Below are 69,763 nucleotides of genomic sequence, written 5' to 3' on the forward strand. Positions count from 1 at the left end.
CTCTTTGCCATCAGGCCCTGCCGTGTTGCAGATTTCTTGCCTTGGGGGCCAGCTGTCCACTGTCCAACATGCCCTCACCGTTTGGTCAAATATTTTTAAAAGTTCCCATTTCACTTTGAGCAGGAAAATTGCTGCCCTGCCAGTAAATGATATTTACAAGCAGGCTCAGCCTCACAGATGCTGTTTGTTGCTTTATGACCAAACACACAGAAAAGGAAATCATTTGTAACCATTGTTAACCTGGGCAACATAAAAACAAGGCTTGGGCTGGCAGGACGTGGTCGGTGGGAAGCTGGGAAGCTGGGGTGGGGGGAGCAGGGGAGGTGTGCACATGTCCCCCCTTCCCCCAGCGCGATGCCCAGAATGTCCATGGGCGGACCAGACAGGCTGATGGTGATGTGTGTCTTGCCTGACCACAGGGCTCACCTATTGAAAATATGTCCCCACCCCAGGACCACTCTGGTTCAGTCAGCCTGTGGCAGGGCCTTGCCGTAAAGTCACCAAGGCCACCCCGAAGAACAGAAAAGCGTAATTCAATTAACGAAGAGCTTGGTGGTGGGCAGGGGCGTCATCCCTGTGTGCAGGGGTGGGTGCCTGCCTCAGAGTTGGCCTCATTCCTGTGAGGTGTGGGCATTAAGGGGGGGGGGGGGTCCAGCTTCCAGTTCCTTTCGCTCAGCTCCTTTCTGAAGTTCCAATGCTTCAAAAACATCAGCATGTGTTACTTTTGTAACAAAGAGGTAGGCCTTTGCAAAAAAAAAGCCAGAAAAGAGGCAGCCCAAACTAGCAAGCCTCACCCCTGCTTGCTCCCTGGGGGAGTGAGGCCCCACGGGCCACGCACAGTGGTGGGCAGGTGCATAGGCTTTGGGGGACATCCGTTTGGGGAATGAATGACCGATGTGCTCAGGGCTTAACTCGGCGCACTTAGGACAAGTCATAACCTGGCATCTGTGAGGTGGGGTGACGTGCCTAGAAAGTACCGGGGATTGTGGCTGAGAGCCCAGGCTGGGCCCAGTACCTGCCACTGGTGCTTACCAGCTGGAGGGGGCTGGGGGCACGATGTGAGCACCAACCTTGACATCTGCCCTGGGATGGGGGAGGGAGGCTCTATCCAGGCTGGGTTCCACCAACTGGATCTCCTTAGGGAGAGCTGGGTTCAAATCCTTGACCTTGCCGCCCTTGAGCCTCTGCTCATCACAGTGGCCTTCCCAGGAGTAGAGGCCACCTCGACTCTGGCCCCCTGGCACGGGCCGTCAGGAAGGAGCCAGAAGCCATTGGATTTCAGAGCCCAGCTGCCCATACAGTGCCTTTGCGGGAGGCAGAGGGAGGGCCCCTCATCTGGGGGTGACGTGAGCCCCTCCCGTGACCACCCCTGCTGGCATCCTTGTCTGGTCCCTTTCTGTGGGGAAAAGCCCTGCCCCACTGTCCGCAGTGGCCCTGCGTGCAGGGCACCGGCTCAGTTCTTCCTCACCTCAGATGGGGAGGGCAGGGTCAAGAGGGGTGGGGGAACCCAGTCCAGCTGGCCTGTCAACTCCTGCATAAAGGACACCCAAGGGGTGAGCCCTCGGGTGCTCCTCTTGTGATACGTGCTTTCGAACCCCCTCATCAACAGGAGACACGAGGCCTGGGGACAAGTGTGGAGGGGGTGGGGCTATGGGGGGTGTACTCTGAGAAATGGGCCACGGATGTCCCACGGTGGGGGACAGAGCCACAGGAGGGGCACCGTCGGTGGTTAAGAGCCAGGACCGCCAGTTCCCTGGGTTCAAGCCCCAGCCCCGCAGTCTCAGTTTCTCCGCCTGTAAAATACAGACAGTAATAGCTCCTGCTCCTTAAGGCTGCCAGAAGCAACCATGTAAAAGTGCATGGCACAAAGAAACCCTCTTCTGGCATCGCCCTGCGGAGGGTGTGAGGTTCAGTTGGAACTCTCGTCACAGAGAGGCCGGATAAGGTGAACCCACTCCTGGTTACTGATCAATCTGCCGCCTGCTGGGTTTGCCCCTGCGCCCCGCTCCTCCCAGCCCTGCAATCTCATGGGTCATTTACTGTTGTTATTACTACCAAGTTCCTGCCCCCTAAACCGCATGGACTTTCTCATCCACAATGGGAACCAGAACCGCCATCTTCCAGAAGAGGAACCCGGGACGCAGAGAAGGCGAGAGGCTGCTCTGTGCCCAGGGCCTTCTCATGCACTCACTCGCTCGCTAGCTCACTCACTCCGTGTCTGGCAGGCCCAGCTCCCCAGCTCTAAAATGGGAATGTTCGCCCAAGAGACTCTCAAGACACAAAATGCTACGGGGGAGGGAGGAGGGGACGTTGGCCGAGGCCTGACCAACGAAGGGCAAGTCTCTGGTCCTGTAGGTCCGCCCAGGAAAAGGATGCGGATGCGGACAGCCCCCGCCCGAAAATCCCTGCCCGGCTTCAGAGCATCCCCGGCTGGGCGAAAGGAGACGCCGAGGCCCGCAGTAGAGCGCGGGGCGGTGAACGGCTCATGTTGGATCCCGGCCTGGAACCCCGCGCCCCGCGTCTCCGCAGACCCCCACCCTGCCGCTCGTTCCCCGTTCCCCGCTCCAGCCCGGAGAGCGGCGCCTGCGGCCTGCCTGCTGCGCCCGCGGGGCCTCTGCTGCCCTCTGGCGGCCAGAGCGCGCAGCGCCGACCTCCGCGCCAACGCTGCCTCCGGGGAACAGGCGCGCGCTTGCAGACGGGAAGGGGGCTTCGGCGGGGGCTGGTTCTCCGTACGGTGGAGAGAAGGTGGGTACGCAAGGGCCTGCGCAGGGGACCTAGCACTGCTTAGCGCCTGCGATCACGCCGCGGCTATGACTGGACTGCTGTTGTTACTCCTGGGTAAACTGAGGCCCAAAGAGAGTGAGGGTCTGTGTGGATGCGTGTTTCGGGTGGGGTCCTTGCCCCAAGCCACGAAGGGTCAGAGGCACAGCCGGGACTACAGACCCGACGCCCTTGCGGCTGCTGGGCCCCGCGCGTGGAGAAAGGGGTCCGCGCGCCCTTAGCCCCAGCGGGACCTGGGACTCGGTTTCTCCCCGCGCGCAGCGGGCGGCAGCGGGCAGAGGCCCGCGGAGGTCGCGGGAGGGGCGGCGGGGGCTCGCGGGGCGTGACGCACAGAGGCTGGGAGGGCGCGGGGCGGGGCGGCCACGCAGGCTGCATATAAGGGCGGCCTCCCGGCGCGGAGAACCAGAGCGAGCGACTTTGTGCCAGAGCCGGAGCCGAGCGCGAGCCGGAGCGACACCCCAGCCCGAGCGGAGCGCAGCCTCCCAGCCGCGCAGCGCCGCGCCGCGCCCCCAGCCACCCTCCGTACTTCTCTCGGCCCCGCGTTCGCCCCCGCGGCCCCTCCGCCCAATGAAACTGGCCGCGATGATCAAAAAGATGTGCCCGAGCGACTCGGAGCTGAGTATCCCGGCCAAGAACTGCTACCGCATGGTCATCCTCGGCTCGTCCAAGGTGGGCAAGACGGCCATCGTGTCGCGCTTCCTCACGGGCCGCTTCGAGGACGCCTACACGCCCACCATCGAGGACTTCCACCGCAAGTTCTACTCCATCCGCGGCGAAGTCTACCAGCTCGACATCCTCGACACGTCCGGCAACCACCCGTTCCCCGCCATGCGGCGCCTCTCCATCCTCACTGGTGAGCGCGGGGCCGGTTCGGGCGGCGGTGGCGGGGAGGGAGCTGCGCCACCGGGAGGGCGGCGACCCCTGGTCCGAGGGCGCCCGGCGAGGGCCGGTCCCGACGCCGCGCGCCACGTGGAGACGTCCGGGCGTCCCGCGCCGGGGCGGCCCCCCTGTCGGCCCAACTTCGGCTGTCCCCTCGGCCGCCGCCCTCACCGGCTCCTTTTCCGCCCTCCGTGTTCCCCGCAGGAGACGTGTTCATCTTGGTGTTCAGCCTGGACAACCGCGACTCTTTCGAGGAGGTGCAGAGGCTCAAGCAGCAGATCCTCGACACCAAGTCCTGTCTCAAGAACAAAACCAAGGAGAACGTGGACGTGCCGCTGGTCATCTGCGGCAACAAGGGTGATCGGGACTTCTACCGCGAGGTGGAGCAGCGCGAGATCGAGCAGCTGGTGGGCGACGACCCCCAGCGCTGCGCCTACTTCGAGATCTCGGCCAAGAAGAACAGCAGCCTGGACCAGATGTTCCGGGCGCTCTTCGCCATGGCCAAGCTGCCCAGCGAGATGAGCCCCGACCTGCACCGCAAGGTGTCGGTGCAGTACTGCGACGTGCTGCACAAGAAGGCGCTGCGGAACAAGAAGCTGTTGCGAGCCGGCAGCGGCGGCGGGGACCCGGGCGACGCCTTCGGCATCGTGGCGCCCTTCGCCCGCCGGCCCAGCGTGCACAGCGACCTCATGTACATCCGTGAGAAGGCCGGCGGCGGCAGCCAGGCCAAGGACAAGGAGCGCTGCGTCATCAGCTAGGAGCCCCCCGCCCCCAGCCCCCAGTCCCCCCCCCGCGTCGGTGACCGAACTTGAGGAGGACCTTTTTGTTTCAAAGTCACGTCCGGGCCAGCTCGTGCGCCCCGGGGCCGCGTGCGCGCGGACTAGCGTCTTCCCTCCCCGCGGCCCTGGGCCCGCGCACACTGGGGAGGCACTAACGAAGAAGGGACAGTCATCTGCTCTGGGAGGAAAGAGAACTGGACGAGACTGGGACTCCGCCCCCCCTCCCCCCCTTCCCCGCAGGCGCCTGCCACTCCCGCGACAGGGGGGTCACAGGCCGGCGAGGGTGAATTTGTCTTGTTTCTGACAAAGACAAGAACGGGGGTGGGGGGAGTGAGTTAACCCCTGTTGGGCTTTGAGAAACCTGTCCTGCCCCCTGGAGGGTCAAGACAGGACACCTGGGGCATTATCTTGTCTGTGATCCTGGGTTGCCATGACAGCTACCGAAAGCCTCTGCCCTCCCAAAACTTAGGGAGGTGCGGGTCAGATCATAGCCAAGTGACTTGTTTACATGAGTGTGTGAAATTGCACAAAGGAAAACAAAACACACACCTTGCACTTTAAAAGTTCTGATGTCATCGTGGACATGAACAAAATCTTACCCAGCTGTTTGTACCGTGTGTGTGTATGACCGTCCTTAAAGTTATTGTTACTGTTTTTATAAAATAAAATAATTTAAAAACAGATAGTCATGCTTTCTTTGCTTTTGGAAATGGCTCAGGTACAGAAGGGTGAGAAGGGAGGGGTGGGGTTTTTACTTCTGTGGCATTAGCCTCCCCTTCCCCAGACTGGAGAGGACCCTGGCCTTTTGAAAATATCGCCCCCCCCCCACCACCACCTCCATGGGAGAAATGGCTCCAAAAAAGCTCCAGATGATCGGGCCAAAGCCCATCTATGTGGGAATGGTTCCTTAGCCAGGGCGACGAAGGGTTCAGGTCCTTGCTAGAGCTGCAGCCACAAAGGGCCTCTGGGATGTGTCCCAGCTGTTTTGTCCTAGACTCCCTACATGCCCAAGGCAATGAAACGTCCTCAAACCTGCAACCCACAGTCGGCCTGAGGTGTCACTAGGGCCCTGCTTTCCCAAAGGAAATGGAGCCTTGAGAGACCAATCCAGTGTTGGCCGCTGTAAGAACCGTGTCCCCCAACTCCTCTCTGGGGCCTGCCACGTGGCTGTCTGGAGACAGTTCAAGATCCCCTGGCCACATGCGTCCCTCCAGCCCCTGGAAGCACATTGCTGCCAGCGCTGTCTCCACCTCCCGGTCTCCCCTCGGCAGTTGAGGGAACCGGTTCCCGACTCGGGACCCAGCTCTCCCTGCCACTTGTAACTGCAAGTTCGGGGCAGGGGACACCTGCCAAGCCCCAAATTCGTCGCCCCCGAATTACAGAGAACACCCTCTGCGTGGGGTTGCCATGAGGAGTAAGTGAGGTGTTTGCAGAGTGCTTAGCACAAGAGCTGCCACCCAGTAATGCAAATCATCGGTGGTCTCGAGAGGTGCTCGGCCCTGGGAAGGGCATTCAGTACTGTCCCAGGGAGCGGTTTCAGCCCTGCCCTGGTGAGGGCTGTTCCCTGCCACGACTGGATTCCCCTCCAGGCCCAGGGGCCAGTCCCAGGCGGGAGGGGTGACCCACCACCAGGCCAGCTGCGTCCTCGGGGCCAGACGCAGCTCCGTAGGGAAGTAATTCTGTTTTTACGCTGGTTTTGGCATGTACGTGCCGAGGGGGAGGGGGTGCAGAGTGGAGGTTCTCACAGTTTGTTCTCTCTCCTCTAAGCAAAATGAACATCTTCCCTCTCAACTATCCAAGACAGGTGTCCTATAATGAATTTCTCAGTACAGAAACCAAGATGTCCTGAGAGCAGAGTACAAGTTCTTTTAATTATACTCTTGAAAAATGCCGTAAGTCAAAACCCTGGAATACAGGAAAGGCTCTGTCTCTGCCCCAGGGAGAGCCCTGGTCTGTTTCAGCCGTGCAGAAAGGCCCGGGGGGTCTTGTAGTTCCGTGTGCTTCGTATTTGGTCAGAGCCTTAAAACTGGCCCATACGCTGCTCTGAGATTTTGCGAAAATAACTGATTCAGTTAAATAACAGTCTCCAGGGGGAACTGGTCTAAGAGGTGACTACTACCCACCTCAATTCAGAGCCTGTTCTTCTGCCCGAGGCCACTGAAACCGGATACCCCCCTTCACAGGTCCGCAGGTCAACACAAATGGGGCCCCTGCTAAAAACATCTTCAACCAATATTCCTGCCAGAGAGGTCAGTTGGCAGGCATCTGTTAAGCCCCTGACTTGGTCAGCACAGCTTATGTGCCCATTTCTAGATCTAACCAATACGTAGTTACTTCTCCCCTCATCTTTGACGGTCAAGGGAAGAGCGCAGAAATAAGGGTCCCATCTGGCAGAAATGAGGGGTGTTATCAACATTTATGAACCAGAACTGGGCTGTAGACCTTCCGGGTGTAGGCTATCCCCGTGCCTTCAGAACGATCCAGAACCATACCCTCACACCCGGCTGAGGGGTGATCAGAGCTGTCACTCAGAGCTGCAATTCTCCGAGCAAAGAGCACATCACGATCGCCTCTGTCTGCGGTGCAGCGCATGTTGGTGGCTGACTCTTCAGTGACCAGGCCAGAGGGGAAACTGAGTTTTTAAACCGGGACCACAGGAATCTGAAACGCTGGAAGAGGCAAGGCCCGCTCACCTGGGAACCTGTGTGAGCCTGTGCAGGAACAACACTACCCTCCGGCCCCGTGGGCAGCACTGTGGGGTCTGAAGTGGGCTGGTCCTTCTTGCGCAAGAGACGACTGAAGGGGACGGAGACAAAGGGAGCAAGACCTACAAGTAACAAGAACACGTAGGTGGCAGAGAACCTGGAGACGGGGGCTGCCCAGGGCTCTGGGTTGACGCCCCCCAAAGACACAGTTACATTCACCGGCTCAAACATAAAAGGGAACAAACTATTCTGGGGGGCGGGAGGAGGGAGGAAACCACCCTGTAGTCTTTCAAAACAGTATTCACTGCCTCACGGCTTTCTTTTACCGTTTTAAACCCGTGCCGTCTGAGCGTAGCCCCCATTTGTCCAGTGAATTCTATGCAAATGTGTCATGACACTGCTGTGAACAGAACAATGTGTACCTGGTACACACTGAGCATACCCAGGGGTGGGAGAAGAGGGAGGGAGGAAGCAAAGAGGAGCCGCCTCCTTCCCCACTGCGTGCTACAGATGTGCCCGCGGAGCCTGAATACACGGCAGATGGCCCCTCCCCGGAGGCAGGGGCAGAACCCTCTACCCACTCCCCAGCCTCCGGGAACAGTCTTCCTTCCACCAGCAGGCACTCGAGTTATTATGCATCTAGACATATGGATATATACTCTACAAGGAGGCCCCGACAAAGCCAAGCTCGCACGCTGGCTCCTCACACTAGTCAATGCCAAGTTCAGCTACGGCAGCAGCCACACCAGCCCCCGCCTCTCTCCGTTACAGAGTTCACGGCTGGAGTCCGAAAGAGCTACGCTCCGGGGGGGTGGGGGGGGGGGTGGCGGGGAACACGATAAGGCCATGTGCTCTCCCCCTTCTTTCTCGGGCATTCCTGGAAGCCAGCCTCATCTACTCCTTGGGGATCTCAAACATGCAGAGGCTCTTGTACTTCTGCAGAAGTTCGTTCTTGGTCCTGACTTGCTCTCGGAGGCTGTGCAGCTGCTGCTGCTGCTGCTCGGGACTCAGGTGGATGCCGGGCATGGTGCTGATGACCTTCCGCATCTCCTGGAACTTGGTTTTGAGGGCGTTCAGGTCCTGGTGGATGTCGGGGCTGTCCTTGTCCATACTGCAGGGAGCAGAGGGAGGTCGTTAGCATTCATGGCTCAGACTGCGGCAACGCCTGGCTTCCCTCCCCTGTACCCCACAGAACTCGCTGTCTTCCTACGTCATCTTTTAGAATGCCTTGTTTTCTATGTCCCCTCACTAGGCTGCGCACCCCCACAGGACAGGGACCAGGTGCTGGGCTCACAACCGGCTCAAATGTAAAAGGAAACAAACTATTTCGGGGCAGGGGGGAGGGGAGGAGGGAGGAAGCCACCCTGTAGTCTTTCAAAACGGCTTTCTTTTACCGTTTTGGTGACAGCTGCTCACTAAAGGCACCCCCACACCTAGCACTGTCATCGCAGCCCCTCTCGGCGCGCCCGCAAAATTAGACGCTGACGCTGCATTAGCTCCGAGGGCAGGGACTGTGTCTGCCTTGTTCAGAGCTGTATCCCCAGCCCCCGGGCGCTGTAGGCACTCATGTAACATTTGTTGCAAGAATGAATGCACACATCATTACCAACACCGGGGAGAAATGGCAAGCAAAACTTGCTGAAATACGACATTTCTTCGAATTTGAGACGTTTCCAGGCCAATCAGGAAACCTTATCAGCTAGCAAGAGCTAATTTTAGCTGATGTTTTGATGCTTGAACCTGTTAACATAAGCACCAATTTCCACGGAGCTATTCATACATTTTAAATTAGTTACAAGCTATTGGAAATTTTTCAGCAGGTACCAAGCTTCTCCTACCAGTCATGTAAATTCCTTGCCTTCGGGTCAAGCTCATTTTAAAGACAGGATCATTCGCTTCATCTTCCAGCTAGCTATTGTCAGCTGCCCAGAGATCCAGGCTCCCCTTGTCACTACTAAATTAACAACAGGAACAAAACCTTCACCGAAGATCAAAGAAACAGGCTGTCGGGTGCTCCCGTACATTTTTTAAAAGTGAGTGAGTGGATGAGCTTTTGCAAACAAACAGTTGGGACTAAAACTAAGAGCCAACTCAGTAAGCTGTGCTCAAAGTCACCCTTTGAGGCGTAGGAGGGAGAAAACTGTCAATGATCATTTGTTTTTTTTAATAAGCGTCCATCCCTGATGGGAAATTTCAACCCAGATGGTGCTAATTCATGTTTATTATTCATCATGTCTCTGCTTACGCAGACAGAATATCCATCTTCCCTGCTGGTCCACTGGGTACGCGCACACCCAGCAAAGGAGAGGGCCCTGTTCACTATCCCAATAGCTCTAACTCAGAGGCAAGAGATAGAGAATCGCTCATTCTAGGGACTGTTAACCAGCCAAACATTTCTTGTCATTTGATGCCCTCGCTTTAAATATACAGTTAATGGTACACCTTATCCCAGTTTCTAGGGAGGAGTAATTGGTATTCACGAGAATTGTAAATCATTTAGAAAGAAGCGGGGGGGGGGGGCATCTTTTATTTTAATCATTTTAGATCTCAGCTCAAATCTACCACTCTGCATGGAATCCATCTGGATCTCTGAAATCATTATACTTGGGTGGCATATGTGTTAACACATTGTTACGAATGTAAGTCCCAAGGGAGTTTTGAAATTAAAAAAAAAAAAATACAGTTTTAAGAAAACTGATGGACATCGTGAGTCTGAAAGGACCCGGTAAAAGCAAACAAATGAAAATACATAAAATGAGAATTTGCACAGAAGCAATGATAATTCAGGTCTGGAAGCAAAACATAACCTGGCCCCCAAAGAAGATTTCATTCTGAAAGAAAAAGTGGGCCAGGCTCAGGATGCTCGCTTCTGAAAACCCCTGGATCTCAAGGGTTGCCCATATCCTTTACCCGGTGAACTTTCGGTAAAGGAGCCCCATAAAAGCTTGCCTGGAGGGAAGCTATGGGGAAAGGGGGGCACGGAGCCTACAGCAAAGGCCCCTGCTGCCAGCTTCTCAGCCTGCCCTAGTTGGTGAAGGTAAATAACCCAGAGCTCCTGGAGCGAGGAAAACACTCTATTCAGGAACTGGCTCGAACCAAGCGAGAACCTGCTAGGCCAGGATGACTGTGAAATACTCGCACCAAAAGAAAAGAGGCCCAAATATTGAGTGAATAAAGGCAGAAGGCTCCAAGTGGGCCTGCCTTTGTGTTCAATGTGAGTCATCAGCCAACTTTAGAAGGGGGGGTGGGGGTGGTGGGGAACAAAAACCAAAAAAACCAGGAGACTAGGCCAGGCCGAGAAGCACGAAAGTTGTACAAGTAAGGGCCAGGTTAGGGAACTTCGGTCCTGCTCGCAGGAGTTTTGAAAAGGCGGACAAAAATACTACCGCTGTGGCTTGATTGACAGGCCACTTCTTCTCCATCTTTTGAGCACATCCTGGGCGATACTCAGCATCATGTGCACACAGACGTTCTGTACGTGTGTCACCAGCCTCGGGGCAAACATCACAGGCTTTGGAAGGTGGCCTAAGAATGGTGCCGAGTACAGCGCAGCTTCAGGTTTTCGTACGGGTGCTTTGGGACTTGAAGATGCCAGCTGGCATCAGCCGGGCAAGTGTGTCCACTGGTAACTCAGAAGCAAAGGGAACCGAGCCGGTCACTGAAGCCAACCTCCTCCCAAACTTGAGACCACGCGGTAGCATGACCCCTTCCCATTTCTTCCTCCTCAAAATGTCTGTGACCCCCCCGGTGTCACGGCCCCACTGTCCTATAGCTGACCCACCCTGGGACCAGTCCTTCTCACCCTCTCCTCCTTTCACGCTGCTTCGGAGACTGGGGTCTTTCTAGACCAGTGGTGGTGCTGGTGGCAGGGGAGGGGGAAGCTGTTGTTTTTACTTAATAGGTGCTTGAGGGAAAACCAGTTAAAAAAAACAGACTCCAAGGCTTAGAAAAGGAAGGTCCCTCTAATCCATGTTCCGGAGATAACCTCTGTTAACACGGGATACGTACTGCTTCGGACCCGCTTCAAAACATACAGACTTTTTTACTTGCTTTGACAAAAATGTTACCATTCTTGCTTTTTTCACTTAAGTTGCACCTTGGATGTCTTTCCATGTTACCACATGTACAATTATGCAGCTAAATTATTTGGCTACTGATGGGAATTTGGATGTTTGTAACTTACCACTTGCAATCAGAATGGCAACGGACCTTCTGTACCTATATCCGTAAGTCTTGTGCACGTATTTTGATAAGATGATTTCTCAGAAGTCAGTTTCTAGGTTGAAGGTTGTGTGCATTACCATTTTTGACAGACTGCCAAAATGCCCTCCAAAAACTGTACCGTGACCATGGACACGACGCTTGTCCCTCACACCCTCAATGACGCTGTTACACAGCCAGCAGCCATTGGTATTTTCCCTGCCTCGGTTCTGCCAGCGCCCAAGAGGGGCTCTGAACCTCCTACCCTTGCTTTTATCTGCCCACAGGATTACATGTGAAAAATGTTCCCTTTAGGAAGAGGCAACAAAAGGCTCTGCTGCTAAAAGAAACTTGAAAAAAAACACTGCTCTACAGAACAGCCCAGAAAGTGTTCATCCACTTCGACCTCTTCAGATGCCAACAACTCCCAGCATGCCCTCCTTCCTGAATTTCAGGAGCCTTGTGCCAACGGTTCCTGCACATTTTCTCCCTGGAGTCTGGGGGCACCTGCAAATGTCCAAAGTGGACCCCAGCCTCCTCGGTATGCCGCATTTCAGATGGAGGGCGCTGGGCTGGAACGCTGTGCCCCACACGTGCGTCTACATGCCCCAATGCCATGTGCTTGATGTGCACCCAGCCTCCAGTCCGGCCCACTCCTCCTCCTTACCCCTGCCTCCTCCTCTCACGGGTACCAATTTCTAGACCCTTCCAGACCTGGGTCCTCTCCTCCTGAAACCCTCTGCCCCACCCACCTGTACAGAATCCAAGTCTGAGCTCAAAAATTCCAAGACAACACCTGCCGGGCAAGTCTGCACTTGAAGGGGGCCACTCAGGGCCAGCTACAAGCAGCCTGTGGCCCTTCCAGGCCCGACTTCCCACTCGTCCCCAGACTCCGTGTCAGTGTTCCCCGCGGCACCTGTCCTGCCGCACCAGGTCACTGCTGACCTGTGTGCCTGCCTTCGCGGAGTCTGTGTTCCAGGGAGGCGCTCGCGAAGTTATGCTGGATGAATACAGATGAAGTGGCACAGGAGGGAACAGGCTTGTAAACTGGCCCAGAAATAATTCTTCCAAACAGGCTGTAAATATCCCCTGTCCGGGTGCTCCCCCTGTTCACTGGGATTTGCCTGAAGGAGAAGTGAAGGGCACAGAGGGCTCCAGTCACATGAGCACAGACAAACCCCATGGAGCCGGTGGGGTCCTTTCGCAGCCTTCTCCACTGATGTGAGGGCTGCTTCCTGCTCAACCCGAGGACAGGCCTCAGCTGGCAGGGGGGGCCGGTCAGATGAGAATAGACCTTGCTTCGGAAGAAGCAGCTCAGTAACATCCCGTATCCACGAAAGTGGTCTCGCCTGGGCTCTGAGGTCTTGCTGACCTGCCTCGACAACAAAGGGACTTGTTTTCAGCGATATGGCCCCAGCTTGAGAGGTAAAGGACAACGCTCTGTTCTCGTCACTTAAACTACTTCTGCACTGTCACAGATGGTTCCCCTTTACCTACCCAGCAGCCTAGAATACTTTAAGGAACTAAAAAATTCAACTTGAAAAATTGCTTAAGTACCCACGTTGATAGAATACTTGTACTAGGTGAGCCACAGCCATCAAGGCAAGGTATTGACAATTGCAATTCAGAATTCCTAGGCTGGGACACTTGGTTCCAGACTTAGATTAGATCTGGCAAGTTTGAGGGGGAAAAGCAATGAACTTTCCCTGGTCCAACGAGCCTCATTTTATTCCTCCTTTGTTCTACATGTACTTCTATAATGTGATTTCTATACATAACAGGAAAGGTCTCAAAGAGTTGGGAGTGCTAACATTTCTTACCGCCGTAAAACTGACATTTCTCTTTCCCCTTTCCTCATTCTTTAAAATTAACACAAATGTGTAGTTTTAATTATTCATTCAACCACGGGGCAGACAGCAGGAGGGCTGCAAGTCTGTGGAGCCTCTCTCCAGCGCCAGGCAGGTGCATCCCAGCCAGGAACACAAGAAGTAGGAGTGCTCCCCACCCCTCCCCCTCCCCGCACCTGCCCTCCAGTGTGGGAGGTGGCCTCTGAGCAGGTCCATAAGCATATGTGGCATTTCCCTGGGCAGAGACAGGGCAGGAGGGCACGCCTGCAGAGGGCCTGGAGTGTGCACAGGGCTCGATGACTGCACGCACACAGAGGCACTAGGATCACAGCGAATCGCTCCGGGGCTCTGGGCTCTCTGCTGCGTGGTCCAGGCAAGCCTCTGAAGAAGGTCCGCAAAGAGCCCTGAATGGAGTGATACCAGCTGGGAAGGACAGTATGGGAAGAGGAGGGAGCCCTAGAGACTGGTAAGTAGAGAGAAATTAAACTGATAACATGTACAGGATGAACTAGAGACAGGAGAGATAAAGGCAGTTTCTAATTAAGAAGAAACTAAATAAGGGGCGCCTGGGTGGCTCAGTCGGTTGAGCGACCGACTTCGGCTCAGGTCATGATCTCGCGGTCCGTGAGTTCAAGCCCCGCGTCGGGCTCTGGGCTGATGGCTCAGAGCCTGGAGCCTGCTTCCGATTCTGTGTCTCCCTCTCTGTCTGCTCCTCCCCTGATCGTGCTCTGTCTCTCTCTCTCAAAAAATAAATAATAAACATTAAAATAAAATTTAAGAAGTGACTGTAAGATCCAAAAATGAGGTTGGAAGACCTGGACCATGAGTGTTGTCAACAGACTTGGAGGTAAAGGGACAGATTCCAGCCTAAATGTTCCACTAACCAAATCTCAGCATTTCAGCATTTCCTAGCATCTCAGACCAGCTACAGGAAGCAGGCCAGGAAAGGTCAAGGTGCTATGGGTAAATGTGGCCAAGAAAGGAAAGAGGGAAGAGCAGCCTGGAGAGATCATTAAATGTGCCATGAAGATTTAAGAAGTAAAACAGTTTGGTGCTGGAGAACAGAATGTCCAGAAGTAGAACAGAAAACATATGGGGATTCAGTGCACAAAAAAGGCGGCGACTCAAGCAGAGAAAACAATGAATATTCAGTCAGAGAAGTGGGAAGATGAAAAAGCAGGGCCCCCTTCTTTCCATCAAAATAAATTCCAGAAGCTTCACAGACCTGAAGGTAAAAAATGAAACCGTAAAAGTCCTAGGAAAAGGGGGTCAATATTTATCGTCTTATCAGAGTGGGAAGGCCTTTCTAGTAAGGACCAAAATTCAGAAGCCATAAAGGTAAGGCTTACAAAATCTGCCCACAGAAAATGATATGATTCCAAATGACAAAAACAAACAAACAAACGAAAACCAGGAACAAAAAAGGCAAAAGAACAGCAACAACTTGGGGAAAATATTTACAATACACTTGACAGACAAAGGCATACCTTCCCCACTGTACAAAGAGCGCATTCAAAGAGGCACGACCTAATAGAAAATGGGCAGTTTGCGGGGGAAAAAATACAAATGACATAACAAGTTGCATATGAAAAGATGCTTATGTGATAAAGCAAGACACAGATCAATACGACATATCCTCTCTGACCTATCAGATCAGCCCCAGTGAAAAAGCTGAATGGTGAGGGCAGGGATATGGGGGGAAAGACACAAATACATTGCTGGCAAAGTGCACACTGGCCCATTCTTTCTGAATTTGCCAGTTGTGATCCAAATTTTAAATTCACACATCCCTGTGCTAGAAATTTACTCTGGAGACTCTCAAGAGTTTACAAGATGGCATTTACAAAGAGGGTCAGTGCAGCTCTGAGTGCAACAGCAAAAAGCCGGAGACCACGGAGTGTCCTCGGGGAGGGAACTGTTGACGGAAAGGACGGCATGGTCATGAAATGGAGGGCGGTACCTCCATTTGGAGGTACCTCCAATGGAGTCTGGGGACCCGGGAGGGAGGTGGAGGAGGGGAGGGACAGGCCCAGTTGTCATTTTGTGCCTGTGGGTTGCTCTTTGAATCTACCTACAACCGAAAGTTTTAACTTTTTTTACAACGGTAATCTTTACGTATGTTTTTTAAGTTTATTTGTTTTGAGAGAAAGAGAGAGTGTGCAAGCGCGCAGGTGACTGGGGGAGGGGCAAAGAGAGGGAGAGAGAGAGAGAGAGCAAATCCCGAGCAGGCTCCATGGTGTCCTCGCAGAGCCTGACTCGGGGGCCTCACTTGCGAACCGTGAGATCACGACCTACGCCGAAATCAAGAGCCGACTGAGCCACCTAGGTGCCACTACAACTGTAGCGGGTTTTTTTTTGTTTTTTTTTAATTTTTTTGTTTTAACATTTATTTAGTTTCGAGAGAGAGAGAGAGACCGAGTGGGAGAGGGGCAGAGAGAGAGGGAAGGAGACACAGAATCCAAAGTAAGCTCCAGGCTCTGAGCTGTCAGCACAGAGCCCGACGTGGGGCTTGAACTCATGAACCTCAAAATCATGACCTGAGCCGAAGTCAGGTGCTTAACCGACTGAGCCACACAGGTGCCCCAACAACTGTTAATTTTTTAAAAATGCTCTCTGGATGGTAGATTTCTGGGCCATTTTGGGTTAATCGAAGGAGTCCAGTCTACAGGATTGCGATTTGGAGAAACGGCTAAGAGGATGTCGCCCTCTTCACTTAGCGATGGCTGCGAGTGAAAATGAAAAATGAGAAACGCCCGTACCCTCCACTCCGGCAATTCCACCGCTGCGGGTTCGCCTCCTCATAAACGTTCTCAAATACAAGGTGCTTCCCGGGGTGGCCGGCAACGGCAATAACCAGGAAAACCCGCGAGTGTCCGTGAACAGAACACTGGCTACGTAACTGGTGGTGCAGCCACCTTACTGGGGAAGGCCTTCGTGTGTGAGAGTGGAAAGGTGTCCAAAACAGACTAACAAGTGCAAAACAAACACAGTACAGTATGATCTCAGTGTCCAGAAATTTTTTAAAAGACGCGCATATACAGTTCCTGCCAGGATACTTACAATTAGAAGTTACGACTGGTGAGGGAACTTCACTTCACACGATTCTGAGTTTGCAACTGTGACTTTTGTGTACCTGAGGGTGCAGTACTCTGAATTCTTTATGAGAAGAGAAGGCCTAAGCTCACGGCAGCGTCTTTCTTCCTCACCTGGCCAGGAGTAAACACGTAATAAAAGGGCCCCTGGGGAAGCTCCAGGGGAGGAAGAGATCAAGGGCCTGGATGACCGAGCGGGTCCTGGCCCTCACCGCCTCCAGCCAGGCCTGCCAGGACGGCGTCCTCACTGACCTCCATCTCGAGCACTAATCTGACTCCATGGCCGGAAGTCCTCGCTAGCTCCCCATTCCCCAGAGGACAGAACGACCGTGCATGTGGGGGACATGTGGTCCTTGGCGCGCTGGCTCTTCCCGGCCTTCCAGTTCTCCCTCCCTTGGCTCGCGCTTCTGCCCCAGTCCCACCCCTACCAGGCCGCCGCCACATCACGTCCTTGCCCCCTGTCTTCCTCCTCCCTTTCATAATTTAGGACTCCCCACTGGCATCCATCCCAACAAGGCTTCCGACTCCTCCAGGCTTCCCAAGGCCTCCTCTGCCTTCACCGACCCTACCACAGTCTGTCTCCTTTCCTCATTAGCCTAAAGACCCAAATACACACCAATACGTATTGTAACATCACATCCTAGCTTTTTTTTCACGGCGAAGGCATCTTTCCTTCTCTCGGAGTCATTTTCCTCCAAGTGGATTTTTGCTCTTCTGTTTTGTCCTATCTTTGGCTAGGGCTTTTCCTCACATGCTTGGTGACCTTGGCTGCCCAGTCATAAAGTTAAGAGTAAAATACTATTTGGATTATGTGCATAGTGCACTGCTTTCACTATACTAAGTGAAAGAAGAAAAAGGCATGATCCTATGATAAAGTGTTGATTTTGACTTGCATCAGATGGGGAGGGGGAAGCTGAATGCGAATAGAAAACATAAATATTTTATATTGCTAGTAAAAAGCAGGGTATGAATAAATAATGGAGAATATTAAACAAAAAAAAAAAAAGTAAAACACTAAAAGGCTCAGTACAAGCTCTTAGTAAGAGTGATACTTCTTGGGGCACCTGGGGGGCTCAGTCGGTAAAGCATCCGACATCAGCTCAGGTCATGATCTCGCAGTTCATGAGTTCGAGCCCCACGTCGGGTCCCCTGCTCATTCTCCCTATCTCTTTCAAAATAAATAAATAAACTTAAAAAAAAAAAAAGAGTGATACTTCTTTTAGTTTCTTAAAATGAACTAAGTTCTTTCTTGAGAAGCCCCCATGTCTTTTCTTTGGGGCTGATCAGACACTCCAGAGGAGGGATCTCTGTCTCTTTGGCTGCCAGTCTCGAAGCCAGGTCAGGAAAGAAAGCTAGGGCTGGGTCTCAGAATTCAGTTTGTGAACTTTCTCTTAATCCCTGTTTTCAGGATTGGCTCCCTTTCTCCAACTCCTGCCACGTGCTTGGTGTTCCCCAGTCCAGAGATGCTCTGGCTTACCCTTAAAAATAAATCTTGGGAGAGAGTAACCCTTTGTCTGCCAAGATGGAAGAAGGGTTGTCACCTGCTTGCTTGGAGTGGGGAAGAGAACTATGGGATCTGACTCTTAAACAGACTTTAGGTAATCCTCCTGTTCATAGTTCTACTTCACCTCTGTTTCCAAGAGGGCCCTGGAACTGCCAACTCCTGAGATTCAGGGGGGAAGCCATGGTCAAAGGCAGCTGCTTATGGATGCTTCTTGGGGCTGATGGATGGATGTGCCATTGGCCGTCTATCTTGTGATAGCTGCCTCCTCTCCTGTTCTTTTTGGTTTCATTAAACACTCTTCACTGTCCTTTAAGAGGGTACAGAGATAAACACATGTGATCAGCTCACCATCTTTCAAAGAACACTGCTCTTGAGTATACTTTACAACGATCTCATGATTTAAGTATGTTATCCCATTTCACAAGAGAAGAGACTCAGAGAAGCTAAGATCACCTAGCTCGAATACTATAAAACTGTAATCTGAACCCACTGTTTGAGGTCCATTCTTTTTTTATTCTTAATTTTTTAAATGTTTATTTATTTTTGAGAGAGAGAGACAGAGACAGCAAGCAGAGGAGGGGCAGAGAGAGAGGGAGGCACAGAATCCGAAGCAGGCTCCAGGCTCTGAGCTGTCAGCACAGAGGCCAATGCGGGACCTGAACCCACGAACCAGGAGATCATGACCTGAGCCGAAGTTGGAGGATTAACCGACCATGCCACTCAGGCGCCCTGAGGTCCATTCTTATTATTCAGGTATTAGAGAGATGAACTAAGGCCTGGGAAGGTTACATATGTACAAAGATTACAAAGCAAGCAAACATCAGTGTGCAGATTTGAATCCCAGACTACCTGACTTCAAAGCCCATGTTCTTTCTAGTGTGTACCTTACTGCTCCGTGTTTAAGGCCAGCCCAACCCAACTGCTCTACTGGGGTGCAAGAATATACTCTCAGGGGTCCAGGAACTGTGTCTGCGACTGTATACATCTTGTGTTTTCATTTTTCTTAAAACCAATATATTTGGGTTAGTTGGGATAAGCCATTTATAATCCAGAACTGCCCTGGGATTTGGGGGGTCTGCATTTGTGTTTCTTTGCCATATGTCACTGCTGCCAGGAAGTGCCACTGGGGACCGTAGGCTAATGAGAACAGAACAGAGTCTGCCTTACCCTATTAACAATACGCTCACGCCAAGTGAAGCCAAATGAAGGCAGGGTCTAATGTGAGAACAAAGGCTTTGCAGTTGTTCGAAAAGTGGTGGAAAAGCATGAAGTCATTCCACAGCAAGTGAATCTAGTCTGGCTAAACTCAAAAGAAGCTGGGCCGTTGACACACTGGACCTTCATATTGTGGGGAGCAATTCCATTTCAGCAAAACATCCAAGAGCACGTTAATGTTCACCTGAATGTTACTGTAACAGTAAAACTCTGTTTTAATTTACCTTATTTTGGTTTTTTAATGGCTGAATAAGTTGTTAGTGTCCCTGACCCCTAGTGCCCTGTGCATTTAGTAACATGACAGCAAAAATAATTTAGGCAAACATGGGGATCAAGAAGACTTTTGGTTGTACTTTTTTTTTTCCCCCCCTTTACAGGGTCAGTTTGAAAACGGGCTGACCTGAAGCCTGGCCAACAGAATGATACATCACCGTCTTTGGCACTCTGTAAGAACATGGCACTCCAGGGCAACTTGTATCTTTGTTTCTTTTAACGATTCCTATCATCGACCCTCCAATCTCTTTGAATTATGGGTCATTCCCACTCATGTCTTTTTTTCCGTTCAGACTGGTGAGCAGTGTGGGGGTGGAAAGTTGGCCCTTTTTACGGCGTACACCCACAGCACTTAGCAGTGTGCTAAGGGAAGATGACCCACATCGGGTGACAAAACGGAGGCTCAGAGAAGCCTGACCTGCTCCAGATCACTGGGATGCAAACTTGAGTAGTGACTGCAGAGCCTGTGCATTCAGTCCCTACACTGGCGTCATTTTTAGGACTAGCGCCTGGCCGTCACGAGGTCTGGCAGCTGTCGGGGCTCAACCGTTTGCTGAGCTCACGGTGCGACTAGGTGTGGCCTTGGGAAAGGCCTCTTCCCCCGGGTCTGTTTCCCCGTCTGTAAAATGGGGGTGTACCCGAGAGCACCTCGGCCTCTGAAGCTCTGAAACAGGTGACGAGAAGCGGGGAGGGGGAGGGGCGTGTCGTGGCTGGTCCTCTCTTGGGCTCTTACCATTTGATGATGTTGTGAACCAAAGGTAAAAAGGAGTAATTCTCCTCCTCCTTCACGCCGGCAGGTGACTGAGGCCTCGGCGCCGGCGACTGCTGTGGCTGAGGCGCGGCGACCGGAGGCGGCGGCTGCGAAGGCGGCAGCGGCTTCGTCTCGGGCAGCGGCGGCTCGGCCGGCGGCGGTAACGCATCCTCGGCCTGCCGCCCGGCGGCCACCCCGGCAGAGGCCATGGCGCTCGGGACGCCGCCGGTCAGCAGGACCCCGGCGGTCAGCTCACCAAAGCGTCGCGGATTCCAGACGTCACCACCAGGAGCCCGCGGGGCGGGGAGAGGGACTTGGAAGAGGCTTGTGCGCGTGCGCACTAGGGCGTGGGCGGGGCGACAGCGCGGGCGGAACAATGGGGCGGGGGGTGGGGCTGCTGTTATTAGGCAATGGGGGTTTGACGGGTCTGGGTTGGCTTGGATTTGATTGTAAAACGGAGCAGCTAAATTATTAAGTAGTCAGAAATAGACTTATTTCAGAAATAACATCTTATTCCTATTCCCATGACGAGGAGAGTCCAAAAGTAGCTAAAAAAGGGAGACTGAGATACGTAAGGCTCCACGCAGCCAGCCCTCCAGAAAGCCTCCCAAAGAACCGTCTGGAACCACACGCAGAGTAAACAACTTACCCACTACCTGTTAAGTGTGTGAAGCACTGGGCTCTACGGGCGTTAACAACCTAGTGATGAAGAACCTACAGCTCCTACACCACGCGCGTGCCTCCAGGGGGAGAGGCAGCAAACCCTGGCCAAGCAGGTCAGGTCGTGTACATCTCTAAAAGCTCCGCATGGCTAGATGGGGAGGAACTAATAATCTAACATTTAATATGCATCTTCTAGATGGCGGATGCAATGTTAAATGTGCGGGCAGGGGGTGGGGAAGGCTGTCCTGACTTCGATACAAGGCAGAAGGGGATTGACTAATGCGGGGAGTAAATATATCCTAGAGGAAAGTCAGTGGTCAGGTATTCTCCATACCTGTGGGCCAGTTCCTTAAGCCCCTAGGTCTCAGTTTCTTTATCTGTAAAATCTTTAGTTCGAGGTCATGGCAGAGAACTGCTTTCTGACTTCAGATCCATGGCTGACTTCCAAAGGTCTGGTTTGCCTCTAGAATCCTAGGGCAAAGGGAGGGGACCCCTGGTGGTTTTGTAATTATACTTCACAAAACAAGTATGATATGGGAGCTGTATAGTAAATTTCTGGGCAATGGGACACCCATCCTAAGCTTAGCTAGGAGGTGGGAGAGGTCATGAGCTGGGAAAACCCCAACCTTCCTCAGTTTACCATCAAGGGTCTTAAAGAGAGGCAAGCAGGCCCACGTTCAGGTAGCAAGATGAGCCATAGCAGTTAAGAGCAAGGTGGCTATTCCCAAGAAAAGCATCGATGCTAGGGTTTTCAGATGCATCAGGAGAGGTTTACGGAGGCGGATCCCAGGGAAGCCAGAGCATAGAAGGAAGTACGAAGTTGGAGAGTTTGCTACAGAGGCTCTTTAGTGATGGGCCTTCGTACAGCCTTCTGTGGCAAGAATTGCCCAGAACACCCCGGAGGAAAAGCAAGGGGAGGGAGGGTCTGCACGGTTTTCTTCTTGCTACCCATGGACCTCTCCACGTCAGGGAGGAGTTTTAAGAGTTCTGGTAGAGAGTGGAGGAGAAGGGCTTGTTGGGATCAGACCAGGTGTGCTTGAAGAGGCATCTGGGGAAATGGCTTGGAGCCATCTGGGGGAAATAATGATGGGGTAATAATAATAGTAATTACCACAACCACTGTGGAATAAAAATAGGTACAAGGAAGAGTCACGATTGTTATCCCAGTTAATCCACAGAAAAGCTCCAGGAGGCAGATGTTAGTATCTTCATTTCTTAGATGAGGAAACCAAGGCTTATGATGGTTAAGATACTGGCCCCAGGGTCACACAGCTGGCCTGACACCAAATCTATGGTCTTCACCAACACCTAGGAGACCTCGGGTCTCTACTGGCTCTGTAACTTTATGATTCAAAAGGTTGAAGTGAAGTTTTTATTCAGAATTCAAAAAGCAATCTGATACTCATCAATAACAAACCCATGGCAATCACACATCATCTTTTCCCTCCCGGTGTGTTGTGTAACTTAATTACAAGTCTCAACTTTATCGTTGGCAGAATAATGAGGACATCTCTTTTAAAAAAACCAAAAAACGAAAAACCACTTCAAGTATAAATAGATATGGCTACAGAAAACAAATTGAAAACGTAGGAAGCATAAACAAGTAGTGTGCATTGACAGTTTGCCCTAAAAATAGTTAATATAATTAGTGGCCAAGAGTAAAGCTGACTTCATAACATTGCGAGCAGATGTCAGAACAATCTGCTTGTGCCGGCTTCATTAAAGCCGAAAAGTGAGTCTGTTCATAACTGCTCTGCCCGGAGTCCAAAAAGGCAGATGCTCCCTGATACGTAAGGACTGTATGTTGTTAGAGACATCGCCAAGTTCAGCTGTTGGGTCATTGCTTCCTTGGGAAGATTTACACTGTTGCTCAAAGAGCCTTCCCAGTCAAGTTGGTAGTTACAAGTTCAGGGCTATGGAGCCAGCCTGCCTTGCCTCCAGGCCCAGCTCAGCCTGTGTGACTTCGGAGAGCTGAAGGACCTCACTGTGTGCGGCCCCATACCCTCCCAGGAGGACTCAGTGGGTTATTACATACAAGTTACTTAGAGAAGTGTCTGTGAACAGTAAATATTCGTTTTTATTATTCAGATGTGGGGCTTGCTCCTTCACCAATGAGCAAAACCCAGGCTGATGGCAACTAAGAGGAATGAGGTAGATCAAAGCTCCCCAATGCGAATATAACACAAACCGTAAATGCAAGCCGCGTATGCTGTTTTCGATTTTCTAGTAGCCGCATTATAAAAAACCCCCCAAAAGACAAACCAAACAAAACAAAAACAGGTGAAATTAACATCAGTGATATATTTTATTTAACTCAATATGTCCATAATATTATTTAAACATGTAATCAGTGTTAAATGAGTAGAGGTGCTTAACTGTTTTTCATACTGGCTTTGAAATCCACTATGCATTTTGTATTTAAAGTACGTCTCAATTTGAACAGCCACATTTCAACTGCTCATTTCCAAATGCAGTCAGCGGCTACAGAACTGGGTGGTGCCGTCTAAGAGATCAATCTGTATCAACATAGCTCGTAATCATAATAGAGGAAAACAGCAGTTGCATAAAGGAAATAGAGTATATTACTACTTATAAGTGTTTGAAACATGAAAAATGAATACTACGTATTGTCTGTAGATACAAGACACATCAGTAAAAAAAAAAAAGTGTTTTAAAAGGGGCTAAAGGCTAAGCCTCACGTTCATGAGACGGGGGATAGGCATGTCACAGCAACTTCCTGTATAGTGTTATATTTCTTTTATGTGTTATTAGAAGGCTTGAAGCAAATAGGAAAAGTATGAATAATTGGCAAGTGTGGGAGCAGTCACGTGGGAGTTTGGTACAGAAGAATCTCGGCTCTGCTTCCATCTGGCCGTGTGACCTTGAACAAGTCATTTCACCGCCTTGTGCCTCAGTTTCCTTATCTGCACAATGGAATCATAACAGCACCAATTTATTAGGGCAACTGTAAGGGTTACGGGAGTTAATGGATGTGAAGAGCTGTGTGAAGTGGCATATGTATGGTAAGCAATATTAAGTTTTGGCTACTACTGCTGCTGTTGCTTTAATTTTTCAGAAAAAAAGCCCCTTCTAATGATTTCTTATAAAACGAATGTTACCACAAGAACAAATACAAAAACCGGGCTGCATCTAAGAATGGAACTTTGAGATGCTCTAAGTGGACCTACGCCACAAATACCCATGAATGTTCTTATGATACATTTCTTCTACGTGAAGTCCAAAAATAGTCATTTCTCAGTCAGACGGACATCATGGGGACTGTTAAATCGATCATGTCATCGGATGATTGAAGGCTTTTTCATCAAAGCCTTATTCTTACACATGATTCATCCTTTTCTCTCATTGCCTAGAGCCTCAGGCAGGTTGGAAAAGCTCCATGATACTTTGATTTTGTGAGTTAAAAAAAAAAAAAGGCAGCAGTCATTGTTGAGGCCAAACGCAGTGCAACATATACCAGGAAGTGGCTGCCTCAAGCCACGATTCACTGCTTAAACGTCAGACAAAAGCCTCTTCCTCGGTCAATGCTGCAGATGGCCTGCCTTCTCTCTCTGAACTAGATTTCATTCTTTTCTTTGTATTCCTTCCAGCCATTCTCTCCTCTAAGACACTCTGTTATGCCCAATTTCTCAAATCATTTATGTTAGTGGTTTCATTTCTTGGAAGCCATCACCTTCGGGCATTTCAGCACACAAATCCGACCATATTCCTTTCAGACTCAGTTTAGTCCTCATTCCTTCTGCTTCTTATTTTCCATCAGACTTCCCTGAGCCTTGATACAACAAAAACGAGAGGAGGAGCGCCTGGGTGGCTCAGTCGCTGGAGCGTCCGACTTGGACTCAGGTCATGATCTCGCGGTTCGTGAGTTCGAGCCCTGCATCGGGCTCTGTGCTGACAGCTTGGAGCCTGGAACCTGCTTCAGATTCTGTCTCCCTCTCTCTCTGCCCCTCCCCTGCTCATGCCCTGTCTCTCTCTCTCTCTCTCTTTCTCTCAAAAAGAAATAAACGTTAAAAAAATTAAAAAAATAAAAATGAGAGACAATCCATTCTCAGAACTAGGTTTTTTCTAAAATAGTCATTATTATTCTGATACTATATTCTTTCCAATCTCTTTATTAAGTCATTTTCTAATTGTTAGTTAGCCAAGGTGGTGTGGGGGTGGTGGTTTTTTTCCTATCTGCCAGCTGCTTCCCCACAGCCTCAACGTTAACCTGTTCTGTTAATCCTTTTTTTTTTTTTTTTAATGCTCTTTTTCTCATGATGGCCTGTCTGGTTTTTCTTACCCTTCTTTCCTTTTTGCGTCCCCCCCCCCCCCCGCCCCTAGAAGTTACTTTGTTTCCCTCATTGGATTTACTGTAAGTCTTTTGCTTCTTGGTTACGAACCCTGATTGCAAAATTATAATTAAAAATGATTATGTCAGGTAGCCTGGGTGGCTCAGTTAGATGAGCATCCGACTCTTGATTTAGACTCAGGTCATGATACCGGGGTCATGGGATCGAGCCCTGCCTCGTGCTCCACACTGACGCTGGAGCCTGCTTGATATTCTCTCTCCCTCTCCCTCTGCCCCTCCACCCCCCCACCCCCAAATGTTACAAATTATTATGCAACGGGCAACTGGAATGCTAAGGAGGCTGTGTGTCTGGTCCCATTCTGGCCCCGTGGCTGGGCTTCCAGACCTCTTGGGACATGAGGAGACGGTGTGTAGCCACAGGCATTCATAACATCCCCAAACTCCAGAATCCAACCAGCTCCAAGCTGAAAAACGGGGGAAGCATGGTGAGGGAACAGCGACGTTTGTCCCATTGTCCTTCATCCTCTCCTTACAGCATGACTTTGAAAATGGGGTTCTGCGAGCTGTGAACAGTTCCTGCCGGTTCTCTGGTTCAAACACACTGTGTGCTCCTCGGGGCTGTCAGGAGACAGCCCTGGTCTGTCCAGGCCCTACGTTTTGGGCAGCAGCTTTGTGCCTAGGACTGTGTCAGGATCTGTGAGACAGAAGGGAGGGAAGAGAAGGCTCCAGGCCAAACCGCAGGAGAACAGTCGCGTCGGTTCAGAACTGGAGGGGTCCCGGTGCTTGTCTCCGGTGAGCCCCTCATTTTGCAGACGAGGAAGCAGGAGCCTGGGGAGACAGAATGACTGACTCGTTTCGGGTCGTGCGGCCCGTTGGTGGAAGAACTGGGACATTGACACAGGAATGGGTGTGTCGTGCCGACATCAGGAAGAAACCAGGAACCCAAGGGGACGTCCGGCCTTTCGTGACGATGGAGTCTCCAGCCTGTTTATGCCAGACACTCCTCAGCATCTTAACGGGTTTTCAGTCTGGAGAAAATGTACGTTGTTGTTCCGGCTTTGGAAAAATCCAGGGCCGGCAGCAAGGGGCGGGCTTGAACGTAGCTCCCGAGTGGAGTAGACGGGCAAGCGCACGAGGGTGTCGCGCCTCTGGCTAGCCATTGCTGGTTTGTGTAAGTCTCAATTTTCCAGGTGGCCTTGGTGACAGTTGGCAAGGGGGACTGCTTATGTCACCGCCTGACTAGGGACTGCAGCAAACTGCAGGGAGGGGGGCTATATGGGAAGAGTCGTCCCCAATCCAGGGAGCCGAGGAGCCTCCTGCGGGCGGCTTTTGAAAACTCCTTGGCCGCCAAGCTTGTGAAAAAAACAGCAGCGGTCCGAGCGCCCCCAGGAGGCAGCGCTGTCCTCCACGCGGGCCCTGGGACTGTGTGTCAGAGCCACGCTGGTTTCCTGGCCGAGAGCTGGGTTTTCTTGCAGCATGATCCCGTGCAGAAAGCATAAGGGTGCAAAATTAATTTATGAAGCAGTTAAGAGGAGGCCGGAAGCCAAGCAGCGATCGGTAACAGGGCAGCCCCTCACGTAGTGGTCTCAGGCTGTGCACAGCACTGGCTGAATCGCGTGCCTTGGGGGACAGATCTGGAGAAGAGGCCAAAACCCACATCTGCCAAGCACTAGCTCCGTGACGGCAGGCGAGTAATTCAACCACCTTGCACTTGGGCATCTCAGTCGTAGCATCCCTCCCGCCTGGGCGTCCAGGGATGAGAGCCCATCCTTGTCCGGTGCCAGGCCCTGTGCCTGGAGCTCAGGGGGCCCCCGACGAACCGAGTCAAAGGTGTGATTCCGACCCATGTCTTCCGGCGGCTTCCTGCTCTTTCCTCTTACGGCTGTGGTTTCCACATCTCGGGAGTTAGCTACCCACAGCTCCAAGTCAGCCAGGGGAACAGGACAAGAAAATTGAAAATCAGAGCAGAGAGAAGTCATGTCGCTGCGTCTTTTCTCCTCCCCCCTCCCCGCACCTTCGCATTTCAGCCGTGGTGTCGGTGACCGGCGCGACCAGGCTCGCGGTATGGTCATCAGTATGACATTGCTCGGGTGATGAGGGTTAGGGTATCAGTCAGTATTGACTGACGCTCTGCCCCGTGCCGGGCTGGCTGTGCATTGGGCGCTATGAGGAGGTGAGGGCCATAAGGAGCAGTGTTGGACTCAGGAAGACTTTAATTGTGCGGGAGAAACGATACTGCACAAGCGAGAAGGCTCTCTGGGGTCAGCCAAGAGTGAATTTCCCGGTGGAGATGTTAGCTTACCGGCTATCAGCTCCTCCTGCAGGCAGCTGCCCCCGAGCCTGGTCTGAATGATGGGGGCCCCGCCAGGGAGCTGGGCCTCCTGCTCAAGGGGTGCGGAAGACACATGTGCAGAGAAAGCACTCTTAAGATGGCCTTTGTGGGTAGAGCGACAGCAGATTCCTGCGGGATTATTTTCTAAGGGAAACGGAGGCCAGGCCAGATGGCAGGATGCGGCATGAGCAGATTTGGGGATTGGCACAGCTCGTCTGGAGAAGCAAAAAGCACAGGGATGACAAAAGCGAATCCTCCAAAAGCTACCGTTGAAATCCAAACGGGCCCAGCCCCTGCCCGTCCCCGACAGCTAAACTTCTAAAACACAAGTCAAGAGAAAGCCTGTAAGTGCGGGAAGCTACCTCACGGTGATAAAGAAGTCTCTGAGAGAAACTAGCAAAACCAGAGAGAGGAGCACATCCTTCAAGATGCCAAAATCCTTCCCGCCCCCACATCTTTGCTGGACACGGGGCACGCAAGGGTTCTCTCCCTTTTTGAAACTCGCCATTTGTCTGAAAGTCTGTTTGGCATTTCGGCAGCCGGCAGCATCTCATTCCCGAAGAATCTGCCAGGTGCGGTAGCCATGAGTGAGACGTGGTTGCTGCTCCTGGAGATCTTGTGGTGATCGGGGGTGGGGGAGGGGGGCAGGGTCGTGAGCAGGTGGAAAAGAGAGATGGAAATAATCTACAGTGCAAGGTGAACATCTCTTGCAAAAACCTTTTTTTTTTTCTTTGGTCAAATATTATCCATTGTCTACACACGCTCTACCCAGCCTTCATTCCAGCCCTGGGAGGTAAAATGTGATGGGCCTGAACTAGCCTGAAATGATCATCTTATTCCCCTTGGCCAGTGACTGATCTGGAGGTGGCCACGTGGCCTGGTTCTGACTGTTGATATATCAGCAGAAATCTGTTGAGTGGGGCCTCCAGAAAAACTTCCGTTCTTGTATGAAAAGGGGATAAATAAGTGTGGCTGGGGCTGCTCGTTCCTCCTTTCTCTCTTGATGGAATGAGGATGCAATGCTTGGAAATGTGTAGCCATTTTGGGATCATGAGGCTACAATGTGCAAGAGATATGTAGCAGACCACATATAGACAAAGAGCTTGCAAAGGGCAACCTCCGGGCTCCCTAGATATGAAAAAGAGGCCATTCTATTGCCAGCCTCCAAATTCATCCTTAATGGTAGTTTCCTTAGGTAACTTTTTAACTTATAAAAATATTTATCATTTTAAAATCTATTAACAAAAATAGAGATTCAGTGGAGGAACTTTTGGAAAATGCAAAAAAAAAAAAAAAAAAAGCACACAAAGGAAAATAAAGACTTTCTTCAAACACCTAAAGATATCCACGATGAACAATTTGTTGCCTATCTACTCCTGTATTACAAATGTGTATATGTGTTTTTAAATTTTTTTTTTTTACGTTTTATTTATTTTTGAGACAGAGAGAGACAGAGCATGAATGGGGGAGGGGCAGAGAGAGAGGGAGACACAGAATCGGAAGCAGGCTCCAGGCTCTGAGCCATCAGCCCAGAGCCCGACGCAGGGCTCGAACTCACGGACCGCGAGATCGTGTCCTGAGCCGAAGTTGGACGCCCAACCGACTGAGCCACCCAGGCGCCCCTGTATATATGTTTTTAAAACCAATTCGGAAAAAAAAATAATTTGGGATCATATTGCCTTGTAATCTGTGTTGTTCGTCCCCTTAAAAATTTGCCATGAATGGCTCCCCATGTCAGCTAATATTTATTCACAACATGGCTTTCTTTCTTTTTTTTTTTTTAATATAATTTATCGTCAAATTGGCTTACAAACAACACCCAGTGCTCATCCCAACAAGTTACCCCCTCAACGCCCATCACCCAACATGGTTTTCAATAAAAGGAAGTATGAGGCAAAAACTAACCCAGGGGCACCTGGGCGGCTCAGTCAGTTAAGCTCTTGATCTTGGCTCAGGTCTTGATCTCAGGGTCATGAGTTCAAGCCCCCGTTGGGCTGCACACTGGGAGTGAAGCATACTTATAAAAACACAAAAACAAAACACAAAAAAACTAGACCAAAGAGAAAAGACAGCAAATTCGTACAAAAAGCCAATAATCCTCAGGATTGTCTGTGGGACCAGGTACCCTGAGAAATCACAGTGATGCAGGTAGCCTTGGGGACCATTTTTTATTGAAAGGAAGCATTTTTCACTTTCTCTGGGATTCCTGTTTTTAAAGTTGTCCTGGGACCTCATTTTTAATCTCTGAAAAAAAATTTTTTTTAACGTTTATTTATTTTTGAGACAGAGAGAGACACAGCATGAACAGGGGAGGGGCAGAGAGAGAGGGAGACACAGAATCGGAAGCAGGCTCCAGGCTCTGGGCCATCAGCCCAGAGCCCGACGTGGGGCTTGAACCCTCGGACCGCGAGATTGTGACCTGAGCTGAAGTCGGACGCTTAACCGACTGAGCCACCCAGGCGCCCCTGAAAATTTTTTAAAGGAAAATTGTTTATTATGATCTCTGTCTGCCAAAGGGCAAATGTAGTAGATTTTGAAATTAGACATATTTATATATATATCACTGCATACACGCCAATGGGTCGTGCATAGTTCTCTATCAGAGACATCGCTGGCTCACAGACCTGGGAACAGGCTCAGAGCAAGTGACACCCTTTGGCGGCCTGGCCTCATGGTCTCCTTCTGGCTCCTGGTGTTTCCATCAAGAATGGAACAGGCCAGTCTTTGCTTTCATTCTTTCCTCTGCCCTGGCTTCTTCCAAGTTCAGACAGTAGGCAATGGAGGATTCCCTTGAGAAGGCGTTGGAAACGGATAGAGCTCCTGCCTCTGCCCTCAGCCTGGCTACAGCCACCCTTGTGTTTACTGCATTGGGCACCCAGTGAAGCCCCGATGTAAAAACACAAGCGTTTCTTTAGTGGCTGGGGGGTGGGGGGCGGGGAACTTTGAAGGGCGTCTTTGTCGCACCTCCATCCACTGTGCAAAACAGATCTGTAAACACAGCTCCTTCCAGGTGAGTTTGTAATCTAAATACGAACACAGGAGAAGGGGAGATTAGAAATTGCATTCAAGGGCAGGGTTTATGTTTTGGTTTTTTTTCTCCCTCCCTCTGGAATTAAAAAACAAGGCATTAGAACTCCCGCATAGGCTTCCAGAGGTCAGTTACCAGGGTTACCAGATAAAAGCTCTAAGTTTTGAAATGTGAAAATGAGGTCCAGCAGAGAGCTAGGGAGGGAAGGAGGGAAGGAGGCGAAGAGAGGGAGGGAGGGGCAGAGGGAGGAAGGAGAGGGAGAGAGGGAGGGAGAGGAGCAGACAGGGGAGGAGAGGGTGAGAGGAGAGGGAGGGAGGCCCGGGAGATTTTGCATGGACAGAGTGCTAAGTGGCAGATCCAGTCTATGAATTTGACGAACAGTTCCCGGGTGTTCCTAAATGCCAGGATGCAGCACGAAACACGGCAAAGCCCCTGCTCTCACGGACCATTTGTTCGCCGCCAAAGACACTTTCTATTTGGCTCCCACAGTTAACAACAACAAAAAAATCACCATGTAAAAACCAACAGATTTTTATGGAAACATTTCCATATTTTCAGCTTCTCTTGAAAAATCCCAAGTTGTCCACACTGCCCCTGTTTTGCACGTGGCAGCTCAGAGTGGGATGGGGAGCGGCTACTTTGTTTAGAGGGGCGGGGGCTGCAGCCCCCCCCCCAACAGTCCATGCTCTGTGTGTGCGTGTGCTTTGCCCGCTGCTCTATTCGGGCACCCCCAGGACATGGGGGTTCATGCCCCCCGAACCACCCTAGTGAGGTTTGGGCCCTTTCCTGAGCACATTAGAGCAGTGTGTATGAACACGTCTCGATCTGGCCACCAGATCGCAAGAAGCTTTGGAAGAAGGACAATGCCCACGTGTCCTCTCGGCCTGTCTCCGCTGCAGTGGCCATGTGTGCGGGAGCATGCCCACTCGCCCGGCTCCTCCTGGCGGCTCAGGCCTGCGCAGGGCAGCGCAGGATCTCATCAACATCCCCGTGCACGGCGTGCAGACGGCGTGCAGAAGTCCATCTGCGCTCACACGGGAGCGGCCCAAAGTGCCAGCAAATCGATGTCAGTGGGGGTGCGTGTGACCGCTAACATCTTGGAGCTGAAGAGCCCCCCGAGGTGCAGTTCATAAGGCTTCGGGGTCGTCTGGTCGAGGGAGCAACCAGCCTCTGGTTGAATGGCATCGTGTGTCCTTGCATGCTGCTGAGACTCGTCCCCCACCTCCTGCCCGGTCCTCCTCCTCCTCCTCACTCACCACTCCTTCCTGGGGTCACCTGCCCAAATAAATCCTCAGGCCCTCCTATGTGGGGAGCCCAGACTAAGAAAGATGACCCCAGGTGTGGCCCTGGAACGTGGGTCCTCAGGAGGGGCCCCCACTACTGGCTGTGAGGGGGGAGGTGACAGCTGTGACAGGCAGCGGCAAAACAGTCACGAAGTCCCCACCGGTGGCCTGCTGGAACAGCAGGGATTATAGAATTGGATAGATGCTGTTAGCTCTGCCCTGGGAACCCTAAAAACAAGAACGGCGGGACCGGCTCAGTCACGTATGGATTTGAGGTGTGCCGAGGCCAGGGCTCGGGAGCCTGTAGGGAGTGCCTAAGGAGGCCCGGTTTCCCACAGGACGAGGACTGGATGGCAGGGTGACAGAGCTGCAGAGGAGACAGCACGCAAGGCCTCAGGGGGCCTCTCGCGTGGAAGGCAGGGCCCTGAGGACACGGGGTGTGCCCCTGCATCCTGGCATGGAGACGCTATGGGCAAGCCCGAGCACCGTGGAAATCTCCAGAATTTCTCTGAATCCTTCCACAGCAGCAGCACCTCTGTCTTAATAGAAGGCAGTAGCCTTGGGGCGCCTGGGTGGCTCAGTCGGTGAAGCGTCCGATTTGGGCTCAGGTCATGATCTTGCAGTTCCCAAGAGTTCGAGCCCCGCGTCGGGCTCTGTGCTGGGAGCCTGGAGCCTGCTTCGCGTTCTGTGTGTCCCCCTCTCTCTGCCCCTCCCCACTCACGCTCTGTCTCTCTCTGTCTCTCAAAAACGAATAAATATTAAAAAATTATAAAGAGGGGAGCCTGGGTGGCTCAGTCGGTTGGGCGGCCGACTTCGGCTCAGGTCACGATCTCGCGGTCCGTGGGTTCGAGCCCCGCGTCGGGCCCTGTGCTGACAGCTCAGAGCCTGGAGCCTGTTTCGCATTCTGTGTCTCCCTCTCTCTCTACCCCTCCCCATTCATGCTCTGTCTCTCTCTGTCTCAAAAATAAATAAACGTTAAAAAAATAAAATTATAAAGAAAGGAAGGGAGCAGCCTCCCACAGTCCGGGGACCTGGCATGGACTCCACCTGAGCCGGGTGACTCACAAGACATACGTGTCCTCCTCAATACCCACCGCTGCCACCCCTTTCCCGGGTCCCTGCTCACAGCCAGGGCCCAGTGCCATGTGGTCTGAGGGGATGCGGACCCCCACTCTGAGAGGAAAGAGCTCCCATGCTGACAGGATTGCGGATCAAGGAGTGAGACCAGCAGGTGCTTGGGGAACAGAGGTGGGGACAGGTGCTGAGGGTGTTGAGCTGGGCGTGGGGTCCAATAGAACCCCGGGGAGGAGAAATTTAGTGAGACGGAGATACATGCCTATGACCGGGGATCCCTGTTACGAGAAAGTCCCCTGGAGCTGTTCTCATACCCTGCCAGGAGTGTCCCTAATAAGAGCCTCCGGTAAATTAGACACAGATGCCAGGACCACCTTGGTGCATTATTGCGGAAAGGCTCTTGGGAGTTCAGGGTGGTGGGTAGGTGAACGTGGATATGTGGGATGAGACCGGGGCCCCCAGCTCCTGACTCTGGGCCTTGGGAGGGCCCAGGGGACACCAGCTTCACTAACGCAAAAGGGTAAGGGGGCATCGGCATCTCTGGGAAACTCAGTGACAGCTGTCCTCTGTAAACTGGGGCTGAGAGTGTGAGCTGTGGCCGTGACGCTAGGCTCCCTGGTATCGATGGGGATTATGTGGTTGAGGCCAGGAGGCAGCTCTTCCCCTCAGAGACAAGGAGGATGTCATTCTCTAGTCAGCGACAAGGCTGAGTGACGACGGTAGGATATGCGATGACCAACTGAGCAGGGCGTTCCAAGGACCAAGAGTGGTGGAAGCCACACAGGTGTTACCTGGCTTGTGTAACTGAAAAATAAACGAATAATGAAAACAAGAAGCTTCCTAGAAAGATAATGGCTGTGAGGGGTAGGAGCGACAGTTTTAAAGGAGTCAGTTTCTATGCAAAAATAGCATCTGTTCAGTTCACGCTTGAGCTAACTGAAATCTGGATAAAGTAACTTCATAGAACCCCAAAAGAAATGTGGTTTTACTGAGAGGGCAGAGATTTCCTTGAACTGATCTATGCCAAAAGTGGCACAGGAGGAGAAAAAAAAATGTTTTCAGCTTATTTATTTATTTTGCGAGAGACAGAGAGAGTGAGAGTGGGGAAGGGCAGAGAGAGAGAACGAGAGCGAGAATCCCAAGCAGGCTCCGTGCTGTCAGCACGGAGCCCGACACGGGGCTCAAACTCATGAACCATGAGATCATGACCTGAGCTGAAATCAAGTCAGACGCTTAACTGACTAAGCTACCCAGGCGCCCCAGGAGGAAAAATTTTTTATTTTTATTTTTATTTTTTAAATGTTTATTTTTGAGACAGAGAGAGAGAGAGAGAGAGAGAGATTTTGTGTGTGTGTGTGTGTGTGTGTGTGTGTGTGTGTGAGTGGAGGAGGGGCAGAGAGACAGAGAGACAGAGACAGAGAGACAGAGGATCCAAAGCAGGCTCTGAGCTGATGGCAGAGAGCCTGATGTGGGGCTCAAGCTCACAAACCGTGCGATCATGACCCGAGCTGAAATCAAGAGTCGGACGCTCAACCAACTGAGCCGCACGGCAGCCCCTAAACGTTCTCATCTATGGCTTTTGGTGCCCATTTGTAGGCCTGGGGACACGATCGCTGGGCAACAGGTTTGCACGTGTTCAGCTTTAGTAGATACTGGGAGACAGCCTCCCAAACTGGTTATTCCAATTTACGCTCGCGTCAGCAGTGTATGCGAGTTCCAATTCTCCACATCCTCACCAGCGCTTGATATTACCTGGGTTTTTTTTTTTTCACGTTCGCTATTTGAGGGCTATCTGTTTGTCTTGCCTTTCGCAACCTTTTACAAGACAGATTAGGTAACAAGAGGAAGGTGTCATGACAGCTGTTGATTTCCAAAAATGATTACCACAACCTCTCTTGTCCTGTAGAGTTTTTATTGTGACTTTGACTCTCCTTCCATTAAGAGATGGGATCTGTGCCACAAGTCTGGGTGGGCTTGGGATTATGGCCTACATGACACTATCTAGTCTCTGAGGCTGTCATAAATGGGATACGACCCCAGAAATAAACCCTCGTGTATATGGTCCCATGATCTTGGACAAGGGTTACACTTGTATAAGGTAGTCCCTAGAGAAGTTAAATTCAGAGAAACAGAAAATAGAAAGGTGCTCACAAGGGCTGGGGGTGGTGGTGGGAAAGGAAGCTGTTATTCAATGGGCAACTTTATGTTAGGCGGGGTTTTTTTTTTTTTTTTTGTTACCACAATTTAAAAAAGTGATACAGCTTCTGCCTCTTTCTCTTAGAGCCCACCTCTCAAAATCCTGTAGTCAGGTTGTCAGGAAGCCCAGACTAGTCCTGGCAAGGAGACCACATGATGAGACCCCAGATGTGAGTTCCAGCCTGCAGCCTCGCTGAGGTCCCAGCCTCGGGCCGGCCTCACCCCCCGGACCGCGAGTTAAGGCAACGATAAGTCAGCCCCGACTTCACGGCTCCCCGGCTGAGGCCCCAACATGGTGCAGCGGAGACGAGCGGGTTCTTTATACCTATCTCAGTGTCTGACCCACGGAATCCATGAGCACAACAAAAGGATTATTTTATGCCCCCAAACTGTGTGGCGGTTTGTTTCCAGCAACAGTAGCTGGAACAGGTGTCTCAGAAGTCAATTTTCCCCAGGAGCTTCTACTCTAATTCTGTGCGGGGACTTCCAAAAGGAAATGTGAAGGGCAGCCACGGCAGGTTATGAAAGACCAAGTCTCATTCCCTTCTGCTTATTTACAGACAGTTTCTGAGGATAAGCCCTGGGCTACAATTCTCGGCTTTGTTGCCTCCTTGTCCAAACAGCCCTCTGGGGCTTTTCCCTCCAGCAACATTGATTTTGTCCCGGGGTATTCTGAGTTCTCTAGGTCAGGAGGAGATCACCACCAGCACAATAACCGGGTGGTGCTGTCGTGGCCCAGAATGTGTCTGGTGGGTCTCGGCGTTTTCTTTCAGCCCTTCCAAGGAGGGAGAAGGCTCTCTGGGTTTTCTTGTCTGGAGAGAGCAGTTGCGGGAGGGAGGGAGGGAGGCCAGAGGTAGCTGCTGCAGGAGGTAACACAGCCGACGGGCAGCTCTCAAACGTCATAGAGACTTGGAGGGAAGGAGGCCCAGGACCGGCTCATTCATTCAGCAAGTTCTTGCCAAGTTCTGCAGTCCTGCAGGCTCCGCCTGGAGGACAGACACATCAACCAATTAGAACCAAGTAGTCGGATGTCTACACAAGGTCATTTAAATCACTGATCTTTTCCCTTACACTTTTAAAGTTGGTTATTGCCAGTAAATCTTTGTAAATGTTTCCTTTTAACTTTGATTTTTCTATGAATTTGTAGTTGATTCTTTTGAATTGTCTAGACTGTCAACCGTATTACCAACAATTGATGATGGTTTTGTCTCTTGTTTTCCAATCTTTCTAATTTGTGTAATCTTCCTGTTCTTGTTCTGTGGCTGCCTGGGACCCCCTGAATAATGGTGGGTAGGTAATGGCTTCAGTAACTATTGTCTTGTTCTTGACTCATTGGGAACATGGCAAATGTTTTACTGTTTTTTTATTGTTTATTTTTTAATGTTTATTTATTTTTGACAGAGAGAGCCAGAGAGCGAGCGGGGGAGGGGCAGAGAGAGGGCGACACAGAATCCAAAGCAGGGTCCAGGCTCTGAGCCGTCAGCACAGAGCCCCATGCGGGTCTTGAACCCATAAACTGCGAGGTCATGACCTGAGATGAAGTGAAACGCTTCACAGACTGAGCCACTCAGGCACCCCACAAATGTTTTACTGTTAAATATGATATTTGCTGTAGATTTGGGGTGAAAACTGTAAGTTAAGGACATTTCCATCTACTTTAGCAATTGACTCATTCATAATTTTCCTTATTTTTCTTTTCAAACTTTTACTTAAATTCTAGTTAACATACAGTTCAATATTGGTTTCAGGAATAGACTTCAGTAATTCATCACTTACATACAATCCCCAGTGCTCATCACGAGTGCCCTTCTTAATACCCAACAACCATCTAGCCCATCTCCCACCTGCCTGCCTCCATCAATCCTCAGTTTGTCCTCTATCGTTAAGAGTCTCTTATGGTTTGTTTCCCCCTCTCTTTTCCCCTCCCCTCCCATATGTTCAACTATTTTGCTTGTTAAATTCCACATGAGTGAAATCATATTGCATTTGTCTTTCTCTGACTTACTTCGCTTAGCCTCATATACTCTAGTTCCATCCACGTCATTGCAAATGGCAAAATTTCATTCTTTTTGATGGCTGAGTAATATTCTTCTGTGTGTGTGTGTGTGTGTGTGTGTGTGCGTGTGTGTGTGTGTGTGTGTGTGTGTATCACATCTTCTTTATCCCTTCATCAGTCAATGGACACTTGGGCTGTTTCCATAGCTTGGCTATCGCTGATAATGCTGCTATGAGCATCAGGGTGAGTGTACTCCTTTGAATCTATATTTTTGTATCCTTTCGGTAAATGATACTTAGTAGTGCAATTGCTGCCGTCATAGGGTTATTCTAATTTTAACTTTATGAGGAACCTCCATACTGTTTTCCACAGCAGCTGCACCAGTTTGCATTCCCACCAACTGTGCAAGAGGGTTCCCTTTTCTCCTCATCCTCACCAACACCTGTTGTGTCTTGTGTTGTTAATTTTAGCCATTCTGGTAGATGTGAGGTGGCATCTCGTGGTTTTGATTTGTATTTCCCTGATGATAAGCGATGTTGAGCATCTTTTCATGTGTCTGTTGGCCATCTGGATGTCTTCTTTGGAAAAATGTCTATTCATATCTTCTGCCCGTTTCTTAACTGGATTATTTGTTTGTTTGTTTTTTAAATTTTTTTTAATGTTTATTTATTTTTGAGACAGAGAGAGACAGAGCATGAATGGGGGGAGGGTCAGAGAGAGAGGGAGACACAGAATCAGAAGCAGGTTCCAGGTTCTGAGCCGTCAGCACAGAGCCCGACGTAGGGCTCGAACTCACGGACCGCGAGATCACGACCTGAGCCGAAGACGGACGCTTAATTGACTGAGCCACCCAGGCGCCCCTGGATTATTTGTTTTTTGGGTGTTGAGTCTGATGAGCTCTTTATAGATTTTGGATACTAATCCTTTATCAGACATGTCATTTGTAAATATCTTCTCCCATTCGCAGGCTGCCTTTTAGTTTTGTTGATTGTTTCCTTTTCCGTGCAAAAGCTTTTTTATCTTGATGAAGTCCCAATAGTGTTTCCCTTGCCTCTGGTGACATGTCTAGTAAGAAGTTGCTCCGGCCAAGGTCAAAGAGGTTGCTGCCTGTGTTCGCCTCTAGGATTTTGATGATTTCCTGTCTCTCATTTAGGCCTTTCATCCATTTTGAGTTTATTTTTGTGTCTGGTGTAAGAAAGTGGTCCAGGTTCATTCTTCTGCATGTCGCTGTCCAGCTTTCCCAACATCTTTTGTTGAAGAGACTGTCTCCTTTTCCATTGGATATTCTTTTTTTTTTTTTTAATGTTTCTTTATTTTTGAGAGAGAGAGAGAGAGAAAGAGAGAGAGAGAGACAGAGAGAGAGAGAGAGAGAGAGAGAGAGAGAATGAGCGGGGGAGGGGCAGAGAGAAAGAGAGGGAGACACAGACTCTGAAGCAGGCTCCAGGCTCCGAGCTGTCAGCACAGAGCCCCACGTGGGGCTCGAACTCACCAGCCATGAGATCATGAACTGAGCCGAAGTCAGACGCTCAACCAACTGAGCCACCCAGGCACCCCTCCATTGGATATTCTTTCCTGCTTTGTCAAAGATTAGTTGACTATACAGTTGCCGTGTTCATGACTTTACAATAGACTTCATTCATTGATAAGTTTAATTTCCGCTCAATAGACAGACTTTAAGACTGAAAATGACCAAAATGGTATCATTTGGTGACTGGATAAAGAAAGAACAGTTTGCCCGAGTAACAAATCCTCCCTGAGGGTGGAGTATGTCTGGCAAGCGTGAGAAGTGGTGAGAGGGCCCATCAGGGAAACTCTGCCGAGGACGTCACCCCTGCTCCCTCCATGTAAAATCCTATCACATAACTCTGGAACATTACACTCCTCATTAGTAACAGAAAAGAGCTAGACAAGGTTTTTGGCCATAAGGTCCTATGGCTATAAGTCTCTGGGGCTTTAAAGGGGACAGGAAACTGGAAGGCAATAAATATTTGAACCTTAAAGTAGCTATTTTGTGGTGGGAATATAGGTAGTCTTTATTTTTTAAAGTTCTTTAGCGTTATTATACGGTCTTTTTCATAAAGAAGGGTGTGTTTGAACTACGAAAGATACAGTACAGCATTTCTGGGTTCTGGCTGCAGAAAAAAGACTTGAGAAAACTGGATTTCACAGTCTGAGTCTGAGGATTACTGAGGAGTCTCCATGGCTGACCTTCTGTGGTCCAGGTCAGGTCGTTTTTCCAGCTTGTGTCTGGGGCTTAAGCAAGCTTCCCTTTGACAGGAAAAGGGACCTGTGCATTGGGCTGTTGCAGAACTGGACCAAACTGAACGGAGAAGTCTGCCCCCCACCCGTCTGACTTCCCAAGGTCTTTCATCTGGTCCAGTAGCCAGTACTTGGCAGCTTCCCACCCTGCTGACTTCTTACAAGCCTCACTACATGAGATCAAGTGTGGGGCAGCAGAAAGTCATTCTGAAAACTCAGTCAAGAGACATTTCCTCCAGCCTCCATCTGCCTCTCAGTGCAAGGTCTTGGCCAAATGCTCACAGTTCCTAAAGCTGGACAGGCTGGCTTCAAATTCCAGCTGTACCACTTTCTGGCTAGGTGAGCTGCGTATGTATGGAGCCTCGGCTTATTAGTAGATACTAATAAGCATCTACTCTGGAAGGCTTGGAAAGATTAACGAAATTAATCAGGGAAAGGGCTTAGCACTGTGCCTGATACACAGGAAGTGCTCAGTAAGTGCTAGCAGTGGTTGATGGTAATGAAGAGGATGATGACGGGAGCGATGGTGATGGTGCGGGGGATGCTGGTGATGATCACGGTGGCAAGGATAATGGCGTTGACGGTGACGACGGCGTTCTTGAAGATGGTGATGACGGCGATGTCGGTGACAATGACCACGATGGTGATCACGGTGGGGTTAGCGATTATGATGATGGCGATGTTGGTGGTGATAATGGTCTGATGATGATGGTGGTGTTAGTGCTGATGATGGTGATGGTGATTGATAATGACCATGGTTGTAGTGGTTGTCCTGTGTCGGTCTCAGCCTATCAATAGCGATGCTATCTGCTAGGACTGACCAGGGCATTCACCTGGGCTTGTATTGTTTGTGGTGAGCCCCCACAGATATTTCCCTGACCAGAGCCAGTGTTGTGGCTGGACCAGCCCTTGTGGTTCTTATTATGATTGAAAGATACACCCCAGCAATAACTATCAGAGAACTTTGAAAACACAAAGTTTATTACCACACGCCCAGGACCACACAGCAAGGTCATGGAGAGAGAGAGAGAGAGAGAGAGATGACTGAGAACAGACCAAGAGCTCTGCCTTTGTTGGGGTTGAGGGTGGGGAGCCTAGGGTTTTTCAGATTCACTCTTTATTGACAAAATTTGAAACACGGAGCGGGAATTAGGGCGCCGGAAGGGAGAAGCAGAGTGACTCAAGGGGTCCGTGATCTGGGTCACCCAGGACTTTCTAAAAGGGGAACTTCATGCGTAGGGCAGCCTGGCTCTTTATCCAATTGGATAGCTGGTAACTGTGTCACACAGCTGGCACTGTGCTTATTCGACGTGGATGTCTTTGAAACAGACGCCTCAGCAATCAAAAGCTTAATGTCAGCTACTTACATTATAATCAAAGCAGCTTATTGTCACTGGCCCTTACACTACAGTGATGGCGATGATTATTAGTAACTCCTTCCAGCCTATTCCGGCATCGGAAGAGGGAGGGGGTTGACTAATCAGTCTCCAAGGCCCATCCCAGGGGGTCTTCTGTGGAACGTTTTATTATCCATAGAATCAACCCAAAGGTATTAGCAGCCAGACCACATGTCGGGGCACTGGAGTCCCCTCTTGAGCCTGAGTTTAGCCTTTGCAGCTCACTTAGGCTATAGAACAAGCCACCCAGGCCTGATTTCTACGATAATGTGCAGTCCTACGGGGGCTGAACTTCGTTGCTTTAAATCATCTGGCATACTCTTCTGGGCTAGGTGTTTAGGGAACAGGGACCCACGAACCCTTCCATCTCTCTAGAGAAAGGATAGCTATTCTCCGTACATTCGTGGGCAAAACTCCACCTCCCTATGGGCACCTGGTGAATTAGCAGTTGACCCCAGAAGGCCTGAACCCCGTCTTAGAGTCGGTGAAAACTTGTGAGTTTCTAATCACATAGCAGAACTCCTAGTTCCTCACTCCTCACCAACAAGGCCTGGAACCACCTGCATAATAACACGCGCACTGCTCTGTAACTTTGTCCCTGTGATCTTCATGGTGGCACTGCAAAGCTGGGGGTGGTTTTATTACCCGAGCAGCCACGACCCACTAGAGCCCCATGATGGTTAACATTTGCTGAGCCCCGCCCTCACCCAGCCCAGCTCTGGGAGCAGGATGTGAATGCAGTGTTCAGTCTTCATTTTTTATTTCTGGCCACGTCGATGACCGCATTTCCCTGGAGGCAGCAGGGCCGAGCCACGCTCATGGCCACATACACAGCGATGGTGGCGGGGAGGGAAGGCCACTGGAACCTGTCCCTCTGGCTGTGGATGCCTTGCCCTTGCTCCCACCAGCACAGGCTCGAGGAAAGAGGGATGGCTTCAGCTAACGGAGCCACGAAGGACTGAGATCGGGACAGCACACCTAGGTGAAGAGACTGGGACAAAGCTGCAAGCCACCGACCCCCTATTTCTCAGCAGAGTCCTTCCTCACACTGTGACATCGTCGTCTCATTATGGGGTGGTTACTTTGCTGTCTTGAGAAAGTTCTTTTCTTCTCTTGTCTGCTCCTCCCGCAAGGACCTCACAGATGGATGTGCCCAGGATTAGGCCCAAGGTGATTGCAAGAGAAGAACATAGATTCTGCTTTTGGAGGGAGTTTAATTTTATTCATTCATTCATTCATTCATTCATTCATAGCCTAGTGCAGGGCTTGAACTCACAGCCCTGAGATTAAGACCTGAGCTGAGATCAAGAGTCAGATTCCTAACCAACTGAACCACCTAGGCACCCCTGCTTTTGGAAGGAATTTAAAGAGAGAAACCAGGGGCACCTGAGTGGCTCAGTTGGTTAAGCATCCGAATTTGGCTCAGGTCATGACCTCACGGTTTGTGAGTTTGAGCCCCCCATCGGGCTGTCCGCTCTCAGCAGCGAGCCTGCTTTGGACCTTCTGCCCCCCCTCTCTCAGCCCCTCCCCCTCCCCTGCCCGTGCTCATTCGCTCCCTCTCTCAAAAATAAATAAACATTAAAAAAAGAAAAGAACAAAAAATGAAAAGAACAAAAACCACCCCAAAGCAACCTGATTCCTGTTTGGCCCGTCCTCAGACTGAGTAGTACCCTGCCTGCTGGGTATGAGCAGCCTATCCAAGCAGAATGACTGTAAAACAAAGTACATTTGACACCCTCTCTGTGCAAGAAGTCTTCCTCATCCTCCAAATCCGTTTTTTTTTTTTTCCCTAATAAAAGAGCTTTGAAAAGAAAAATAGGTCTCAACCCTAAATACTTTTTAATCATCTCCTTATTGGACACGGCCAGGCAGTCCTTCCCCATAGATGCGGGTCAAGGTCAAGGCATCCCTTGAAGACCGAATACTTGAGGTTTTATTAGCCAGACTGCCGTCCCTGGAGCCAGTGTCCTGGAAGGCTGCCATCCTTACTGATAGGATGAGATGAGAAAACGCAAAGGAAAAAGGATCCAGAGTGTTTTAAAACTCCTAAAATGAAGGCTCAGCCCCAGAGCTGCCCGCTGAGCTCCAGGAGCCGTCCCATCCTGGCTGGACCTTGCAGAGCACTTGGCATTGCAGCAGGGGCGAGGGGCCGGGACCGCTGCTGCTCAGTGCGCGGGCGTCGCGGAAGGTCCGGGAGTGGACCTGATGGAGCTGGAAAGAGCGGGGCTGTGCGTGTCCGGAGGTGACAGAGGAGGCTGCCAAACAGGGACGGTCCCTTCCATGCCCTGTCCCCGAGGAGAGCCGTCGCTGTCTCCGCATCACGGGCCGTCACTGGGTTTTGTCCTTCGCGGCTGCCGCTCGACACCCTACCCGTTCGAGGCAGTTATGTGACGCTGGCAGATCAGTCTTCCTCGTGCTAACCTGTAAGCCCCCCGAGCATCCCAGAGTCACGCAACTCTGCTCTCGGTACTTCCGTGTCCCAGATACTCCTCCACACACCTGCTCCGGGAACGTAGAGAATGCAGAACACGCTGACGAGTTTCTCCCTTGCTCCCCCAAACACGCTCTCAAGCCGCCACTCAGCCAACGTATGTTTCTCTCTACTGGGCGCCCGACACTGTTCTAGACACAAAAGGTGCCCTGGACACGGGACAGACAGGTCCCATGGTCCCGGAGCGGATGCTCACCGCGGGCAAGAGAAACGAGCATGTAAATGCACAGGACAGTTTCAGAGAGAAGTGACAGCTAAGAGCAACGGAGGGCTCAGCACTGTGACCAAGAGTCACTGGACCGACCCTCTTCCCCAAGGAGGTGGCATTTGGATTTGGACCTGAATGTTGAGAAGGCGACGGGAGCCAGGGAGCCGCGGGGTGGGGCGGGGGGCGGGGGTGCGCTAAGGGGGGGCCCTGTGAGTCTCAGGTCGTCCTTGAGGGGGCGCAGCTCTGAGGACGAATACACGGGCCCGCTGTGGCCTTCCACAGACGCCTCGTCTTCTCTGGCTCCTCACAATCGCCCTGGGAGGTGAGTAGGTCGGGCCGGTGAGATTCAGGAATCGACAAGGTTTGCATTATCGATAAATCAGATGAGCCCTCCTAGCCTTCCCTATCTGTAGAGAAAAAAATACAATGAGGGCAATTCTCTCTAACGGGTTGCTTCACTCTGAGATAGTCCATGCAATTCGTGGGTTTCGGTAATTAGGACGGTTAGGACCGAGCGACACAACAGGGACTATTGTCCGCTCCACAGCTCAGCAATAGATGGTTTGAGTTTGAATAAGGCCCATTCGCCTTGGTGCAAATGGCAAAATTTGTGTGAAATGGGATTTTGGAGGCTGTGTTAGTGCTGGTGCCTCTTAGTGGGGAGGGCAGCCAAGGCACACAGCCTCCCCTGCTTCATCCAGCCTGACCCACTTAGGCAAAATGGGGGCAATGGCGAACCCCAACCCGGGAACACGAGGAGGGGGCCTGGCGCGGTGGGTGGGGTCGCCAGAGTTCCCGGAACCTGCACCAACGAAAGAAGAGCCCAGAGGAGAGCGGGGAGAGGCTGAAACATGCCTGACCCAGGGGGGGGACGCACATCGCACCGACCGCAGCTTGGGCCTGACACAGTGCTCAAGCTTTCAGGTTTGGACAGGGAATGGCGATGTGAATTTTCTCTACCGACCCAGTCGCTCGCCTGGGCTGTGGCCGGAGAGTTCCCCAGACCCTGTCAAACAGCGCTGATGACCTTGAAAGCCCTTGAAAGCACCTCTGACCTGATGGGCCCAGGTCAGGGAGTGGCGTTTGCCACAAGTCCCTACAGGTAGGCAGGCGGGTGGCAGCAAGAATTCAAGTCTGAGAGAGCATCCCTGATGGGGGCCAGCTGGGCTTGACCAGGAAGCGTCGTGTTAAATAGCAGCAGCCACACCCTGGGTACCTACTACGTGCCAGATCTCAACCGGGTTTATTTCCATACGGCATCTAATTTAATCTATTTAAAACTTACATCCCGTGACAAATTTTGGTCTACTATATGCCACGCATCGTTCTCGGTGCTAGGGAGTGGGGAGCAGGGGGGAACAAGAAGAACTACAAGAAGGCTCGGTCTTTGTGGGGCTTCTAAAAGGAGACGAGAAAGACCGCGTTCAAACAGCGGCATAACCCGACTTCAGACGGTAAAACTATCAGCTCTGGCTCTGATTCGGAGCTGCGCCTTTGAGGCGGAGACTGCCTAATGCACCCCAGTGTCTGTGTTCTTCCACAGCAGTAGAACCCCACGTTTTACCTGCATGTGTGCGTACGCAGAACACAGATTTCATTCTCCCAGCCCCTCTTTCTGCTAGCTGAAGCAATGGGCTACGTGGTGGCCGAAAGGATGTAAGTAGAAGCCATGTACAAAATTTTAGGAAGTATCCTTAAAGGCACAGGGCATGGCCTTCCTCCCTTTCCTCCTTTTCGCTACGTGGATTGTGGACATAATGGCTGGAGCTCCAGCAGCTATCTTAGACCATGAAGGAAAAATAAGCTATTTTGGTTAGCCTTGGTTCTTTGGGGGTTTTATTTCTGTTATTCACAGCTGAATCTAATCCAAATCTAGTCCCTCTTACTGTGTGATTTTGGACAACCGGCTCGACCCTTCGGAGTCTCCCTACTTCATATGGTTGCACGTGTCCGTGGCTTTCCCATTTGAGCGCGTCAGAGTTACCTGGAGGTTATGACGACAGCACTGTGCCTCACCTGCAGGGCGTCTGGTTCAGTAGGAGCCCAAAATCACGGACTTCTAGCAGATTTTCAGATGCTGCTGCGGCTGGCCAGACACCGCACTTTGTGACTGCAAGGCCGTATGCGCACCCCTGCCCCACGCCGTGCAGCCCCCTCAGGAAGGGACCCGAGGGAGGTCTAGACTGCACACACTAGGGCAGCACATCTGGTCTCAGCATCCTGTCAGACATGCCACCGGTGACCTCTCACCTCTGTGCCGACTCCTGAGGCCCTGGGGTCCTGACCTCCGATTCCGGTGGGAGTGAATCCAATTCAAATGGTGTTTACAGAGGGATGCGGCGGAGGACCCATGACCTGTCCCCAAAACGGATCTCTGTACGAGCCCGGCCTCTGGCACACTCCTCCACCTGCAAGGAAATGACCCCTGCTCCAATGAGTCACAGGGTGGCTCATCACTTCGGCCATCGGGCAGCCAGGACTACCTTCTGGGCCCTCCCTCCTGCCACCATATGACATCCTGCTATTTGTGGTGGTGAGTAGGTGGGGACGGCTCCCTGGCCCAGAGCTGCCAGATGGTGAGCAGAGCTGGGACACGCTTCAGACATGTGCACCTGCTGTGGGAATGCCATTCCCATACTTAGGGGTCACGTGAGAGGTAGGGCGTGAGTCTCGAGTCTGGGATGTCCTTTCTGCCCAGGCCATTCGGTGATGCTCTGCTAGGTCTGAGGGCTGGCCTCATCCTGTCCTCCCCGACACATCTCTCCGGCAGAAGACCGATCCTCTCCTCAGGAAGCCGGGCGCCAGCGACATGCCAGGCGCGCCTGGGACAGCGGGGCTCGGCAGCTGTCTGTCCCTCCCCTCCACGCTCCACCAGCTTCGTCCAAGGAGTAGGTGCTGACCTATGAAATTGCCGCTCAGCAGGTGTCAGTGCCAAGGGGACTGGAGATGAACACGCGTCCCTGAGCTGGTGGCTTGGAGGGCAGGTGCGGGCAGGTCCAAGCCCAGACTCTGCTGCTTGGAACTTGCGTGACCTTGGGTGAGAGGCTGAACGTCTCCGAGCCTGCTTCCTCCTCTGTAAAATGGGGGTAAGAAGAGTGTCTGTACCCTGCATCAGCCAAGGTGCTTGTTGTGAGCTACATACACCGGCTCTACTAATGTAAGGAGGTTGTTACACCAGGGCACCAAAAGATAGGCACAAGAACGTTGCGAGCAGTGCCGTTTGTCTGTCACGGTCCCAAACCGGAAATACCGAGTGCCCGCCCACAACAGCGTGGGTAAACCCATCATGGTACATCCACACCACCCAGGGAGGAGAATGCAGAAACCCCGACTATGGACAACAGCGTGAACGAATCTCCCCAACATGATGTTGAGCGGAGGGAGTCCGCTACAAAAAGAGTGCAACCTGTATGCTTCCACTTACGTAAAGCTCAGAGACAAGTGGAGCCAATTCAGAAATCCCAAGGTGCTTGCACTTGGGAAGAGGGGTACCGGGGAGCCTCTAGGGCCCTGGCCGTGTTCTGTTTCTTAATCTGGGTTCTGGTTCTCAGGTGTGCTTGCTTTGTCTGAATTCGTTGAGTTGCGTATTTGAGGATCTGTGAACTTCGGGAGCCGGGAGAGGCCTGCCTCAGATCCTGCCTGCTAGTCCTTAGTCCTGGGGCCCTGGACAAGTCACTGGACCTCTCTGAGGCTGTGTCCTCGGCTTGTGCCACCGTCACCGTCAACACTGGACACCGCCCACGGGTCCTGGGTGGTCCCACTCCTTGACATCACAGCCCCTAACTCAGAGTCCAGGGTCGGCATGGTCTGCTTGGCCAGCCCTGGGCACCTGCCCATGCCCAGGTTGCACAGGGAGGCTGAGAGCAGGGTCTGGCACAGGGGACTTCCGCAGAGCCCCGGGAGGGGGGCTCTGCCCAACGAGGTAGGTGATTTCCCAGACGTCCCCCAAGATTCTGATTAACTGGGGAGAAACGCTGCCATTATTATTTCTCAGCTCCCCCAATGATTCCAATGTGAGTCAGAGTTGAAAATTTCTGCCCTGAATCTCGATCTTTGAATTCTGAAAACTTTTTAAAGGGAAATGATGAAATTATCTAAAAGGCCGGGGGGGCTTCAGAGTTTCTGGCCATTCAAATCCAGTGCACTAGTGTGCCTGGCTTTAAATTGACCTCATGGATGGTCATCGAAGCTTAGCAGCCTCAGCCCTGGAGGATCATTTGCCAAAGGGCTTGTTAGATCAAGTCTGTTTTTTAAGTGGTACTTAAGCGGTTAAAATACGACTCCGTTTACTATGTCAGAACTGCTTTAATTTCCAAACAAGGCAGAGCTGGGGGCAAATAAAATCGCTATGTTTGGGAGCAGGAAGGAGCTGTTCCGGTGACTTTGATGGTCTGGTGATCCGCCAGACACGCAAGAGCAGGTGCCCGGGTCTCGACTGTACTCGGGTTTCATGGAGCATAAAAAGGAAATAAGGAAACGAGGAGGAAAGTGAGCTAATTCTGGGAACAAAGCTAAGACGGCTATAGCTGGGGATTGGCTGGGTCATTGCTTCCTTCTTGAGTCACTTTTGGCTAGTTTTTCCTTTCCACAGTCAGAAAAGACCCCCGTATTTGTTTCCCAAGGCTGCCATAATAATAAATGCCATAAACGGGTTGGCTTACAATGACACGACACGATTCTTTCACCGTTCTGGAGGCCGGGTCTGCGCTCCCTCTGAAAGCTCTAGGAGAGGATCCTTCCTTGCCTCCTCTAGGTCCTGCTGACCCTGGACATCTCTGGCTTGTCTCTAGTCACTGCCTTCATTGTCCTGCGCGTCTCCTCTTCTGTCTCTTATAAAGACACTGTCATGGAACTTGGGACATACCCCTTGGGTAATCCATGATGAGCTGGGCTCAAGATCCTTCATTACATCCGCGAAGATCCCGTTTCCCAGTACAGACACCTTCCCAGGTTCTGGGACGTGACGTATCTTTAGGGGGGCCCCGCTACACCACCTTAGTTCAAAGTTCATTTCTACTGGAACCTAGACTGGTTCGGGGCTCTGAATCAAAAAGTACACCTCGACTCAGCTCTGGATTCCAGATTTGGGCAAACTGTTGGTTTCCGAATGACCATTCTTAGAGCGGGCCTCCACCAACCCCGGGGCCACGATTCTCGAGCTCCAGTGCTCTGCTTCTGGAAGGTTAAATGCAAGGATGGCGGGAAGTGTCATTTGAAATGCGGATTCCAACTGAGGAGGTCTGGGTGGCGTCTGTGCACATTTCAGTGATGCAGGCAGCTTCTGATCTGTTCAGGGAGACCGGCCCATCAGCCTCCCCTCCATGCTCAGGAACAAGGACTGAGCCCAGCCGCCGAACCTCCATTCTGCTCCTCCCTAGAGGCCTTCGGAATCCTGGAGGGGCTCTCCTGCCTTGGCTAGGAATTCCAATAGAGCCAGAGTCCTTTCAGGGAAAATCTGCCCTCTCCCACCCCCTCCCTCATCCCCCCTGCCCTCCAACCCCTCTTTTCTGTCCTCTGAATAGTGCTCAGACAAGCCCTCGGCCCCACCCTCTGCCTTCTCACCCACACAGTGGGGACAGTGGGGATGGCCCAGGGGACACATATATGGCCTCTCTTCCTCCAGCCAGGGGGGGAGGGGGGCATGCAGCAGGACCACAAGCACAGGGACATTGAGGCCAGCAGGAGGACTAGGTAGAGATCACAGGGTATTTTAAGTGGTTCCCAGAAAGTCATGTCATTTCTTCAGCTGCAGAAGTGGAGAGAGCCCTCAGCATTGTGGGCGGCACCAGATGCAGAGATCCTGGGGTAGGGGGGAGGCTACTGTGCCCCAGACACCCTGCTGGGGGCGGGGAGGTGGCTGGGAGATGGTGATGTGAGTGCCCCTGTGCTTAGGAAAGGGCATGGCCCACTTCCTTGCAGAAGTTGGTAGCCAGGTCCTGCCTGGAGGACAAGGACCCATCACCCAGGCCAGGCCCGGAGACCAATGACACAGGGGGAAAGTAGGACAGTCACCTCAAAACGGCACTGCTTGTCTTTGAACTGTGAGATTGCTCATGCAACCCTAAGAGGGAGACTTACTTAATTCCCTTAAAAGGGCCGTGCATCTCACCTAGTGTGACCCCGGGGTCCAGCTGTCTATCGCTTTAACCTGATGGGAAGTGAGAAAGGGGGCATTGATATTATCTGCAGACAACTCCAAACTCCTTTAGAAGGAAGTCATACTCCACAGAGGATACATTCAGTCATGACATTTATTTTCCTTCGGGGCCCCTGTTTTCACTTTCCTCACCATTGTGTTTACACTGGGCTAATGGCCGGCCGGAAGTGCCTTGCCTGATGTGTTTGGCTGATGTCGACGTTGACCTTTCCAGGAATGCTTGCAAACCAGGCATCTCTGGATGGCTTACCACGTCCCTTTCTCTGCTCCCCGCCACGCTGCGTCTCCCAGTAAGGAAGTGGCTATTTTAGGCCAAGGGAAAATGAGACGGCAGGATTCTCCCCAAAGGCAGCCGTGCCTGATTCAGGGTGAAGAAGCACCACACCATGCCAGGAGGACAGGACAGCCCCAGACAGTGCCCCTGGATCCAGTCCTTCCGTGGGTGACTTATGGGCAAAAGGGAGGCAAGGAAGGAGGGAGGAGAGAACATGGTCATTCGTGATTCATGTTCTTTGGTATTAGGCAACCTGGCCCAGTGGGTGACAGTCACAGAGAGGAGACCAATTCCACAAAAGGAATGACTTCTGGAAGTGAGGAGCTCCCCGTCGCAGAAAGTATGCAAGCAGGGGCAGGAAGAAGGGATCCTTTCTAGTTACTCTGTGCCGTGAGGAGCATAAGAAACGGAGCCTGAGCCCAAGCATCCCCCTGGACAGGCAGAATGAGACTTGATGTGGGGGGGGAGTATCAAGGGTGCCGGAGAAGTGGGCTTCCTGGTTTTCAGATGAGGCCCCAACGCCTAAGTCCTTCGGGAAAGCGCCTCTCACTGCCAGTGTGTGGCCCTGGGGGACCGCCTCACAGACCTGCCTCTCAGGGCTGTTGGGGGACACTCTGAGAAAACCAGAGCCGAAGGAATTGCTTGACCCCAGAACCTCGGGGGGTGGGGGGTCGTGTGAGCTGTGTGAGTTGGAGTTCCTTTTTTTTTTTCTAATGTTGTATTTATTTATTTATTTTTGAGAGAGACAGAGGCAGAGAGAGTAGGAGCAGGGGAGGGGCAGAGAGAGATGGGGACGCAGGATCGGAAGCAGGCTCCAGGTGCGAGGTTTGGAGATACTTAAGTCATCATGGTGGAGTGGGGGCATTTGTGGAGACTGCTTAGGATCTACGTTTTGATTCAACTCTCTTGATTCTACTCCCTTGATTCAGACGGCCCACAATCAGACTTCCTTGAACTGTAGCTTGCCGGCCAGGACAGGCGACGCTTCAGCCAGGAGCCCTCTGGGGGGACTTCACTGGGGCTCCGAATCCAGGGACTCTTTCTAGACATCACCAGCGGAATGGCGCAGTTGTTCTGTGATGGCCACGGCATGTGCCACGACTGGCAGAAGGCAATTGGTAGATCTTGGAAGATCCCTCCCATTCAGATCTCCCCTCCTTCCCTATCTAGTCCCCCTAGGGAGGGCAAGTCCAAGCCTAAACCTGATTTTGTATGTCCACAAACCCACAGTGATGAGACCGTCGGAAAAGCCCCGTAATATCAGCGCAACTCCGCTCGTGAAATTTCAATTCTGTAGCAATCGCTAATAGGGTCATCGGGAAGTGCTGTGAAAATGATCCAAGGAAACTTTCTAAGGAAACTTTCTCAGTCCCTGTGAGGTGAGGAGGTCGTAACACGCCTGTATCAGTCATCTTCTGCTGCGTAACAAATCATCCCCCAAACTTAGTGGTTCGAAACAACAACAAACAGCGATCATCTCATACAGTTTCTGTGGGTCAGGAATTCAGGAGAGGCTTAGCTGGGTGGTTCTGGCTCGGGGTCTCTCATGAGGCTGCAGGCAGGGTGTCAGCCAGGGCTGCATCATCTGAAGGCTCGACGGGCTGGAGGAGCCACTTCCAAGGTGGCTCACCCACAAGCCTGGCTACTTGGTGTTGGCTGTTGGTGGGCGTCTTCAGTTTTTTGCCACACGGACTCCTCCATGGGCCTGACTTCTCCAGAGAATGATCCAAGGAAAGCAGGGCCGAAGCCACAATGTCTTTTTGATCTAGCCTTGGACTCATTTCTGCAATATCTTATTGCTTCCTAGGTCAGTTCTACTCAATGGGTAGAGGGCTCCCCCAGGACATAAAATCAATCACGGGGACAAGGCTCAGCGGGCACCATCTTGGAAGAGCGGCCACAGTGCTGTATGTTTGGGCCCACTTGGGAACACTTGGTCCTCACTCACCTGGTTTGATTCAAGAATAGTTAGAAACTTCTCAACTTTCGAATGCAAGGAGATGGGCTAACCTTTCAAAAGCATGCCATACCAGCCATTAAAAAAAATTTTTTTTTGTAATGTTTTCTTTATTTTTGAGAGGCAGAGGGTGATCAGGGGAGGGACAGAGAGAGAGGGAGACACAGAATCCGAAGCAGGCTCCAGACTCCGAGCCGTCAGCACAGAGCCCGACGCGGGGCTCGAACTCACGAGCCGTGAGATCGTGACCTGAGCTGAAGTTGGACACTTAACTGACTGAGCCACCCAGGCGCCCCTAGACCAGCCATTTTAAGCACAACTGGGTGAAAGGCCAAGTCAAAGTTATATCAGCTGTTCACCCCAAGTGCTTGGAATCTATTCACACTTCCTACCCACAGAATGGCACTGGCATGGGGGATTTTACTTGCCGCATACCCTCATCTGCCCACCATCATCCTCATGCCGCAGGAGTGAGCATGGGGCCCTCGTCTGGCTAACTGTGGTGATCTGTTGCCCTCCCCAAAGTTATTGGTCCAAGAACAGGGCAGGTGACCAAGCAAGGCCACCAGAATCCTTCCACAAAATTCAGTATGTGGATTCTGGAAGAGAGAGAAGCTCTCTCTTAATCTGAGCCATGAGCCAAGGGCTTATGGGGTATGGTGGAAGCTACCAGAGGATGAAGAACAAAAGGAGAGAGGAGATTTTTTTTTTTTTTTTTGAGCACCTGGATCCAGCCATGACTGAAACTGTGCTCTCCAACTACGTAACACAGTAAATCCCCTCTTGGATGGTTTTGCTTGTTAACTTTTGCTTAAGTTCCCATGATGTGGAATTTCCATCATCACAACTAGAAAATTGTGGGTTTTGTAGTGACAACGAGCAAATGTCACCGATTTCACTTCTTTCTGACAGCATTTTAAAAAAATTTTCTTTTTATGTTTATTTTTGAGAGAGAGAGCACAAGCAGGGTGGGGCAGAGAGGGAGGGAGACACGGAATCCGAAGCAGGATCCGGGGTCCGAGTTGTCAGCACAGAGTCTGATGCGGGGCTTGAACTCAGAAACGGTGAGATCGTGACCTGAGCAGAAGTCGGACGCTCAACCCACTGAGCCACCCAGACGCCGCTTTCATACAGTGTTAAATGAGCGACTTGTACCATTTGTCTCCAGCCCACGAAAACAGCCCGTCCTCCGCCACCTAGGGAAAGAAGCCAACAAAAACTCGAAGGAGCACGAACCCCTGCCCCAGCTGCCACCTGGTCTGCACCAAATGCTCCAGCATCCAACCGACCCGGCTCCAGAATGGTCCCCTTGGTATCCTAACTGTTCTCAAGCTCTTCGAGGGCAAAGACTGTGCTTTCTGCTTTCACAGCCAGCTCCTGCATGGGCACTTACACACAAACATTTGAAAATGGCTTCTTAAGTGGACTAAAACACATCAAGCTTGTTCTTTTAATAATAGCCAATGGTGAATGAGCCCCAAGTAGGCTCCAGGCATCAGGCCGAGTGCTTTACCTGCAATATCTGATCTAATCACGTCAGAGGGAGGGGAGTTTCTATTATTATCCTCATTTTACAGGCGCCAAGACTGAGGTCCCAGGAGTAGGTAACTTTCCCAATGTCACAGGCTGCTGGAGGTGGGACCTTGATCTTAACACTAACATGTTTTACTCATCTCTTAGCCCTGAAATATCAACACACACGCTCACACGCTCAATTTTCTCTCGCTGCCCTGGTGGTCTGGCACTGGCCAAGGGCCTGAAACTGAAACGCAATGTTCTCTCTGTGTTATTAGCCATTATCACCCCTAACGAGCCCAAGAAATGTTTTCCCGAGAAAGCCCGGGGTGGAATTCTCGGACAGCTCGAGTGCCCAGGGCCCGGCCTGGTATTTCACAGGCCACTTGTGCATGTCTAATTGTGTTTTCTGTGTCAAAAGGGCAGGCTGTGCTCGTCACAGGCTCGTTAGGACCCCGGCCAAGGGGTTGTTTGTGATTTCAGGGCTGGTGAGGTAAGTGCGGGGTGACGATTTTGTCTCCAAATGGGCCACTTGCCGAGCAGCAAATCAGTGTCCAAGTCAGCACCCACCTCCTTCCCGCTTTCTGTGTTTGTTTTCTGCAAGCTTCTGTTTGTTTTGCTCCTGCGGACAGAAGCAAAAGAGAATATATGGCTCGCAATGGGTGTGGGGAGCAGATTTTTCTGGTCCTCGTCGAAGCAGAGTGAGCCGCATTAGTCTCCTTCTTCTGGGGGCAAGGATTGAGCTGAGCCAAAGCAAAGAGTCCCTTCACTTCACGGGACCTGCTGACGCACCTGCCATGGGACACACATGCATTCCTTCACAACGCTCATAATTAGGCCACCAAATTCCCACCCAGGGCTGCCTATAGCTTTAGAAGAAATCCCAGCATTTTGCTTGCAATTAGGGCATCTGGCCACCAGGAGGACCAAGGCGCTGTGGACAAGACCAAAATGGCAAGGCTCCTCCCTTAAGCGTAGTTAAATGCCAGCAAGATTCACCTTGTTTTCCAGTCGTGTTGTTTATATATTGAACACTCTGCATAAAGCAGCACCAAACCAGCGTGGCATTTGGAAATACCTGGTTAATTTTAATTTTTTATTTTTTTTAACTTTATTTATTTTTGAGAGAGAGACAGTGTATGTGAGTGGGGGAGGGGCAGAGAGAGAGGGAAAGAGAGAGAATCCCCGGCAGGTTCCGCACCGGCCGCACTGAGCTCGACGCAGGGCTCGAAGTCACAAACCGTGAGATCATGACCTGAGCTGAAACCAAGAGTCGGAGGCTCAGCCGACTGAGCCACCCAGGCGTCCCTGGATGAGAGAAGACTGCTTAGCCTCACCCTGGTTCTCCAGACTTCAGACCACCAGTCTCCAGTAACCAGAACCCCTGGAAGCTTGTGCCTCCCTGGCTGCTGGGGACCCATCATGATGAGCCTCAGGACCCACCCAACCCTCCAGATGCTCCCTCTGCATCTTCGAGGAAACATAAAATTACCTCCAGTTTGGTTTCAGTGCTTGCTGCATTTTCTTGTATTTTTGTTGTTCAAATTTTGGCATCCTATGATGTGGCATATAAGCAGATTCTCCACTCCCCCAGATGCATCATCATGACAGTGCCCCATCCATCTCCTGATTCTTATGAATGAAGGAGGGCAGCAGGTGGGGGAGACGCGGAACCTAAGGAGTTAAGAGAAGTGCACCCAAAGGGAAAATGAGCCACAGCCAAGCGTGGGACCCGTCCGTGTCTTCCTTTCATCGCTCGATGGACCGCAGTGTTTGCATCCCCCACACAGACACGGAGCCTGGACCGCCTCATTTACCACCTCAAAGGGGAGAAGCACTGTTTGATGTGGTAAAGACTTGGTAACCACTTGGCTTCGGAGGCTCAGGCGGTAACTTGGCCACTAGCTCACAGCTCGGTAGCACTCTTTTGCGGGGACAGAAGGGAGCTGTCCTCAGCCTGGGAGCAGCCCCTGATTCAGCCGGTGAGAAGTGACTCACTCTCACGCAGACTGCAGACTCCATTCCTCCCAGAAGCAGTAAACAGCCTGGCCTCTCCCATCCTCAAGGCACAGCGCTTATGATACCGTCAGCCCTTTGCAGGCAAAATTTCCTTTTCTCCGAGTATGGCAGTCAGGGTGACTCATTCTTCATGACCCAGGTTAACCCAAACACACAGGAACAGAGTGATAAAACCCTTGGGTTCCTGAGGAGAGCATGGGGGAACAGCATAAGCAAGAAGAACGTTCTTGAATCAGGGAGGTTCTTGAATCAGAATCCTTGTCTGCTATCAGCAGACGGTGGCCTTGACGGTGTCTACCCCTCCCCCAGCCACGGACGGTGACTGAGCCCTTACCGCATGCGGGCGCTGTGCTGGCTCTGTGGAAGATATGGAGGTACTTGGCAGCGAACCCTCCTCTAGCAAGCCCATAGTCTAGTAAGGGAGATAAAACCCTGCTGAAGGGGGAAAATGATCCTTGTCTAAAGAGAGGTGCCTACTAAGTACAGCGGGCACTATGGTTACCTTCCCAGCATCCTTCCCTTCCTTATTCAGGGATGGAGTGGAGATACCTAGATTTCAGAGAAGGTGGTCCCTATCTGGAGGTGGGTATGTGACCCAGGGCTGCATGATGGAAATGTGGCCAGGGGCTTCTTAGAAAGCCTTACTGCGCAGGCGGCAAGATGGCCGAAGCAACAGCAGCTGTCTTGCAACCAAGAGGCAACTTGAAGACTAATAGTCAACACAATGGGGATGATGAGTGAGAAAGAAGAAGAGATTCGCCTGGATCTCTAACGACTCCATGGAGTAGCTAAATCAGTGCCTGGAGCCGCCAAACTCCCAACTTCTCAAGGTGTGGGAACAATCACCTCCAGATATTTTATGAGGCCACTAGCGGGTGGGTTTCCTGCTACTTGCAGCCCAAAGCATTCCTGACTGGTACCTTTGGGTACTGGGGGGAGTATGGAAGAAAGAGAAGTTAATTTTCAGGTGAGTGGATTAGGGACAAAGGCCTCCGCACTCTGAATTGTATGGGGCAGGCTGGAGAAAGGGCGTGCTGGAGGAAAAGGCCATCCACGGAGTCATAATAATAATGGCATCATTTATTTAGTACCTCCTATGGTCCAGGGCGTGTTCTAAGGACTCCGTACATATATTATCTCATGTAAAGCCCCGCAGCAACCCAGAGAGAGGGGTTATTATCACGTGCATTTGGCGAAGAGGAAATAGCTGCACAGAAGTTTAGTAACTTTCCTCTTAAGACAAGGGGGCAAGATTCAAGCTCCAACCAATCTGACCCTGGAGCCTGTGTTCCTCACACAGCATACTTCTCTCTCATCTGAGAACATTTCCCGGGTAAAGTGATCGCTAACCCAAGAGCCGAAGGAGGAGTAGGAGTTGAACAGGCGAAAGTTTGGGAGAAAGGAGGCGGGTGGGGGCAGGTGTTGACGGCGGAGGGGGCACAGGGCAGCAGGTGGGGCAAGAGAAAGCCCCGGAACCGATGTGCACGCGTGCTTCTTCGCTGCAGCGCGATTTGCAAGAGCAGATGATGCCGTCCCCAGACAGCAGACAGGTTAAGTCTGTCCCCCATCCGCACAAGGGATGTCACGTGGCCATGTTACAGAATGAGGATGTCACGGCGTACTGATCAGAAAGCCTCTCCAGAAGGGAGCCAGTGAACAGGCAAGGTGAAGGGCAGCACGTGGCCCCCTTTCTTGTAAGAAAGCGGATGGGGAGGGAGCGTCTGGCTCTATTTACCGTGCATGCAGAAAAGCTCTGGAAGGAGAAACGAGAAACTGAAACTGTGATCGCCTATACCCACGGGGCCAGGCGGGGGAGGGCAGCTGTTGGCATGTGGCTCTGCGTTCTGGAACGGTGGGAAGGTCACCTATCAGAAAAACATGTAAAGAAGGGGAAGAGAGAGAGAGCACAGGTGGCCGGGGGACCCGCCCAGAAGTCGGTCAGTGAAACTGGGGAGTAGGCAGTCAGGGGTTGAGGGACAGACGGTCAGGTGGGATCAGTCCGGTGCTGAGGTGAAGGGTTCGGCCTTCATCCCATGGGTGGTGGAGGACCAGGATGCTTTTTTCTTTTTTTTTAACTTTTTATTAAGGAAAATGTTAAACATGCACAAATATAAAAAGAGTAGTATGGGGGCGCCTGGGTGGCGCAGTCGGTTAAGCGTCCGACTTCAGCCAGGTCACGATCTCGCGGTCCGTGAGTTCGAGCCCCGCATCAGGCTCTGGGCTGATGGCTCGGAGCCTGGAGCCTGTTTCCGATTCTGTGTCTCCCTCTCTCTCTGACCCTTCCCCGTTCATGCTCTGTCTCTCTCTGTCCCAAAATAAATAAAAAACGTTGAAAAAAAAAAAAAATTTAAAAAAAAAAAAAAAAAAAAAAAAGAGTAGTATGATGAACCTCTATGTGGCCTTCACTAAACTTCAACAATTACCTGCCAATGGTCAATACCCCTAACCGTCATCACATCTAAAACAAGGGGGGACCTGGGGGGGCTCAGCTGGTTACTCATCTGACTTCAGCTCAGGTCATGATGTCACGGTTTGTGGGTTCGAGCCTCCCATCGGGCTCTGTGCTGACAGCTCAGAGCCTGGAGCCTGCTTCGGATTCTGTGTCTCCCTCTCTCTCTGCCCCTCCCCTGCTTGCGCTCTCTCTCTCTCCCTCTCAAAACCAAATAAATATTAAATTAAAAAAAAAAACCGATCCCAGTAATTCCTTAATATTGCCAAGTGTCCGACCAGTATTTGAATTTCTGTGATCGCCTCGTAAATGAATGTTTTCCAGTTGGTTTGTTCGGTTTGGGCCAATTCGGGATCCAAACAGGGTCACGAGTGGCGCTCAGTCGGCCGGTCACAGAGGCCCCCTGTCTGCAGGTTCTCTGTGCTCCCTGTTTGGCCCCCTGCTGGAGAAGCCAGGTGGTTTGGCCTGCGTCCTGCTGAGCACACACTCATGGTCGTGTTCCACTTGTCCTCCTGTCTGTCCCCGCACTCTCTATACACTGGGAGCTCCAGAGTCTGACTAAATCCACATCTACTATTTTTTCCCATTTTAAAAAATTTTCAAGTGTATTTATTTATTTTGAGAGAGAGAGAGAGAGAGAGAGAGAGCGCAGGAGGGGCAAAGAGAGAGGGAGAGAGAATCCCAAGCAGGCTCAGCGTTGTCAGCACAGAGCCTGACGCGGGGCTCGACCCCACAAACCAGGAGATCATGACCTGAGCTGGAACCAAGAGTCAGATGCTCGACTGACTGGCCACCCAAGTGCCCCCTGTTTTCTTCTTTCGCAAGACTACTCCAGACACTCTGCCGGGGTCCCAGCTGGGCTGCCCGGCTCGTGACCGTCGATCTTTCTGTGGTGCTGAGATCGGTCAGCCCTTTGCCACCTTGCCAGCCGCAGGGGTCTCGGCAGAGGAGGGCTGTGGGCAGATTTGGATTTTGAAGGTCCCGTATGGCTATACTGTGGGGAACTCACACTTGACCTCAACCTCAGGATTTGAGGGAGGAGGCGGGGGAAGGCCCCCCTGGGTCTGGCCTGAAGTAGGGGCTGCGGGGTGGAGAGAAGAGGAAGTCTTTGTGAGGACGTATAAAGAGAGACAAGTCACATCACGGGCCAGTGATGGGCTGAGCGGCCCAGGGAGGGTCACGGGCCCCTCTCTGAGGTCACCGAGATGGAAAACGTGAGGAGGGGGAGGGCCGAGAGGCAGACGGCAAGTTCGATCGGGACACGCGGAAGGCCAGAACCCGGCTCGCGGTCAAGGGGGACGTGTCGTACAGCTGGCCCGCCTGCGCTGACCTCAGGAAAAGGGCCGGAGGTGGAAGGGCAGATCCTGAGACATCAACGCCAGCTCCTGGCTGAAGCTGCAGGAGAGGGTGGCAACTCGGGGGCCACACGGGCGAGAAGAGAAAGGCCACGTGTATGAGGCGCCCTGCTGACCACGAGTCATAGGTGCCGGGGAGTCCACCCACAGAGGGCTGGTCGCGGTCCGGGGAGGGCGACCTCGGGAGCAGAGCAGATGTGGAGAGCAGGGGGCTGAGAAGTGAGGCGAAGGCATCTGCTCGTTACACCGTGAATCTGATTAGAAGCCTCCCGCGGACTCGGTACAACCACTCGGGGAAACTGGCGGGATGGACCGCGGCGGAGCGCGTGTCTGTTCCAGGACACGGCGATTCCACCCCTGGGCCAGCACTGACGGAGACTCGCAGGGACGTGCGCCAGGAACTCAAGAGAGGCCCCAGCAGCCCCGCTCGGCCCAGCACCGGCCGGAAAACCAGGCAGATTAGCCATCAGCGGTAGACCGGAGAGCCGCCTATGCTCCGCTCCGGACCATGGACAGACCGCAACCATCCTCCACCCGCGGCCGACCTGCACGGGCTGGTGTCCCACGGGGCAGCGAGGCACAAAAGGGCTCGTGGGGAAACATCCTATCTATAGGAAGTTCAAGGACAGGCAAAAAACCCCCAAGGTACAGTGTTAGAGGTCAGATAGCTGTGACCTCCGGGAGGAGGCCGAAGGTGCCCTCGGGGCCGGTTGTCAGTGTCGGTGCCCGTGGTGGCATGGGCGTACCCACCATGAGGACACCCCTTGGGCTATGCACGTGTCTGCTGAAAGGTCAGACTTCACCGAAAGCTTACTGAAGGGTGGCAAACTCCGGAGGTGCCCAGTGACCCCCGAGATAAGCTTCACGCCCTGGGGCGGGTTTCAGCGCGCCTCCTCTGCTCGGCCCCTGCTTCCCACCCCACCCTCATCACCTCCACCCCCCTGTCTGGGACCTCCCACAGCCCACGTCGGACTGACAGGCTCCTGTTTTCCCGCAGGGCCCTCCAAGGCCTACCCCCAGCGGAGGAAGTCCTAGACTTCTGTCTTCGCCGACTCTACCTTCAGGGACTGTGAGGGCACAGACAGACCCCCCCCGCCCCCACCCTGACCCCTCCACCTCCCTTGTCGCCCCTCCTCAGCCCTGAGTGGAGATACCTCCTGTGTTCACCGTGGAAATGTTTGTCAGGCTTAGGTCAGCCTGAACCACGTGGAAAGAGCAGGGGCCTGGGAATTTCTAGGAGGTTGTTTCTGGAACCTGTTTCTGGAACCTCTCTAGAGGTTCAGGGGCAGCAGCTCCCGCTTCCAGCCTTCCCTGACTCACTAGAACAGGCTAGTTGGCTCCATTGTGACCAGCAGGACTGTGGGGGCTGGGCTCAGGTCCCGCTCTGCCGCTCTCCACCGCTGGTAAGCCTTGGGCAAACCCTGTCACCTATCTGAGCCATTTCCGCATCTGGTAAACGTGCCTTCCCGTGGGGCTGTCGTGAGGATTACAGGACTTCAGACGTGCCACCCGAACCTCCTTGGCTCTATCTTGAGCACAGATCCGGAATCTGGGCATGTCTTAGCCTCTCCATCCCGATGCAAGCCACCCTCATCGCTCCCTGAGCTGGTCTCCCTGCTTCCTCCTTTGTCTCCAGAGGCCACACTGTACACGGCAGCCAGGGGGATCAGATCACACCCCTCCTCGGCTCAGAGCACCCCCCGTGACTTCCTCTGTCCTCTGGAGAAAAGCCAAATCTCTCCAGAAGGTCCAGCCTCGACCAGTTTCCTGTCACTTCTCCCACTGTCCCCTTCCCTCACTCCACTTTAGCCACACTGGCCTCTTTGCTTTATTTATTTATTTTTTTTCTTTTTGAGAGAGAGGGAGAGAGCGTGAGCACACGGGTGGGTGTGAGCAGGGGAGGGGCAGAGAGAGAGAACCCCAGGCAGGCTCCACGCTATCAGCGTAGAGCCCAACACGGGGCTCGAACCCAGAAACCACGCATCCGTGACCTGGACCGAAATCAAGAGTCGGACGCCCAGCCAACGGGGCCATCCAGGCGCCCCAGCTCCCTGCTATCCTTTGGACAAGGCACATTCCTGCCTCAGGGCCTTTGCACTTGCGGTTCCCTCTGCCTGCAACACTGTTCCTCCAGGTATTTGGTGGCTCCACTCTCTCCATCTCTTAGCTTAAATGTCACTTCCTCTGTGAACTTTTCCAAATGCAGCCACCATCATTGCAATACTCACTGTTCCCTCACCCAGCTTTGACTTCCTCTAGAGCTCTTACCACCATCGGCCACAGCAGATATTTTCCTTACGGAGCTGCTAATTGTCTGCTCTTTCTTACTAGGACCACAGCTCACGTGGCAAGGATTTGGACTTCTCTTCACTGGCATATGCCCAGCACGTGGAACAGAGCCGTGCATACGCTAGGTGCTCGGCGAGGGTCCGGTTGGAGTCCGTTCTGATTACTGAAGGCCCGTGCCACACCAACTGCTAAGCGTTTGAATATCACTTCTGGCTGAGAAATCTCTGGCTGCACCTAGACAGCCTCGGGTTTTCGGAGCAGAGAGGAGCCAGCACGGTCAGGGGACATTTGGGGTTGCAGGCAGAGAGGAGCCCATGGGCCCTAAAATATCTTCTTCTTCAGTTGCCACAAGCCTTCGAATTCCACGGAAGCTCCTTTCTCTGGGATTTAACTCACTCTCCGCTTCTCCTTTCGATGGAAACACTCCAGTGTGAGCGCGCCAGGGCCTGACGTGCGTTTCAGGCTGCTCGTATGCGGCACAATAATTCTGGAGAAACAAACCACTCCAAGCTCCGAGTCTTCCAAAATAACAGTTTATCACTGTTTGAGAGTCTTTGGGTCGGCTGGCGACGCTGCTGGTCCCGGCTGGGCTCACGCGCATCGGCCTGACTGCTCCATGAAACCCGTCCCCCGGCCGGCTAGCCCGGGGACGTCCTCACGGCTGTCTCAGGGGGCCCAGAGCCAGGGGACACCGCAAGGCCTCCGGAGGACAAGCTGGGAACGGACACCCTGTGGCTACAAGAGAAACTGAGTCCGAAGGTGGGTGGACCCCACCCTTGGATGGGAGGAATTGCAAAGTCGTCGTCAAAGGACAGCCGGTTTTTGGCATTGATCTTTTCCGCTGTTTCCAACCCACCTTTTGCACCGAGGATAAGGCAGAGGTAACAATAAGAAGTGAATAAATGCATAGAGAAATCCTGTGACTAAGAGCCAGTTTCTGGGTCCGTTTTCTCTCTTGGGCCTCTGAGCTGTCGGGTCAGAAGTCTAGCTACCTGGCCACAGAGACCACGTGGAGAGACCCAGCCAAGCTCAGCTTTCCAGCCACTTCCCCCAAGCCACCAGGTGTGGGAGGGAAGTTCTCCTGGACCCTCCAGGCCACACCAGCGGGCCACCCGCAGCCAAAGCCGCGTGCAACAGAAGGATCACCCGGTGAAGCCCTGCCTGAATTTCCGGGTCACAAAATCAGGGGATCCGATCCCGTGGTGATTGAAGCCACTGGGTTTCGGATATAGTAAATGCCTGAAGCAGGATTTGGACGTGGCTCGTCTAACTCCAGGTCCTACGGCCGCCGAGAACTGGACTCCTCAGAGCTGAGGTGTTCGGTTTGTCAGCAAGGAAGATGGTCTCCAAGGAAGCTTTGCGACAGCCACGCATGTTTCGAAAATGGGAACGTCAATGGCAGTGTTGGCACTGACCTTGACGGCCCGTCACGGGGCCCGGCGCCCCCAAACCCCCCTCCCCCCATCCACTAGGTGCACACGTGAGCTTCCCTGTCCACGCGATGCGGTGCCAAGCATCAGAGAGTGCTAGCATTCCGGCCCAATGGCCAGCATCTGTCACCCAGCTCAGATCTGCCTGTGGATCTACGAAGCCTGTGGGTTCCCTGCCTCAAAAAGTACTGCTCTCCGCCCAAGGCTTATTTATTATTCAAGTCTTCCCTGGAGATGCCTGAGTGGCTCGTGCAGAGCCTAAGTAAAGGTGCAGGGTCATGACTGCAGTGACTAACTGCTGGCTTTTGTCCTTGTTCCTTCGTGTCCGAATTGCATCCACAGTTTATAACTCATTTGGTTTATAGTCAAAGAAAATGTAAACACGGGGCATAATGGGAAGCGTGCCCTGACTCAGGTTGCCTGTGCTCCCGGCATATCCACCCAATGCCCCGAATGTGGGGAGCCTCTGTGCCGGGCCCAGGGCTTGTGTCTGAAGCTCTGTGGCGGTACAGCCACATCGTGACCTCCCCTGTGTGGTTTGCGCTCCTCCTGTTTGCAAAGCATTTGCGTGAGCTCGCCCTTCCCTGCCTCGCCGTGACTCAGCACTGTCCTTGGCTTAACTAACGCTGTTTTCAAACCCATAAAGCTGTCTCGGACAAGATTTCCCACTAGGATTCCCAGTGAAGATGCTGGCAATGTGGGTCCAACCTGAAGATATGTCCCGTGTGTTCTGGGAGGTGTTTTGAAAACACAAATCACCATTTAAAAATCAGGATTTCACTTCAGAATGGTGGCAGACCCTGATGGTTACCTCACCAGTATCTGTTTTCCCTATTTCTTTTGGTTGTGAATCCTGATTTTACACAGGGCGACCATGTGCCCAGATGAAAGACTACATTTCCCAGCCCCCCTTGTGGCAAGGTAAGACCATGTGACTCTGGTTTTTTTTTTTTTTCATGTGACTCAGTTTTAACCAATAAGAAGGAAGTGATGGGCCCCTTTTGCACTTCCCTCCTTCCTTCGTCCTGTGTGTCCTGTGTCGGGGAGAAGGATGAGTGGCCTGGAGCTCCAGCAGCCATCTTGAACTATGAATTGACCTTGAGAATAGAAACCACATGCTGGAATGGTGCAGGAGGGAGAGAGAAAGGCCTGAGTCTCCCTAGTGATTCTAAGAAGCCATGGAACCAGCCCTAAACTACCTGCCCTTTTTTTTTTCAGGAGTAAAAACAAAATCAACACAAAATGAAACCTTTCTTATAAAATCCACTGTGATTGGGGGTTTTCTGTGACAGGCAGCCAATCTAATCCTGGGACACTGCTTCTCTTGAAAAATCACAATATCTAGTAATCTGGGTATGCACTCTTTCTTTATAACAGAACTATTGAGATGTAATTCACACACCAAACAACTCACCCATCTATAGTGCACAAGTCACTGGTTTGTACACCGAGTTGTGCATCCATCATCACTATTTACCTTTCATTACCCCCAAACATTTTCATCACCCCAAAAAGAAAATCTATACCCACTAGCGGTCAAGCCTCATCCCCCCCTCATCGGTCCCACATCATCAATCTACCTTCTGTCTCCGGATTTGTCTAGGTGGGCTTTTCACATAAATGGAATCATACAATATGTGGTCCTTTATGACCGACTTCTTTCACTCAGCATAGTGTTTTCAAGGCTCATCCGTGTTGTAACACATGCCAGGGCTTCATTCCTTTTAATGGTTGGATAATGTTCCACCTCGTGGGCAAGAGACAGTGTAGGGAAAACAGGAGGGACTTAATTCCTATAAAGCCACTGGTCTGAGGCAGGGGTTAAAGGTTTCCATAAGCTTAGAGACAAATACCTCCTTCTGGGAAAGGGAACAAATAAGGGATAATGCATCATCAGGGGGTAAGGGTTGTCGGAGCAAAAATTAGAAATAACAACTTAAAGCCTGCCTGTGCAAATATTTCTATCTTCCCGGAGCCCTAAAAGCGTTGTCCATGAAGAAAGGCACCCTGTGATAGTCTTATATCCACTAAAAAGTAATAACCACGAGATAATGACCGTGGGATTGAAGGATGCTTTTCTAATCCCGGCCCCTCACTCTTTGGATGGGTGCCTTTATAAGCTTACACACTACCCCTTTGGAGAGTGATGTTATATGGCCTGTATATCAGCTATCTCTAATAAACTCCACCTGTTTTCTTTCTCTCAAGTTCAGTGTTCATTTCTATGGCATTGAGACTGAAGAACCTGGTCCTGGGGGTCCAGTAACAGTTATACCACTCTTCGTTGAAACATTCAAGTGACAGACACTTTTCTGAGCAGCTGCCCATGGGGTGACAGGGGGTCAGGGCTCCTGCTACCGACAGGGTGCAGCTCCCGAGTCCTTGTAGCTGTCCCCCCACTGAGACTGTGGGTGGGCTTTTATCATCGACCTTCAACATCTGTTTTCTTTTTTTAAATGTTTATTTATTTATTTGGAGAGAGAGTGCACAAGCAAGGGAGGGGCAGAGAGAGAGGGAGAGAGAGAATCTGAAGCAGGTGTAGAGCCCGACCCCAGGCTCAATCCCACGAACCGTGAGATCATGACCTGAGTCGAAATCAAGAGTTGGATGCTTAACCGACTGGGCCACCCAGGCACTCCCGCCTCTTACAGAAGGTGTTTTATTATAGAAGACTATTTCTTGGTTTCCAAGTCTCTAATAAACGCAGAACAAAAGGTCAACAGAGACAGTCCTGTACTTTTCTTCCATCCAGCGGGCTGTGCCCATGAAGTTCCCATCCAGACCCTGTGGGCATTTGGATTAGCTGTCCCTGGTCTAGTTAAACTCATCATTTTAAAAAAAGATATTTAAACAAGAGACTGGGAGCATGTCTGGCTCTCCCTCTGAATACTCCCCAGCTGGTTGATGTTCCTTTTAAAAAGAAGGAAGAAGGGAGCATGTTCAGGGAAGGAGACGGTGGCAGGTTGAGGGGGTCCAGTGCCCATGGTCAGAAGAGGGCACATTCCAAGCTCTTCCCAGGAAGGAGGCAATGGAACCACTATCTCAGGGCCTCCCTTCTCTCTCCATCAGCTGGGAGTGGGAAGGGCCCAGACTCCCACCCTGGAGCATGTGCCCAGAACTCCACTTGGCTCTTGCAAACTCCAGGTTTAGAGCTCCGGGTGCTACGGAGAATCCCTTTCAGGGAGGAGTGCATGCTGGAATAGGACTCGGTCCAGCTCTTCCTACCCGTGGCTTGTTCCCAATCCCAGGGGTTCCCAAAGGGTTGTCCCTAAAGAGGGCTCACTGGGACTCCCAGTCAAGGGCAACATGATCCGCACTGTGTGTGGCTGTGAACCTGTGTCATTAGATAAGGCACCTCGGGGAGAGGTTGCCAGATCTTTATTCTGAGAGTATGTCCTAGAGTTGGGGCTTTTGTGGGGTGGGGTTGTTTAAAAATAGCCCTTTCCCGGGTGCCTGGGTGGCATCTGACTTTGGTTCAGGTCACGATCTCACAGTTTGTGAGTTCGAGTCCCATATCAGGTGAGCCCCGCTTCAGGTGAGCTCCAGCCCCACTTCGGGTAAAAACATGAACCCCTGGGGCGCCTGGGTGGCGCAGTCGGTTAAGCGTCCGACTTCAGCCAGGTCACGATCTCGCGGTCTGAGAGTTCGAGCCCCCCGGTCGGGCTCTGGGCTGATGGCTCGGAGCCTGGAGCTTGCTTACGATTCTGTGTCTCCCTCTCTCTCTGCCCCTCCCCCGTTCATGCTATGTCTCTCTCTGTCCCAAAAATAAATAAAAAACGTTGAAAAAAAAAAAAAAAAAAAAAAAAACATGAACCCCAGGTGAGCCCCATTTCTCTCTCTGTGTGCCCCTTGCTCACTTGTGCCCTCTCTCTCTCTTTAAAAAAAATACATACATATATATGTGTGTGTGTATATATATATATACATATACATATATATGTATGTGTATATATATATACACACACACATATATATGTATATGTATATATATATGCATGTATATGTATATACATATATATGTATATGTGTATATATATGCATATATGTATATACATATACATGTATATGTATATATACATGTATGTGTATATGTATACATGTATGTGTATATGTATATGCATATATATGTATATATACATATATATATACATATATATACATATATATATATCTCCTTTTCTCAAGGGCTATACTGATAGCCATGATAGGTGGTAATTTGATTTTCCTTTTAATCACCTTAACTGATGATGTAAAAAGTTGGCAGCCTTAAGGCAGCCCCTAAATGTTTTTCTCCGTGTCTTTATTTTTGTGATCCGAGAAACCCCAAGACGGAATCACCCCATACCACAGAGTGCTTTAAGCCTCTGTCTCATTTTGATCCTCAGAAGAAAACCATAAAATACAGAGGGTGGGTCTCTTCATCTCTGCTTTACAAATGACAGACTTCACTCAATTAAAGAATCTGCCTGGGGCACCTGGATGGCTCAGTCGGTTAAGCGTCCCACTTCGACTCAGGTCATGATCCATGGCTTGTGAGTTTGGGCCCCACGTTGGCTCTATGCTGACAGCTCGGAGCCTGGAGCCTGTTTCTGTCTCCCTCTCTCTCTGCCCCTTCCCCTCTTGTGCTCTGTTTCTCTCTCTCTCAAATATAAATAAACATGAAAAAAAAAATCTGCCTGAAGTCCCTAGTGGGCCCCCGCCTCCCCACCATGCTGCCTCTGAAATGTCTCTTGCACACAATAATTGGAAATTACCATTTAATCAAAATCTTCAAGGTCTAGGAACCTTCAGATCAGTGACATCGTGGCACATAAGGGGACTTAAACCTAGACTTCTATCGCCGCTAAGGCGGCTGACACTGCTCTCTCCTCCACCGTCCATGTGACTGGGATGCGGCAGGGGCAAAGACAGGCCAGCCATGCTGCCCGCACCCCGCAGACAACACCCTGTGTGCTGGTTCACGCTGGTCCATCTGGGAGCCGAGCCGAACACTCTGCCTTGCTTTGGGGGAACAAAAGGAAAATGTTGGTTCCGTCTGAGGTTTGCAAATTAGCATTGTTCCAGGGCGTTGGGTTCCATTTAACCCCCTGGAACATGGGAGTGGGTAACCCTTCAGGCCCCCAGGGACTGCTGTGCCTTATGGTGAAATTGTCTTTAATTGCCAAAGGAACAGCCTGCTCTGCCTTTTCCTAATTCCTGGTTTTTCACACGCAGATAAACACCAGCACTGAATCAGAGCCGGGGAACGATCGCCCCCTCCGAAGGCCTCTGGTGGGGCAGGGTTGGGGTAGAAGCTGAAATACTCCTCCTTTTGGGGTGCTCCCGCGACGCAGCGATGAGATGTGCATTTCCAGCCTTCCTCACGACCAGCCCAGATTACCGCTTTGTCCTTCCTTTGGGAAGCGGTGAAAAGCTCTCGCTGAGGATTTTTCTGGCAGGCCACTGTGGGGGTGGTGTGGAGCAATGGATTCCTATTGATAGCTTAATCCATAATTGTTCCCTTTCTTCTTGTCACTGGCATGGCAGAAACCCAAAGTGGGAGACAGGAAAACAGAACCCATTTTGAGCCTATTCTTTGAGAAGCCTATTCCTGGTCCACAAGGCGGGGGTGGGAAGGAGAGAGAGAAAAGATGGTTAGGATTTGGTCCCCCAGGGATCCTGCAGTGCCGATGCTGGGGAAATATGGCTCTCTGGGAGGACCAGAGCGTGAAGGGTGACTGAGGTGGCAGGGTTGGCCCTTAGGGGGAACAAAGAAGGCTTCCTGGAAGAGGTGCCATCTGGGTGTGGCCTGGAAGGGTGGGAGGAAGGTTTCCGTAGGGGCATTCCAGACAGAAGGGAGAGCTTAAACCAGATCAAGGGGCTGGTTTCTACTTAAGAAATGACAGTGGGAGAGAAATGAGGAAAAGTAAGTACTTGGAACAGATGAGTGGTGAATAAACACATTAATCAGGGAAATGCAAATGAGGACCAGAGGCAACTATCTTCTCACACCCACTGAACTGGCAAAGATAGAAATCTGACAATGCCATGGCTTAGCGAAGATTCTCGGGATAACCGGAATGTTCACCCACAGCCGGTGGGTGTAAATTGTTAGAGGAGCACATTGGAGAACAGCCTAGCATCCTGCTGTCAGGGGGTGCTCGCGTTCCCTATAACCCAGCAGTCCCACTCCCCGGTTTTCACATGCTTCGGCCACGCACTCGAGAAAGTTCTCAGCAGCAGCAGCGATCATGATCAGGATCAGGATCACGATAGTAAAGACTAGGAATGCCACACATGTTCACTGGCCGGAGGTTTACTCACACCTGGAATCCAGTGCAGCAGGGGAAGGAATCAGTACTTCTCCCCAAACAGATCCTGGGCCCCTGGGCCGACTGTAAATCAATCAGTTTAGTGGATGGGAGGGGGATAGAATATGTTAATTGCTTAGGCCAGGCAGGACTCCCTCCGAAGGTCCCATCTAAACTGAATGGCTGGGCTGGGGGTGGGGGAGCAGTGGGTCCCCAAAGGAAACCGGAGGGGGGCGGCGTGTACTGTAGAGGACACTGTTGGTGCCCCTCCCAAATCCTCCCTGGCCCTCCACGGGGCTGTCAACATAGGTCTGTGTCCCTGCCCCAGCTGCTGAGCGCTCTAGGTCCCCTGCTTGGGTTCCCTGAGCGCTTCCTGTCCCAAGGGAGAGCTGTCCCCGCTCCCCTTCCCAGGGCAGCCTGCGGCTGGCCTGGGTGACTGGTGAGGGAAGGGAACTCCAGCTTCCAGCTTCCGTGTTTCAGGGCAGGACAAACTGGGGGGGGGGGGGGGTGTGTGATTTGCACCTGAGAGCGGCTGCAGGCTCAGGCCCACGACTCCCTGAAAATCTCATCTTCCATTTCCTCCCTTTCCTTCCCTCCCTGGCCAGGTTTCTCCTAGGAGCCTTTGAACCTTTCACTCGGCATCTGTGTCTGGGGGAGTCCAGGCGCGATTTTGTGAAAAGGGAAGTGAACAGAGACTGAGCTGCAAACGCGACAGATGGGAAGAGGAATAAGTGGGCAGAACTGGATTTGATACACTTGGAGGAAC

The 69,763-nt window shown here is 51.7% G+C and overlaps 2 protein-coding genes and 1 long non-coding RNA gene across 5 annotated transcripts; 2 read left to right on the top strand and 1 right to left on the bottom strand.

Moving 5' to 3' along the window:
* The first annotated feature begins 3,237 nt into the window (after positions 1-3,237).
* On the top strand, positions 3,238-5,117 carry RASD1 (ras related dexamethasone induced 1). 2 transcript variants are annotated; one of them, XM_060647081.3, is made up of 2 exons: positions 3,238-3,634; positions 3,865-5,117. In XM_060647081.3, the coding sequence occupies exons 1-2, from the start codon at positions 3,349-3,351 to the stop codon at positions 4,416-4,418; spliced, it is 840 nt and encodes a 279-aa protein (XP_060503064.1). In that variant the 5' UTR covers positions 3,238-3,348; the 3' UTR covers positions 4,419-5,117. The 2 variants fall into 2 exon arrangements, with proteins under 2 accessions (XP_060503064.1, XP_060503065.1); XM_060647082.3 differs by having other exon boundaries at positions 3,939-4,132.
* A 1,174-nt stretch (positions 5,118-6,291) lies between these two features.
* MED9 (mediator complex subunit 9) lies at positions 6,292-20,336 on the bottom strand. 2 transcript variants are annotated; one of them, XM_060647093.3, is made up of 3 exons: positions 20,009-20,336; positions 8,079-8,255; positions 6,292-7,266 (listed from the first exon to the last, which is right to left on the bottom strand). In XM_060647093.3, exons 1-3 carry the CDS (start codon positions 20,233-20,235, stop codon positions 7,167-7,169), a joined length of 504 nt encoding a protein of 167 aa, XP_060503076.1. In that variant the 5' UTR covers positions 20,236-20,336; the 3' UTR covers positions 6,292-7,166. The 2 variants fall into 2 exon arrangements, with proteins under 2 accessions (XP_060503076.1, XP_060503077.1); XM_060647094.3 differs by having other exon boundaries at positions 6,292-8,255; positions 20,009-20,333.
* Positions 20,337-20,438: 102 nt separating this feature from the next.
* On the top strand, positions 20,439-24,704 carry LOC132688215 (uncharacterized). Its single transcript, XR_009614445.1, has 3 exons — positions 20,439-20,802; positions 23,462-23,712; positions 24,468-24,704. It is a non-coding gene; the product is annotated as an uncharacterized LOC132688215 (long non-coding RNA).
* Positions 24,705-69,763: the final 45,059 nt, after the last annotated feature.

The sequence above is a fragment of the Panthera onca genome, chromosome E1 (assembly GCF_046562875.1).
Source record: "Panthera onca isolate mPanOnc1 chromosome E1, mPanOnc1 haplotype 2, whole genome shotgun sequence".
Classification (NCBI taxonomy): domain Eukaryota; kingdom Metazoa; phylum Chordata; class Mammalia; order Carnivora; family Felidae; genus Panthera; species Panthera onca.

What these genes read in the sequence shown, in the direction of transcription:
- RASD1 (XM_060647081.3), top strand. Translation starts at nt 3,349, where the DNA reads ATGAAACTGGCCGCGATGATCAAAAAGATGTGCCCGAGCGACTCGGAG. An exon ending in GCGCCTCTCCATCCTCACTG is followed by an intron (nt 3,635 to 3,864) that starts GTGAGCGCGGGG and finishes TGTTCCCCGCAG; the next exon opens with GAGACGTGTTCATCTTGGTG.
- MED9 (XM_060647093.3), bottom strand. Translation starts at nt 20,235, where the DNA reads ATGGCCTCTGCCGGGGTGGCCGCCGGGCGGCAGGCCGAGGATGCGTTA. An exon ending in GTTCACAACATCATCAAATG is followed by an intron (nt 8,256 to 20,008) that starts GTAAGAGCCCAA and finishes TGCTCCCTGCAG; the next exon opens with TATGGACAAGGACAGCCCCG. An exon ending in AAGAACGAACTTCTGCAGAA is followed by an intron (nt 7,267 to 8,078) that starts GTACAAGAGCCT and finishes TGTTACTTGTAG; the next exon opens with GTCTTGCTCCCTTTGTCTCC.